General features: G+C 49.8%; 2 protein-coding genes and 1 pseudogene across 3 annotated transcripts; 1 reads left to right on the top strand and 2 right to left on the bottom strand.

The window, feature by feature from the left end:
- Positions 1-352: 352 nt before the first annotated feature.
- LOC119535498 lies at positions 353-1884 on the bottom strand (annotated as a pseudogene).
- A 1405-nt stretch (positions 1885-3289) lies between these two features.
- Positions 3290-25075, top strand: POLD2 (DNA polymerase delta 2, accessory subunit). Of its 2 annotated transcripts, XM_037837237.1 has the most exons (11): positions 3290-3420; positions 5262-5515; positions 21282-21403; positions 21691-21814; positions 22118-22232; positions 22461-22659; positions 23026-23106; positions 23325-23482; positions 23706-23833; positions 24266-24367; positions 24786-25075. In XM_037837237.1, exons 2-11 carry the CDS (start codon positions 5296-5298, stop codon positions 24947-24949), a joined length of 1413 nt encoding a protein of 470 aa, XP_037693165.1. In that variant the 5' UTR covers positions 3290-3420; positions 5262-5295; the 3' UTR covers positions 24950-25075. The 2 variants fall into 2 exon arrangements, with proteins under 2 accessions (XP_037693165.1, XP_037693166.1); XM_037837238.1 differs by lacking the exon at positions 24266-24367.
- Positions 25076-25155: 80 nt separating this feature from the next.
- Positions 25156-34517, bottom strand: AEBP1 (AE binding protein 1). The gene is made up of 20 exons (XM_037837236.1): positions 34044-34517; positions 31973-32347; positions 31171-31242; positions 30940-31071; positions 30766-30846; positions 30095-30172; positions 29896-29976; positions 29734-29787; positions 29195-29304; positions 28968-29107; positions 28689-28773; positions 28465-28609; positions 28281-28366; positions 27725-27848; positions 27338-27534; positions 27091-27270; positions 26589-26940; positions 26349-26488; positions 26146-26245; positions 25156-26013 (listed from the first exon to the last, which is right to left on the bottom strand). The coding sequence occupies exons 1-20, from the start codon at positions 34291-34293 to the stop codon at positions 25412-25414; spliced, it is 3384 nt and encodes a 1127-aa protein (XP_037693164.1). The 5' UTR covers positions 34294-34517; the 3' UTR covers positions 25156-25411.
- Between the last annotated feature and the right edge of the window lie 26431 nt (positions 34518-60948).

Genomic DNA, 60948 nt, shown 5'->3' with positions numbered 1-60948 from the left:
GGGTTCCCATCCAATGTTCAGGGTGAGTTCAACTGCCACCCCAATGCCACCATTCTGATGCTCAGAGAGGGTGGGGCCTACACCCCAGTGTTCAGTGAGAGCATGGTCACTGCACAAGCTCTTGGAAAGGATGGGGCTGCCTCTCCATCAGGCCCAGAGGATAAATCATCAATCCACAGATGGCTCTCAGACCTTGACATCTAATGGAGTTTACCCTGCTGGGTTTCCAACTTGCCTGGGACCCATGACCACTGTTTTTCTTTCAATTTGTCCCTTCTGGAATGGGCTTGTCTATCCTATAACTGCCCCATCATTGTATGTTAGAAGCTGATAATTTTACGTTTTCAGAGTGTCACAGGTCCACAGAGAGAAAATGTGCCCCAGAATAGACCACACCTATTAGGATTGTTTCTTCCCCATCTTCGATTTGGACATCTGGTGCTACCACAGCAAATTTTTCTTTCACTGTCTTATCTTGTAATGTGAGAACCATCACTTTATGGACGTTCAGCCATACAGTAACTTCTGGCTTTCTGGCGCAGACGTAACAATTGGGGTTGGGAGGATCCAGTGTACAAGGCACAAGGAGCGTCTTTCTTGGGTTTGTTGTTTATTCAAAAAAATTGTTCTATACTGGTCTATTTTTCCTGATAGAATCTTCAATCCTTCTGATACTATCAATCCAGCAATCACTGCATTAGTAGTAGCAATAGCAGGAATAATATTTCCTGCCATTGATTTTATATCAAATCTGCTCTTCATATTCATACTGAAAATATGCATCTGGAGGTTTGCAGAGGTGACAAAATCCATTGCAGATGGGTCATCCTTGTCCCATATGAGCTCAGCTCCATCCCCCTTTTCAGCTAAATGAACTCTCAAAGTCTCAACGTTCTTTGAAAAAATACTTGCATAGCTCTTTACACCTAGAACCTGCTGATCTTTGAGACCAACCAGGGTTCATTTTGTTGATCTGATGCATTGGTTTCTTCACCCTGACTTTGTACTTCAGCCCATTCCAACAGAACTGGAGGTTTCCTTTTCCGCCAATGTCTGTCCATTGTCAACAGATACCTGCTATCATCCTTTAATAACTTGGCAAAAAGTTTAACTGGATCATTTCCGGTTGATTTAGCCCATTCCTTAGTGGAAACATGTTTAATGTCACCATCTTCATTAGATGCTCCAGCTCTGGCTTCAGTTTCCATTGGTTCCCAGGCAGCTTCAGGGTCAGCTCTTTGAGGAGATACTTCTTGATCAGCATTTTCTTCCCCAAACAATTAGTTAAACAAATACTTTGCCCAAACAATGAAATGAATAGGTTCTGAAAGTGTGTTACGAATTGTACAGTCAGGAAAAGTTCTCTGGTTGGTTTACGATGACATTCACAACACTCGGTCATACCCTTTTCAGTAATAGTTACTTGTCTAAGATAACCAGCAGTTCCACTCTCATAAGCAGGACATCAGCTGCTAAACACATCCTATTTGCATACTTGTGGGCAGCTCTGTTATCTAAAGCATTCATAACCAATATAAATTGTCAAAAAATTTCCACATTATAGTTGGGGTTCGTGATGCTGTCATGGTCGGCTATGAGATTAGCTTTTGGATAAAACTGCAGTACACTTTCCTTGGCACCCTGTGCCTTTGATCTTCCAACATGCTTCTTTTGAAACAAAAACTGCTTGTTGAGGTTGCTGACATCAATAGTATCCAGATCCATCAGGTTGATGTGGGAGAAGCCAGTGAGCACAAGGTTCTTGAGGGGCTCTCAGCTGATGCCACCCGTGCAAACAACCAGCACCCAGCCTCCAGCCACGGCCTCAGCCAGCTTCCAGAGACAGTGCCATGGCAGGATGACCACAAGCGGCGGCCAACACATATCATTTAAGAACATCTTTTGTTTCACATTCGGAAAACCCAACTAAAACTGGAGAAACATGAAGGGGTTCTCTTTTTGTTTGTTTGTTTGTTTTTTGCCATGAAACACAAAATTAGCAATTGTTTCAGCAGCCAAGAGAAGTCAGGGTCATATTATGTAAGGCCTAAAATTTCATGTGCTGCCTGCACATCTTTAAGTCTCATAGGGCCCGGAAGGCCACCCACAAGCTCCCCTGCTCTCGCCGGATGTGCTCCCACCCAGCAGGAATCTGGCTGTGTGACCCTGTGCAATGATGAATCTTTCTTTAAAATGGAGATGAGACTGGTACTGCCTCATAGGGTTACGGTAAGATTCAAAAGATAATTCTCTGAAGACATGCAGCACACTCCTGGCAAAAAGAGTACTCATTCAATCATTCATTCAGCAAATACAGGTTGTACTGAGTCTCCCACTTGCCAGGCACTGTGGTAAATGAACTAGACCACGTTTGCACATTGTTTCTGCGGGCACATTCATCCATTTCAGTCTGTATTGCATAGATGTCTGATAAATGCCTCATTACATGGTAGGGAGGGAGAGGAAATGGTTGTAAGTTGGGCAATTTGGCTGACCTTTGGGGATACGTGCACACACTGAGGCCCCAGCACATGGTGCAATGTGACAGCTAAGAGTCAGGCTGTAACTCGCCTGCTGTGTGACCTCTTTGTGCCTCGGTTTCCTCATCTGTAAAATGGGAGCAAGAACGGTTCCTGCCTTCAAGGTGATTTGGCAAGGCTAGCATGTGTTAACCATCATTATCTACACCCAGATGACACAGTGAGTGAGAAGCACGGTATTTGCCAAGGGAAGCCCGAAACAGAACCACAGCGCTGGCGGGAGTGGTGGGTAAAGAGTCACGGGGAGAGGCCCCCTGGGCCCGGCTAGGAACTCCGGGAACTCATGGAGATGTATGAAAAGCATTCTTGAAAGCCCCGCCCCGAAATGCAGGAAGCTCGCTCAGGCCCTGGGACAGTGTAGGGACTCCAGTTGCCCAGAAAGCACGGGGACCACAGTTGGAAGAGCCGGGAAGAGGAGACGCGACCGGCCCAGTCCCGCTGCTACCACAGCACACACACTTACACGCCGAGCTCTATGCGCAAGTTCCGCGCGCCCCCGCCCCCTCGCGTTGCCTAGGAAACCGGGGCGGGGCGCAGCGCGCGGTGATTGGTGGGATGCAGCGCGCGACGACCGGTAGAGCGAGGCACGGTGATTGGCGGAATACAGCGTGCAGCTCGCGGTGATGGGCGAGCTGCGGTGATTGGCGGGACGCGGCAATGGGCGGGATGCGGCGAAGAGCGGCGCGAGAGGATTGGCGGGGCGTGGTGATGGGCGCGGCGCGCAGCACGGTGAGTGGGGTTTCCCGCGTCACCCGGCCCGTTTCTACGGATCCCGCGTGGGCGACGGCCCTCGGAGGCCGGGAGTGCGCGCTGGATTCCACGCTCCACGGCTGGGAGCCTTGCTCTGGCTGCGTGTCTGCGCGGAGCACCGGCTTCCTCGGTGAGACGCCTCAGGATAATGGAGTACAGGCCGGGGTTTGCAGCGAGAGGGCTTGGAGCCGGGGGTGGGCGCGCACAGCCTGGCGGCTCCGGAAGCGGGGGCCGGGGCGCAGCCAGGGCGGAGGGCGGCACAGGTGTGACTACTGTGTGTCTTAGGGACCTCCGGAGCCGCGCGCCGGGGCATGCGGGCTGCGGGAGGGGAGGGCCCGGGACGCCTGGGAGTGGGGGCTTCGTGCTGGCCCCGGGCTGCTTACGCTTGAACTTCACCTTAGTACCCCCCCCAAGTAGAGAGGCATTTTTGTTATTAATAACACAGGTTAGAAATTTTGCATTCCCCCGCATGATAAATCTATGCTTAATAGGAAGTATCTTAAATTATCTGCCATAAAGAAAAGAAGATGTGTCAAGTTTAAAGCCTCGTAGTGTAGCTTCATGCACCCGGATGGCACAGACAGGCAGCCGTTTCCCTCCCTTCTTTTCCGAGCTGCGCAGAGAGGGCCTGCCTCCCATGCTGTGGGTATACTGAAGCAGGTAGAGGTTAAGTCCTTCCACACGACCCCACATTAGGGTGAATCTGTAAACGGATGGACTTGGTTTCCATCTGGTGTTTGTTCCGTGACGAAGTTTGGCCTCGGTTGCTGCCACGGTTGTGCACATTTGGGTTTCAAGTTCGTTTGCATTCATTCATTCTTTCAGCAGAGTTATCCAATAGAAAGAGAATGCAAGAAGCCACATATGTAATTTTAGATGTCCTAATAGCTGTAATTGAGAAGTAAAAAGAAACAGATGAAATTAGTTTTAATAATGTACTTTTAAACCCAGTAGATCAAAACTATTGCCATTTCAACATCTGTGTCAAGAAATTACTGAGATATTTTTTGTACCCAGTCTGCGAAATGTGATGTTTATTTTACACCCACAGCACCTCTCAATTCGAACTCGCCACATTTCACCTGTTCAGTAGCCCCATGTGGCTACTGGCTACCGTGTTGGACAGTGTCGTTCTCAGTGCTGGTAATACCTTCAGAAATAAAACATACAAAGTGTCTGGAGCTTACATTGTAGTTGGAGGAGGCAGACAGTAAGCAAATTTCACATAATGGTTTGTTAGAAGTCAAATAGAAGCAGAAGTGCCAGGGGAGGGTTGCAGTTGTAAATCAGATGGTCAGAGATGGCCCCCCTGAGAAGGTGACTTTCAAGCAAAGACTGGAGTTGAGTGAATGAGCTGGGTAGATGGAAAAAGAACATTCTAGACACAGGGAGGCAGAAGAATAGAGGCCTGAGGCACAGCATCTGGTACGTTCAGGGACCACCAAGAAGGCCTGTGGGGTGGAGCAAATGAGAGTTTTGAGCAGAGGAGTGACTGATGTGTTTTATTTTTATTATTTAATAATAGGGTTATGTTATTTATGATAGGCGCTTTTAATAGTTAAACTAAGATGGGCCAGGCACTGGGGAGCTGAAAGGAGGCCAATGAGGACTGCCATTTGGGGGTACTCCATTGGTGACCCTCCTAGTACATATGAAGAACAAGCAGTGGACCCCGGCGTCTGGGATTCATGAAGAGCCCTGGAGTGGGAGAAGTGTACCTAGCTTTCCTTTTCTCCCATTTTGGATTAGGGCTATAGAGCCAGACATGGGTGTCTAGACCCGATTAATTTCCACGTGCTGTTTTGACCCATGTCTGGTCTCTACCACAGCTGTTTTGCTCTTTTCAGAGCCCTTAGGGTACACTGTGGTCAGCTTGGTTGAGTTACACCAGGAAACCTGTTTTGTGGGTGGGAAAGGGATTGCAGGAACCTGTGTTCTTGCTGTGACCACCTTCTTCTTGGCTTGGTGCAGTGATCTAGACCACTGTGGGACCAGGAGGGGGGCCATGTTTTCCGAGCAAGCTGCCCAGAGGGCCCACACTCTGCTGTCCCCACCATCTGGCAACAACTCCACATTTGCACGTGTGCCTGTGACTGCCTACACCAACTCCTCACAGCCCTTCAGGCTGGGGGAGCGCAACTTCAGCCGGCAGTATGCCCACATTTATGCCACCCGCCTGGTCCACATGAGGCCCTTCCTGGTGAGCCGGGCCCAGCAGCACTGGGGTAAGTGACAGTTCTGGGGAGATGCTCCCCCTCTGCCACCCAGAAAGTGCCAGGGGTTCTTAAAAATACCATGGAAAGAGCTGGTGGGGCTGGGAAAGCTAACCTTTTTATGCTGCAGTTTTTTCATAAGGTAATGGTGAGAAATGAATTAAACCATTTGTGGATTTGAAGGTTAAGGGTTAGTTCAGAAGCTGTTTGGAAGTCAGGCTTCACTGTGGTGCTGATGGCGATGGTTGCACAATGTGGAGAATTGCTCCTCAGTGCAGACTTGCCCACGTGCCCCTGGGAGATGGGTACCTGAGTAGGTGTGGCAACAATGCCCAACACACGAAGACGACCACCTGTTCACAGGAGACCAACTTCTTCCTGGAGTCTCCCCCTTTTCACTGATCCCCTCTGTTTCTTTTTCATCCTGGTCTCCCCTATTTGTTGGAAACGAATCTCCTTAAGGCTGAATATTATTCCGTCATATGTATATACCGCGTTTGTTTAGCCACTTATCTGCTGATGGACACTTGGGTTGCTTCCACCTTTTGGCTATTGTGAATAATGCTGTTATAAACATGGCTGTACAAATATCTGTCTTGAGTCCCTGGTTTCAATTCTTTTGGGTAACCCGCCTAGAAGTGGGATTGCCTGGTCATATGTTAGTTCTTTGTTTCACTTTTGGAGGAACCGTGGATTGTATTCCACCACAGCTGTACCATTTTACATTCCCATCACCTGTGTATGCGGATTTCTATTTCTCCCCCTCCTCACCAGCACTTATTCTTTTCCATTTTCTTAATAGCAATTCTAGTGGGTGTGAGGTGGTATCTCATTGTGGTTTCCTCTTGAATTTCCCTAATGGCTAATGATGTTGAGTGTATTTTCATGTGCTTGTTGGCCATTTATGTATCTATTCAAATCCTTTGTCCATTTGTTAATTTTGGGTGGTTTGTCTTTTTGTTGTTGAGTTGCCAGAGTCCTTTATATGTTCTGGATATTAAGCCCTTATTAGAATATGGTTTCCAAATATTTTCTCCCTTTCTGTTGGTTGTCTTTTCACTTTGGGTAATTTCCTTTCATGTACAAAAACTTTTAATTTTGATCAAGTCCAGTTTATTTTTGCTTCTGTTGCTCATGCTTTCAGGGTAAAGTCTAAGAATTCATTGCCTAATACAAGGTCCTGCAGATATCTCCCTATGTTTTCCTCTAAGATTTAGCTCTTGTATGTCGGTTGTTGGTCCATTTTGAGTTAATTTTTGTATATGGTGTGAGGTAGGGGTCCACTTTCATTCTTTTGCATGTGGGTATCCAGTTTTCCCAATGCCATTTGTTGAGACTGTTCTTTCCCCATTGAATGGACTTGGCATGCTTGTCAAAAATCATTTGGCCACATGTGTGGATTTATTTCTGTGCTCTTGATTCTATCCCATTAGTCTATATGTCTGTCCTTGTGTCAGTACCACAGTTTTGATTACTGAAGCTTTGCAATAAGTTTTGCAGTTGGGCAGTGTGATCCTCCCACTTTGTTCTTCTTAAGTCTTCTAGTCTGTGAGCATTGAAAGATGTTATCTTTCAATTTGATTAGGTTTCTTTAACTTCTGATTTATTGTTTTCTGCAACTTCTGATTTATTGTTTTCTGCATACAAGTCCTTTACGTCCACTGTTCAGTTTATTCCTAGATATTTTATTCTCTTAGTTGCTGTTGTAAATGGAATTGTTTTCTTGATTTCGTTTTCAGATTGTATGGAAACACTGTGGATTTTTGAATATTGATCTTGTACCCCTACTTTGCTGAATTTGTTTACTAGCTCTAATGGCTTCTTCTGGTTTCTTCTGGATTTTCTATATGTAGGATCATGTCATCTGTGGCTAAGGATAGTTTTACTTCTTCCTTTCCAATTTGGATGCCTTTTATTTCTTTTCTGTCCTAATTTCTCTGGCTAACGCTTCCACTACAGTGTTGAATAGCAGTGGTGATATGGTGATGCCAGACATCCTTCTCTTCTTCTGGATTTTAGGAGGAAAGCGTTCAGTCTTTCACCATTGAGGTATGATGTTAGCTGTGGATTTTTCATATATGCCCTTTATCATGTTGAGGAAGTTCCCTTCTATTCCCATTTTTCTATTTTTCTGAGTGTTTTTATCAAGAAAAGGTGCTGAATATTGTGATATGCCTTTTCTGCATCAATTGAGGTGGTCCTTTTTTTTTTTTTCCTTTCGTTCTATTACTATGGTGTATTATATTGATTTTCTTATGTTGACCCACCATTGCATTTCTGGGATAAATCCCACCGATCTTGGTGTAAAATCCTTTATTTTTTTTATTTTTTTTACTTTTTATTTTTATCTTCATTTTATTGAGATATATTCACATACCACGCAGTCATACAAAACAAATCGTACTTTCGATTGTTTACAGTACCATTACATAGTTGTACATTCATCACCTAAATCAATCCCTGACACCTTCATTAGCACACACACAAAAATAACAAGAATAGTAATTAGAGTGAAAAAGAGCAATTGAAGTAAAAAAGAACACTGGGTACCTTTGTCTGTTTGTTTCCTTCCCCTATTTTTCTACTCATCCATCCATAAACTAGACAAAGTGGAGTGTGGTCCTTATGGCTTTCCCAATCCCATTGTCACCCCTCATAAGCTACATTTTTATACAACTGTCTTCAAGATTCATGGGTTCTGGGTTGTAGTTTGATAGTTTCAGGTATCCACCACCAGCTACCCCAATTCTTTAGAACCTAAAAAGGGTTATCTAAAGTGTGCGTAAGAGTGCCCACCAGAGTGACCTCTCGGCTCCTTTTGGAATCTCTCTGCCACTGAAGCTTATTTCATTTCCTTTCACACCCCCCTTTTGGTCAAGAAGATGTTCTCCGTCCCACGATGCCGGGTCTACATTCCTCCCCAGGAGTCATATTCCACGTTGCCAAGGAGATTGACTCCCCTGGGTGTCTGATCCCACATAGGGGGGAGGGCAGTGATTTCACCTTTCAAGTTGGCTTAGCCAGAGAGAGAGGGCCACATCTGAGCAACAAAGAGGCATTCGGGAGGAGGCTCTTAGGCACAACCATAGGGAGGCCTAGCCTCTCCTTTGCAGCAACCGTCTTCCCAAGGGTAAAACCTACGGTGGAGGGCTCAAGCCATCAAACCACCAGTCCCCTATGTCTGTGGTCATGTTAGCAACCATCGAGGTGGGGTAGGTGAATACCCCTGCATTCTCCACAGGCTCCTCAAGGGGGCACTACATCTTTTTTTCCTGTTTTTCTTTTCTTTTTTTTTTTTTTTTACCTTTCCCTTCTTTTTTAAATCAGCTGTATGAAAAAAAAGTTAAAAAAAAAACAAACATACAATAAAAGAACATTTCAAAGAGGCCATAACAAGGGAGTAAGAAAAAGACAGCTAACCTAAGATAACTGCTTAACTTCCAACATGTTCCTACTTTACCCCAAGAAAGTTACCTAATATAGCAACATTTCTGTGAACTTGTTCCTACTATATCCATCAGAAATTAACAGACCATAGTCATTCCTGGGCATCCCCAGAACGTTAAATAGCTTATCTGTTCTTCTTGGATTATTGTTCCCCCTTCTTTAATTGCTCTCTATTGCTAGTTCCCCTACATTCTACATTATAAACCATTTGTTTTACATTTTTCAAAGTTCACATTAGTGGTAGCATATAATATTTCTCTTTTTGTGCCTGGCTTATTTCGCTCATCATTATGTCTTCAGGGTTCATCCGCGTTGTCATATGTTTCACGAGATCGTTCCTTCTTACTGCCGCGTAGTATTCCATCATGTGTATATACCACATTTTATTTATCCACTCATCTGTTGAAGGACATTTGGGTTGTTTCCATCTCTTGGCAATTGTGAATACTGCTGCTATGAACATTGGCATGCAGATATCTGTTCGTGTCACTGCTTTCCGATCTTCCGGGTATATACCAAGAAGTGCAGTTGCTGGATCGAATGGTAACTCTATATCTAGTTTTCTAAGGAACTGCCAGACTGACTTCCAGAGTGGCTGAACCATTATACAGTCCCACCAACAATGAATAAGAGTTCCAATTTCTCCACATCCCCTCCAGCATTTGTAGTTTCCTGTTTGTTTAATGGCAGCCATTCTAACCGGTGTTAGATGGTATCTCATTGTGGTCTTAATTTGCATCTCTCTAATAGCTAGTGAAGCTGAACATTTTTTCATATGTTTCTTGGCCATTTGTATTTCCTCTTCAGAGAACTGTCTTTTCATATCTTTTGCCCATTTTACATTTGGGCTGTCTGTACTATTGTCATTGAGTTGTAGGATTTCTTTATATATGCAAGGTATCAGTCTTTTGTCAGATACATGGTTTCCAAAAATTTTTTCCCATTGAGTTGGCTGCCTCTTTACCTTTTTGAGAAATTCCTTTGAGGTGCAGAAACTTCTAAGCTTGAGGAGTTCCCATTTATCTATTTTTTCTTTTGTTGCCTGTGCTTTGGGTGTAAAGTCTAGGAAGTGGCCGCCTAATACAAGGTCTTGAAGATGTTTTCCTACATTATCTTCTAGGAGTTTTATGGTACTTTCTTTTATATTGAGATCTTTGGTCCATTTTGAGTTAATTTTTGTGTAGGGTGTGAGGTAGGGGTCCTCTTTCATTCTTTTGGATATGGATATCCAACTCTCCCAGCCCCATTTGTTGAAAAGACCATTATGACTCAGTTCAGTGACTTTAGGGGCCTTATCAAAGATCAGTCGGCCATAGATCTGAGGGTCTATCTCTGAATTCTCAATTCGATTCCATTGATCTGTATGTCTATCTTTGTGCCAGTACCATGCTGTTTTGGCAACTGTGGCTTTATAATAAGCTTCAAAGTCAGGGAGTGTAAGTCCTCCCACTTCGTTTTTCTTTTTTAGAGTGTCTTTAGCAATTCGAGGCATCTTCCCTTTCCAAATAAATTTGATAACTAGCTTTTCCAAGTCTGCAAAGTAGGTTGTTGGAATTTTGATTGGGATTGCATTGAATCTGTAGATGAGTTTGGGTAGAATTGACATCTTAATGACATTTAGTCTTCCTATCCATGAACATGGAATATTTTTCCATCTTTTAAGGTCCCCTTCTATTTCTTTAGTAGAGTTATGTAGTTTTCTTTGTATAGGTCGTTTACATCTTTGGTTAAGTTTATTCTTAGGTACTTGATTTTTTTAGTTGCTATTGAAAATGGTATCTTTTTCTTGAGTGTCTCTTCAGTTTGTTCATTTCTAGCATATAGAAACATTACTGACTTATGTGCATTAATCTTGTATCCTGCTACTTTGCTAAATTTGTTTGTTAGCTCTAGTAGCTGTATCGTCGATTTCTCAGGATTTTCTAGATATAAGATCATATCATCTGCAAACAATGACAGTTTTACTTCTTCTTTTCCAATCTGGATGCCTTTTATTTCTTTGTCTTGCCGGATTGCCCTGGCTAGCACTTCCAGCACAATGTTGAATAACAGTGGTGACAGCGGGCATCCTTGTCTTGTTCCTGATCTTAGAGGGAAGGCTTTCAGTCTCTCACCATTGAGTACTATGCTGGCTGTGGGTTTTTCATATATGCTCTTTATCATGTTGAGGAAGTTTCCTTCAATTCCTACCTTTTGAAGTGTTTTTATCAAAAACGGATGTTGGATTTTGTCAAATGCTTTTTCAGCATCTATTGAGATGATCAATTGATTTTTCCCTTTTGATTTGTTAATGTGTTGTAATACATTGATTGATGGTCTTATGTTGAACCATCCTTGCATGCCTGGAATGAACCCCACTTGGTCATGGTGTATGATTTTTTTAATGTGTCTTTGGATTCGATTTGCAAGTATTTTGTTGAGGATTTTTGCATCTATATTCATTAGGGAGACTGGGCGGTAGTTTTCATTTTTTGTAGCATCTTTGCCTGGTTTTGGTATTAGATTGATGTTAGCTTCATAAAATGAGTTAGGTAATGTTCCATTGTCTTCAATGTTTTGAAAGAGTTTGAGTAGGATTGGTGTCAGTTCTTTCTGGAAAGTTTGGTAGAATTCCCCTGTGAAGCCATCTGGCCCTGGGCATTTATTTGTGGGAAGATTTTTGATGACTGATTGGATCTCTTTGCTTGTGATGGGTTGGTTGAGGTCTTCTATTTCTTCTCTGGTCAGTCTAGGTTGTTCATATGTTTCCAGGAAATTGTCCATTTCTTCTACATTATCCAGTTTGTTGCCATAGAGTTGTTCATAATATCCTCTTATAATTTTTTTAATTTTTTTAACTGAGGATCTGCAGTTATGTCACCTTTTTCATTCATTATTGTGTTTATATGGGTCTTCTCTCTTTTTGATTTTGTCAGTCTAGCTAGGGGCTTGTCAATCTTGTTGATCTTCTCAAAGAACCAACTTTTGGTGATATTTATCCTCTCTATTGTTTTTTTGTTCTCTATGTCATTTATTTCTGCTTTAATCCTTGTTATTTCTTTTCTTCTACTTGGTTTAGGATTGGTTTGCTGTTCATTTTCTAGCTTCTTCAGTTGGTCCATTAGTTCTTTGATTTTGGCTCTTTCTTCCTTTTTAATATATGCGTTTAGTGCTATAAATTTCCCCCTTAGCACTGCTTTTGCTGCATCCCATAGGTTTTGGTATGTTGTATTCTCATTTTCATTCGTCTCTATATATTTAGCAATTTCTCTTGCTATTTCTTCTTTAACCCACTGATTGTTTAGGAGTGTGTTGTTTAACCTCCAGGTATTTGTGAATTTTCTAAGTCTCTAATGGTTATTGACTTCTAATTGTATTCCATTGTGGTCAGAGAATGTGCTTTGAATAATTTCAATCTTTTTAAATTTATTGAGGCTTGTTTTATGTCCCAGCATATGATCTATTCTGGAGAAAGTTCCATGAGCACTAGAAAAGTATGTGTATCCTGGTGATTTGGGATGTAATGTCCTGTATATGTCTGTTAAATCTAATTCATTTATCAGATTGTTTAGGTTTTCAGTTTCCTTATTGGTCCTCTGTCTGGTTGATCTATCTATAGGAGAGAGTGATGTGTTGAAGTCTCCCACAATTATTGTGGAAACATCAATTGCTTCCTTTAGTTTTGCCAGTGTTTCTCTCATGTATTTTGTGGCACCTTGATTGGGTGCATAGACATTTACGATTGTTATTTCTTCTTGTTGAATTGCCTCTTTTATTAGTATGTAGTGGCCTTCTTTGTCTCTCAAAACATCCATGCATTTAAAGTCTATTTTATCTGAGATTAATATTGCTACACCTCGTTTCTTTTGGCTGTAGCTTGCATGAAATATTTTTTTCCATCCTTTCACTTTCAGTTTCTTTGTGTCCCAGTGTCTAAGATGAGTCTCTTGTATGCAACATATTGATGGTTCATTTTTTTTAATCCATTCTGCGAATCTATATCTTTTAATTGGGGAGTTTAATCCATTTACATTCAATGTTATAACCGTGAAGGCATTTCTTGAATCAGCCATCTTATCCTTTGATTTATGTTTGTCATATATATTTTTCCCCTCTCTCTATTAATATCCTTTATTGTACCCATACCGAATCTCTTTAGTACTGAACCTTTCTCCAAGTCTCTCTGTCCTTTCTTTGTTTCTCTGTCTGTAGGGCTTCCTTTAGTATCTCCAGTAGGGCAGGTCTCTTGTTAGCAAATTCTCTCAGCATTTGTTTGTCTGTGAAAAATTTAAGCTCTCCCTCAAATTTGAAGGAGAGCTTTGCTGGATAAAGTATTCTTGGCTGGAAATTTTTCTCACTCAGAATTTTAAATATATCATGCCACTGCCTTCTCGCCTCCATGGTGGCTGCTGAGTAGTCAGTACTTAGTCTTATGCTGTTTCCTTTGTATGTGGTGAATTGCTTTTCTCTTGCTGCTTTCAGAACTTGCTCCTTCTCTTCTGTGTTTGACAGTGTGATCAGAATATGTCTCGGAGTGGGTTTATTTGGATTTATTCTATTTGGAGTTCGCTGAGCATTTATGATTTGTGTATTTATGTTGTTTAGAAGATTTGGGAAGTTTTCCCCAATAATTTCTTTGAATACTCTTCCTAGACCTTTACCCTTTTCTTCCCCTTCTGGAACACCAATGAGTCTTATATTCGGACGTTTCATATTATCTATCATATCCCTGAGGTCCGTTTCGATTTTTTGAATTTTTTTCCCCATTCTTTCTTTTATGCTTTCATTTTCCATTCTGTCATCTTCGAGGTCACTGATTCATTGTTCAACTTCCTCTACTCTTGTACTATGAGTGTCCAGAATCTTTTTAATTTGGGCAACAGTTTCTTTCATTTCCATAAGATCATCCATTTTTTTATTTAGTCTTGCAATTTCTTCTTTATGCTCTTCTAGGGTCTTCTTGATATCCTTTGTATCCCGTACTATGGTCTCATTGTTCATCTTTAGTTTTTTGAGTAGCTGCTCTAGGTGCTGTGTCTCTTCTGATCTTTTGATTTGGGTGCTTGGGCTTGGGTTATCCATATCGTCTGGTTTTTTCATATGCTTTATAATTTTCTGTTGTTTTTGGCCTCTTGGCATTTGCTGAACTTGATAGGGTTCTTTTAGGATTTGTAGACCAAGTGAAGTCCTTATCTCTAATTTATCAGATCTACAGCTTCGTGGAGTACACTTTCTCTAACTAACCAGCAGGTGGCGTCCACGAGCCACCTGTTTTCCACAAGCCAGTTCTCCCCTGCTTAGCCTTTTTGGTGAGTGGGGGAGTGAGTCTTGTGGGGTCCAATTGGTGTACCAAGTTTGCGTGTGTAGTTGGTGTTGCCTGCCCTGTATATGGGGCGTGTTTCTGGGCAGTCAGGGAGGGGGGGGGGTGGCTCTAACAATCAAATCTCCCTGGTGATCCTAGAGTTTTAAAGGTGCTGCAATAGTCTAATCCTTCAGTTCAGTCCTGCCAGTTTGTCTCTGCCACTGACCCACAAGTCCTTGGTATTGGCGTATGGCTCCTGAGACTTGCAAGTGGGCCCCTCTTCCAGGCTGTGCACCCCGGGTCCTCTGTTGAGGGATGACTGTGCTATGTCACAGGTGAGTGCCGTCCCCCCAGGGCAGTTCTGGGCTGCTGGGCTGTGTAGGGAGGCTCCCAGTCTGCTGAAATGATGACTGAATGGGGCTTTGTTAATTCACACTGCTCCACCTTCCCAACTCTGGGACAATCAGCTGAGGTTGCAGGGAAGGCTAATGTCCACGCCCAGTTTTGTGGTGTGTGCCTGTTATTTGAAGCACTTCCGTCACACTGGGTTGTCTGGGGCAGCTCTGGGCTATGGGGCTGGCGACGGGCAGGAGTGTTTGCTGTCCACCAGGATGATGGCTGTGAGCGGACACCCCCCTTTTCTTGGAAAGTTGTGGTGTTTAGTGAATTTTCTCAGCCACTGGATTATTACCTTTTGTCTCGGAGCTCTCTTAGTTCTGCTCTTGTCTCGACCTGCCCAAATTGCAATTCTTTGAAGCTTTCTGTATTGGGCTTCTTAGAGTAATTGTTTTTGAAAAAGAAAAAAGGATTAAAAAAAAAGGGCCCTCCTCAGAGATCTAATGGGCTATTGAAATGCTAAGAGACAAAGCAATTAGGGCCATTAAGGAAAGGTCCACAGGGCAGAGAGATCAGCTTTTCTTCGGGATTTGCATATGCGCCTCAGGGCCTGAGCTCTGCCCTTCCCCTTTCTATGTTCACCAGAACTCCAAAAATCCTCCGCTTTTATTTTGGAGTTTTTCGTGTTGTTTTTTTCTATGCCTGTCTCCTCTCTGCTGGGCTGGCTGCTCTCAGATTCTCTGGTGTCTGGTCTCAGTCTATCTATGGTTGGAGTTTGGATCAGTAGAATGAGTTTCTGATAAGGGCTGCCACTGCAGTTCTCCCTTCTTCCTGGAGCTGACAGCCCCTCCTCCCCCGGGACTGAGCCTGGCAGGGAGGGGTGCGGGTCCCCTGGCCACAAAAACTTACAGATTTCGCTGATCTCAGGAGTTCCACGTTTTCATGAGTGTTGTATGAAGTATGCCCAAAGTCAGGTTGCTCTGTGGTGTCCGGTCCACGCAGCTCCTGGCTTTCTACCTACTTTCCTGGAGGAGTAATTCTAAAATCCTTTTGATATGCTTTTGGGTTCAGTATGCTAGTATTTTGTTGAGGGTTTTTGTATCTTTATTCATAAGGGATAATGGTCTTTAATTTTCTTTTCTTATGCTGTCTCTATCTGGTTTCGGGTATTAGGGTGATGCCAACCTCTTAGAATGAATTACGGAGCCTTCCTTCCTCTTCAGGTTTTTAGAAGGGTTTGAGAAGGATTGGTATTAATTTTTCTTTGAATGTTTGGTAAAATTCACCTGGGCTTTCCTTTGTTTAGAGGTTTTGATTACTATTTTAGTGCCTTTTTTTGTTATTGGTCTGTTGAGATCTTCTGTTTCTTTTTCAGTTACTGTAGGTACTGTGTTTCTAGGAATTTGTCCATTTCATCTAAGTTGTCTAATTTGTTGCCATACAGTTGTTCATAATATCCTTTTAGAATCTTTTATATTTCTGTGAGGTTGGTAGTAATGTCTCCCTTTTCATTTCCTATTTCTGTTATCTGCGTCCTCTCTTCTTTTTTCTTTTTTCAGTCTCGCTAATGGTTTGACAATTTTATTGATGTTTTCAGAGAACCAACTTTTGATGTCATTGATTTTCTCTTTTCCGGAATTTTATGTATCTCCATTCTTAACTTCATTTCCTTCTTTCTGCTGACTGGGTTTGGTTTGCTCTTCTTTTCCTAGGTTCTCCAGGTGTGAGGATAGGTTACTGATTTGAGATCTTGCTTCTTTTTTAATACAAGCATTTAGACCTACAAGTGACCTTCTGATCCCTGACTGCTGCATCCCCTAAGTTTTGGTATGTTGTCTCATTTTCATTTGTCTCAAGATATTTCATAATTTTCGTTTTGATTTCTTCTTTGACCTATTGCTTGAGAGTGTATTGTTTAATTTTCAGATATTTGTGAATTTTTTAGTCTCTCTCTGTCATTGATGTAGCTTCATTCTATTTTGGTCAAAGAAGATACTTTGTATGATTCCAGTCTTTTAAAATATGTTGATGTTCAGAAGACAGAGCAATAGATGATGGATGATAGATAGGGAGAGAGGGAGGGAGGGAAAGGAATAGCGGTGTGACAGCATGTTAAAGTTAGTGGATCAGGGTATTGGGGGGTGTGGTCAGGGAATGCTGGAGTTCTGTGTATGGGGTTTATATTGTTTTTCAACTGTTCCTATAACTTTGAATTTATTTCAAAATAAAATGTAAATATATATATATATATATAGAGAGAGAGACTTTGTGACATAACACATGGTCAGTACTGGAGAATGATGTGACGATTGTGCGCTTGAGAAGAATGTGTACTCTGCTGTAATTGGTTGAAGCATTCTATATGTCTACTAGGTCTAGTTTATAGTATTGTTCAAGTCCTCTATTTTCTTATTGAATCTTATGTCTGGATATCCTATCCATTGTTGAAAGTGGTACATTGAAGTCTCCTACTGTTGACGTAGAACTGTTTTTCCCTTCAACTCTGTAAATGTTTGTTTCCTATATTTTTGGGCTCTGTTAGTAGTGCATATATGTTTATAATCATTATATCTTCTTGATGAAGTGACCCTTTTATCAATATATAGTGCCCTCCTTTGTCTCTGGTAATAGTTGGACTTAAAGTCCATTTTGTCTGGTATTAGTATAGCTATATCTGCCCTTTTGATTATTATTTACATGGAATGTTTTTGTTTTGTTTTGTTTTTTCATTTTTTAACTTTCAGCCTGTTTGTGTCTTTGGCTCTAAGGAGTCTCTTGTAAACAATATATAGTTGGGTCATGCTTTTTTATCCATTCTGCCCATCTTTGTGTTTTGAGTATAACTCATTTACATTAAAGTAAACACTAATAATACAGAACTTTCTTCTACCATTTTAGTCTTTTTTTTTGGTCTATCTTATACTGTTTTTTTGTCCTCAGTTCTTCCTTTACTCCCTTTTTTGCTTCATTTAGTTGATCTTTCTTAGTAAACCCTTTAGAATTTCTTCTCCTTTCCTTCTGTGCATATTTCTTTGTCACTATTATGGGGCTTAAACTTAACATCTTAAATCTCTAACAATCTCATTTGTTGATACCAGCTTTTAACTTCAATAGCACATACAAATTATGTTCCTATAACCCTCAGCCCCCTACCTTTTTCATTACTTTTTATGCATTTGCATTTTAGATCCTGTAGGAAGCAAAAAATGTAATTACAAACCCAAAATGCATTAGTATTGCATTTCTGTTTACCCATGTTGTTACCTTTACCGGAGATCCTTATGTCTTCATGCAATTTCACTCCTTTCCTTTCAACCTGAAGAACTCCTTTTAGCACTTTTTGCAGGACTAGTCTAGCGGTGATGAACTCACTATGCTTTGTTTATCTGGGAATGTCTTAATCTCTCCCTCTTTTTTTTAAATACATTTTTTATTGTGAAATTTAACATATATACAGAACAGTGATAACTTTCAAAGTATGATTTAACAAGTAGTTAGCAAATTTCAAAGACTGTTATGGGTTACAGTTCAACAATTTCAGTTATTTCCTTATTGTGATATATAACACATATACAGAAAGGTGATAACTATCAAAGTATGATTTAACAAGTTCTCCCTCATTTTTGAAAGACAGTTTTGCTGGATATAGAACTCTTGGTTGGCAGTTTTTTACTTTCAGCACTTTAAATGTCATCCCACTGCCTTCTTGCGCCATCGTTTCCAATGAGAATTGGCCCTTAATCTGATCGAAGGTCCCTTATATGTGATACATTGCTTCTCTCTTGGGGCTCTCAGGATTCTTTCTTTATCTGTGGTATTTGTCAGTTTGATTATTATTGCATGTTTCAGCATATGACTATCTGGTTTTACTCTGTTGCTCTTTGAGCTTCTTAGGTGTGTATATTCATATCTTTCATTATATTTGTTAAGTTTTCATCCATCATTTCTTTGAATATTCCTTCTGCCTCTTTCTCTCTTCTTGACTCCCACAGTGTGTATACTGGTATGCGTGATGGTGTCTCAGAGGTCTCTCATGCTCTCTTCACTTTTCTTCTGTTGTTTTTTTCCCTGCTCCTCAGACTGAAGATTTTGATTGTCTTTTCTTCAATTTCACTTTCTTCCTTTATCTTCAATCTGCTCTTGAACCTCTGTGGGGTTTTTGTGGTGGTGGTTGTTGTTTGTTACTTTAGTTTTGAGCTCTCTTTGGCTCCTTTTAAAGATTTCTATCTCTTTATTGATATTCTCTTTGTGTTCACCTGTTGTTTTCCTGATTTCCTTTAGTTCTTTGTTCATGTTTTCCTTTAGCTCATTGAGCATACTTGGGACTATTTTTTACAAGTCTCTGTGTGGTCTCTTCCAGGTCTGATCCTCCTCATTGACGGTGTCTGATGCTTTATCCTGCTCTTTCACATGGACAATCATTTCCTGTTTCTTTTGTATGTTTTGCAATCTTTTGTTGCATCTTGGCATTTTAATATTTCAGTGTGTCATCTCTGGATTTTAGACACTGAGGCTTCTGTTCATTAAGCTTGTATCCGGGTAGTATTATGGAAGATACTTTCTTGAATGCCAGGAGCTGAGGGAGGGAGTAGGGGTAGGGAACACCTTTCCCAGTCCTTGCAGATTGGCCTGTGCAAGTGCTCTCCTTCAGAGCTTATCCATACAAAGATTTTAAAGAATAGCCCTAGGCACAAACATAGGAATTCCCTGTTCTTTTCTGTGCATGTCTTGTCCTGGGTTTGTATGCTTGGCCCTAGGAAATCCCCTGTTTGTACAGATCTAAGCCCTTTTCCCCAGGAACTGCACTTCCTTGCAGTCCCAAGTGCCATTGTATTTTCTGAGCCAGCCACCCTTTGCTCCAGGCATTTGCGATGAGACTGTTCCTCCCACAGTTTCTGTAGGAGAGCTCCATCAACTGCCTCTACACTCAGGGCAAGTTCTGGGATGGCGACCCTGTCACAGGTGTCCTGGTTCAGTCCCTCATGCTGTAAGCCAGAGAGACATGCTCCGCTAATGTGCACGAAGGATACTCTGCTCTCTCCAGAGCTGGGTTCAGGGGCCTGTACTGGGAGTGCGGGCTGGCTCCATGCTGAGCCAGTGGGGTTGTGGGGGCGTGGGGGCAGCAAGAGGGCCACCGGGAGGTTTTCCTACCATTTTTAGCTGCCTTTTTCTTGATTCGGTGCTCGCACTATTACTGCAGTCCTCTGTTTTCTGGAGCTTTGGGAGAGAGGTTTCTGCCAGTTCTTGCTCATTGTTCCGTGCTTCTGAGGGGGAGTGGAGCCTTGGAATGTCTCACTCTGCTGTCCTCATCTACCGCAGTCTGGGCACTGCTCTTCCATCTCTTTTTTCCATTTTTTCCTTGGTGAGCTCTCCAGTTGGATTATTCTTGGTGGTGAAGTAGAACCCCATCTCCCACCTTTCAATTTTGAGTGACGTTGCACTAACCCAGTCTTATGATTTACATTAGAGTAGCTTTCCACGTCGTTTTCAAATCCATCTCCTGTTATAATTTGAAACAGATTTTTGTAGGTGAGCCCATGTCTTACTCATTGTTGTTATCCTCAGTACTAAGCTCAGTCGGTCTGTACTCTGGTTGCACTTTAGAATTACCTGGGAGGTTTTTTTTGTTTGTTTTTCTTAGAGCAGAAAGTACAGAGTTCCACATACGCACCCACACGGCGTTTTCCCTATTAACATTTTGTGTTGTTTGGTACCTTTGTTGCAATTGATGACAATATCGTAATTAATTATTATTATTATAACATAAACCATAGCTCACATTAGGGTTCACTCTGTTGTACAGCCCTATTTTTTTGTTTATTTTTAAAACTTTTTACTTTGGTAACGTTTCTATAACCTGAAGTTCTTCCTTTTGTGTATCTTCAGTCACACGGTTCAGTGCCGTTAGTTACACTCACAGTGTTGTGTCCTCCTTCCCGAACACCCCGGGCTCTCTCCCACGTGTCCTCATCTGCCATCAGGATCCTGGGAGGAGCTGGGAAGTGCTTTGCCAGGCCACAAAGAAGGGCCCCCGAGGCATTGGATGGTGGAGAACGGGGCACAAGGGGACGTGATTTTTGAATTTGGGGTATCTGTTTTCAGAGGAGGGGGCATTTTGGGGTGGAAGAAACCAAACTCCTCAAGGCAGTGGTAATATTTGAGGGCAGTGATGTCGGGACCTGGCTCACGTTTTTCGCCTACTCTGAGATGCAAGTGAAGCAGCACTGCATATTACTGGCTTCCGGCCTGGGCCAGCAGTCACGAAGTTATGCACACAGGAACGTTAAAACCACAGAAGTGTACCCTCTCGTGGTTCCGGATGCCAGAGGTCTGAAATCCAGCAGGACCCCACTCCCTCAGGCACGCAGGGGGAATCCACCCTGGCCCCTTTGTCTCCTTGTGGCCGCCTGATATTCCTGGGCCCTTGGGTGATGGCTCCAGGCTCTGTTCTGTCACCACATGGCCACATCCAGAGTCCCCTGCTCTCTGGAGACTGAGTAATCCTTTGCTGTCGCTCCTAGTCCAGGGAGGAAGCTTTTGTTTTCTGGCACTCGATGCTTTTTCCTCCCAGCAAAGGACAGACCCCAGGGCTGAAGTATGCTGGCAGGGGGCCCTCAGCCGAGTGTTCTGTGCAGAGGGGTGGGAGCGGGCTCTCTGGCTTTGTCAGGGTGGAGGCTGGTGGGTCCCTGAGCTCCTGTGCCCCTCGTGCCCCAGGTAGTGGAGTCGAAGTAAAGAAGCTGTGCGAGCTGCAGCCTGGGGAGAAGTGCTGTGTGGTGGGGACTCTGTTCAAGGCAATGCAGCTCCAGCCCTCCATCCTGCGAGAAGTCAGTGAGGAGGTAAGACCAGTTGGCTCACACGGGGACAGGCACTGCCAAGGCAGGGCCCAGAGCCAGAGGGGCGGGAGCAGGGAGAGCAGGGCAGACAGGCCTCCCCCTGGAAAGTTCCCTGTGGGACACCGACGTGGCCATCTCAGCCCCGTGGAGCCCCAGCTCTGACCCCTGGGGTTGGCCTTGGAATGTCGGGAGGGAGGGCTCTGTGGGGTGGAGCCTGGCTGCCCTCACTGGATGGTGCAGGAGCCTCAGGGGGTTCCAGCCCAAGACCACCTCTCATCTCCACATTCCAGCACAACCTGCTGCCCCAGCCTCCTCGGAGCAAATACACCCACCCCAATGACGAGCTGATCTTGGAAGATGAGTTGCAGCGCATCAAACTGGAAGGCACCATCGATGTATCCAAGTTAGTTACAGGTACCGAGCCAGCAGGGTGGGTTCTGGGCATGGCTGTTGCTGGGTGTTTGTTTGCATGCTGGAGCCCATGTGCCTTCGTGGGGAGGGTACTTTTGGTTTCACCCCAGCAGGAGGCTGTTGAGGGGTGAGGCCCAGGCAAGACATCAGGTCTTCTCTGCATATCTCCCAAGGCAGTGACCCCAGGAAGTAGGAGCCCAGTTCCTTGAGTAGAGAACTAACCAGGATGGCAGGGGGAGAGCCCATTTGTGGGGCCAGTACCTCAGTTCCTTCCCCCTCAGGGTCCCTGACCCCACTGCTCCACAGGGACTGTCCTAGCTGTGTTTGGCGCTGTGAGAGATGACGGGAAGTTTCTGGTGGAGGACCACTGCTTCGCAGACCTTGCTCCCCAGAAGCCCATGGCCCCATTCGACACGGACAGGTGAGCAGCAGCACAATGGCGGGCTTGACGTGGAGGCCCCATCAGGGTCCGTCCAGGGGGTGGAGGCCCCTTTGCTGAGTGGCCTCCCCACAGTCTGACCGCCCTCTGTCTCCCCTGCCCCCTGAGGAGGGGCTTAGCTGATGGCTTCATTCATGCCCAGCCCGGGTGGGGCAGCCTCCTTCCTGGGCACCCCGCCCCAGCCTGGAGGAACCCTGGCTTTTCCTGCAGGTTCGTGCTGCTGGTGTCCGGTCTGGGTCTAGGTGGAGGCGGGGGCGAGAGCCTGCTGGGCACCCAGCTGCTGGTGGACGTGGTGACGGGACAGCTCGGGGACGAGGGGGAGCAGTGCAGTGCTGCCCACATCTCCCGGGTCATCCTCGCCGGGAACCTCCTCAGCCAGAGCACCCAGAGCAGGGATTCCATCAATAAGGTCTCACGCCCCCCAGCCTCACCCTGCCCCGAAAGAGCCCTGGGAGCCCCCAGCACCATCCTGAGAGGGCCCCAGAAGACCCCTGGGAGCCCGTCCCAGGAGTCAGGAACCCGGGGGTGTTGCAGGCTCCTGTGATACCCCTGTAGGCACACTGGGGCCACTGTCTTCAGGGTCATCGGTCCTTGTGCTCAGGTGTAATGGGAAGGCCAAAAGGGATTGTGGGGTCTGTGGGGCAGACGCTTCCTGTCATCCTGTGTGGGGACTGTGCTCTGTCCTCCTTAGAGTCGGACTCAGGAGGGGGCTCTGGAAATCCCTGGGTCTCAGCCTCTCTTGGCCTGACAGCGTCTTCCTGACCTCTGTTTCCAGGCCAAGTACCTGACCAAGAAGACCCAGGCAGCCAGCGTGGAGGCCGTCAAGATGCTGGATGAGATCCTCCTGCAGCTGAGTGTGAGTGAGCCTGGGGGTCCCGGGTAGGGGCAGACTTGGAAGATTCTGCTGGACATCTGGAGGAAGCAGGCAGGGAAGGGCAGAGGGAGCGCCCAGAGCAGGGAACGAGAGCCCCCCTGGGCTGCATGCAGTGTGGAAGGGCGCTGTCAAGGCCCTGGGCTGCACGGTGGGTGGGGGTGGGCACTGCTGAGGTCCTCCTGCCCCTTCTGACCTGCCAGGCCTCAGTGCCCGTGGACGTGATGCCGGGCGAATTTGATCCAACCAACTACACGCTGCCCCAGCAGCCCTTGCATCCGTGCATGTTCCCGCTGGCCACTGCCTATGCCACACTCCAGCTGGTCACAAACCCCTACCAGGCCACCATCGATGGTGTCAGGTAGTCAGGGCAGCCCCGTCCCCAGGCTGAACAGGGGAGGGGTTGGGGTGGCCTAGAGTTGGCCCCTTTCTGGTCTCCAGGGTGGCCTGGGGACACCACCCAGCCCAGTGGGCCTCCGTGGGTGGCTGGGTCTGCAGGGCCTGCTGTGTTGTACCCCTGGAGGTGGAGGGAGACACTGATGGCGGCCTGCTGGGGTGGCGGTCAGCCAAGCGTTGCCTTGCAGATTCCTGGGGACGTCGGGGCAGAACGTGAGTGATGTTTTCCGGTACAGCAGTATGGAAGACCATTTGGAGATCCTGGAGTGGACCCTGCGAGCCCGTCACCTCAGCCCCACAGCCCCTGATACCCTCGGTAAGTGGCTCTGCCCCATGGGGGTGGAGCGACTGGCGGGGGGCCTCCCCAGCGCTGAGGGGAGAGGTGGTCCCAGCACAGGTTTGCAGTCACCAGCTTTGCCATGACCTGTCTAGAAGCTCAGAAGCTTGGCACTTATTCTGGAAACTACTCCGGAGCATTAATTTTGTCCACAGCCAAGGCTCTGCTCAGGGCTGCAGGCCTTAGACACAAACTGGAAGTCTAGGCTAGTCAGATCCCTGCACCCTTTGCCAATCCTGAGCCCCCACCTTCACAGTGGGCTGAGGGTCCCATGGCAACATCTGGGGACATTGTTGTAGTCGCAGCAGGGGGTGGGGGCTCGAGGGCTCAGGACAGCTCCACAGCAGAGGATTTACAGCCCCACATGCTATGAGGCCAGGCCCTTAGCTGCCAGCCCTTCCCTTCCTCCAGGTTGCTATCCATTCTACAGAACAGACCCGTTCATCTTCTCTGAGTGTCCGCACGTCTATTTCTGTGGCAACGCCCCCAAATTTGGCTCCAGGGTTATCCAAGGTGAGAAGCCTTCTGTGAGCCCTGGGCCTGGCATTTGCATGTAATCTGCTCTTAACTGAGGGCAAGGCCCCCAGAGGAAAAAATCTATGTATGGAATTCCCAGCTGCCCTGTGGGCTGGGCCACCCTGAGGGTGGGGCCACCAGGCTCTGCCCCATGGCCACACTACCTGCAGTGGCTGTCACCTTGCTGCAGGGAGCTAGGCTGACTGGACTGGCTGGCAGAGTGGGCGAGAAGTGCTTGGTGCCTGTGTGCTCGGCCAGGGCTGCCCTCAGACTTCTGGGGTGTTTGGCCTTGGCTGTGGTCCCAGCCCCTGCACCGTGGTCTGGAGGGGCTCCTGCTGCCACTTCTCCTGTCATGGCCCTGTGTACTCCTGGTGACCTCCCTTTGGGCCACAGCTCCTGCGTGGTTTCTCTGTAGGCCCCGAGGACCAGACTGTGCTGCTAGTGGCGGTGCCTGACTTCAGTGCCACACAGACCGCTTGCCTCGTGAGCCTGCACGACCTGACCTGCCAGCCCATCAGCTTCTCGGGCTTCGGGGCAGAGGATGACGAGGACCTGGGGGGCCTGGGCCTGGGCTCCTGACTGCAGAGGTGGCCAGGGACAGGGGATGGGCTGCGCCTGGGTGGGGAGGCTGGAGAAGGGGACCTTCCTTCACTGCATGGTCGGCATCCAGTGGCATTTGTTTTGTTAATAAAGCCTGAACATTTGCTTCCTGTGTGTGGGCCCCATCCCTGCTAGGAGGTTGCCCTGAGTGGGTCAGAGGGGTGAGGACTTTTTGCCCCAACATGTGTCTGCCATGCGAGCTTGTTTTATTGGCATGAGCAGGGTGGGTGGGGCAGAAGGCTGCAGATCCCCTCATCCCCTCCCACTCCAATCCACACAACCCCAAGGCTGCCTGGAGATCTCTGCACTACAGATTCTGCTTCTTGGGTCTTGGTGGCACCCTTCCCAACCCTGGGGGGTAGTTCCTGGGTAGGACCCGCACGCTGAGCCTCCGTGGGCTGGGGGCTGCGAGCACTGAGTGGAGCAGCAGGCACCTTATCCTCAGTCTTCAAAGTAAACAGTGTAGGTCTCAGCCCTGGTGAAGGGGAACGTTGGAGTGCCCAACTCCTCCTCCAGTTCCCCCTCCTCGGGCTCCCACTCGGTCCCAAATTCCGTCACCACTTCCGTGTAGATCTCGGTATCCAGCTCCTCCCAGCCGGCCGTGGTCGGGGGGAGGGGGTACCAGTGTCCCGGCGTGGGGCCGGGGGTGGGGCCGGGGGTGGGGGTGGGGGCGGGACTGGGGGGCAGCGTGGGGGTGGGAGGCGGCGCGGTGGGGGGCGCCGGGCTGGCGGTGGCGTTGAGGCGGCGCAGGCGCATCTGCTCCCGCATCCTCAGGCGGTACTGCAGGCGGCGCCGCTGCATCATCCGCTGCTGGGGGGTCATGGGGCGGGACGGGTCGATGCGGGGGATGGGCCGGTTGCCGTTTAGGGCCATGATTTCACGGATGCGCTTCCAGTTGGAGCGGGCCAGCACGAAGTTGCACTGCGTGGCCCCGATGTCGTAGTCCACGTTGCAGGTCTTGGCGCTGGGGGTGAAGCCCTCCGCGTGGGCCGTCACGCGGTACTCGCCCGGGTTCAGAATGCGCCAGTAGTCGCCGCCGCTCGCTGCAGAGCAAGGGGAGGGCGGCAGCCCCGTTGTCACCCCACCCTCAGGACCCGCCCTCCTGTGGCCCGGGGCAGGGGTCCCCAGGGGAGGGCGGGAGCAACCCCCTCCTCGGGGGTCTGCGGGGGCCGTACCTGTCTTCACGCCGTGGTTGATGCCGCTCACGGAGATGGTGGCATTGGCGATGGGGATGCCTTGCTCGTCTGTCACGACCCCCTTGATGCCACGGTGGACCTGCCGGGAGGAGAAGGGGAACGGTTGCCACGGTCCAAGGCGCCTCCCACCCCAGGTCCAGCCCCGCCCGGGGTGCCCCCTGCAGCCCACCGGGAACCCCCACCTGCTCCATGAACGTGAGCAGCGCCTCCTTGTTGTTCTCCCACTCTCCGGGCAGCTCACTCTCGTGCGGGAACTTGTCACAGCCCAGGTAGATGGAGAGCTCCAGGCAGTTGGTGTGCAGGTAACTGAAGTCATTGATGGCTGGGTGGGCCAGAACAGAGGTGGGGGGTCACCACGCCGCCCGAGCCCCAGCCCTCCCCCAGTTCCTCTCCCCCAGCCCCCGCCCTCCCGGCCAACTCACTCCCCGAGCGGGGGTTCCACTTGGCTCCGTTGACGATGCCTGTGCCACTCGTGTAGTCCTGGGCTTGGCACCCTCCCCGGTAGGGCTCAGTCATGCTCAGGTGGGCCGAGGCATAGGACACCGCCAGCCAGCGGAAGACGGCGTGGTCTGGGGTCTCCTGGGCCTCTGACACCTCATCCTCATCCTCTCCTCGGGCAGCGGCCATGGCGGCAGCCAGCAGCTGCTCCTGGCTGGGCGTGTGTGCCATGTCGTACGGGTAGGACACGAGCCGTTCGCCCCCGTTCAGGTTGGCCCCCAGCACAAAGGGGTTCTTTTCCATCCAGGCAATGATGGCCCGGACCTCCGTGGACACCTGGGGGACCACCAGGGCCAGCATGAGGCCAGGGCTACAGCCTTGGGGTCCCTGGGCTCATCTCCACCTGTGGTCCCCCCACCCACCCCCAACCCCCAGCCCTCTGAGTCTTCACACCCAGGACTCCACCTCTGCCAGCTGCATCCTCACCGTGGCATCCGGGGAGAGGTAGCGTTCCGGAATGGGCAGGTTATTGTTGGGGACCCGGTAGGGGACCCACTTCCTCTCCTCGGCGCCCCAAAGCACAGAGTTGAGATCCGGGAAGTCCTCAAAGATGTCGAAGCCCTCCTCAGTCCACAGTCCCAACGCCCAGTTCCCAAACTCGGAGCCCTGTGGGGCAGCATGGTCAGGGAGTGCCACCTGCCTGGCTCCACCCCCGCCCGGGCCACCTACCCACCATCTGCGCTGCAATCTCATAGCCGTCTGGGTTGAGTGAGGGCACCAAGTGGATGCGCGTGTCCTGCACCAGGCTCCGCACGCGGGGGTTCCCGTTGCGGTACTCACGGCACAGGTACTGCATCAGCAGCAGCAGCAGCTCGCGGCCCAGCACCTCGTTGCCATGGATCCCGGCTGTGTAGCGGAACTCAGGCTCCCCTGCAAGAGCCGGAGCCTCAGCAAGCACTCTGCTACCCGAGGCCCAGCAAAAGAGGTCTGGAACCTCAGAGCTCCGGGGAGACGGCAGAGACAGAAAATGGTGAGCCCCACAGTAGCAGGCAGGCAGAGTGAGGCGATGAAGCTGAGACAGGTCATGCTGGAATAGCATCTCAAGGGCCCCTCCACTCACCCAGCTCGTGGTCCCCTGGATTGTCCGAGATCTCCATGGCGTAGATCTTCAGCCCGCGCGCACTCTTGCCCAGGCTGTATGTGCGGGTGATGGTGGGGCATTCCTCGTTCACCACCTTCATCAGCTGGGGGGAGTGGGGGGGGTAAATCACACAGCCGGTGGAGGCAACGTGGATGTCAGGGGGGGCCAGGCCAACCCCAGCAAGAGGCCACAGCATCCCCGTCCTGGGTCTGCTCTGTGGGAGGGCTGCTGTTGTATGAACCTTCAGAAAAAGGGGCTGGAGGAGCTAGCCCTGGGGGGAGAGGGCCCTGGAGAGCCCCTGGCCCAGCTGCTCATTCCTCAGGTGAGGGGCTCCCCCATCCCCCTCAGGGTGCAGAGCCTTAGCCATGTGACTTGGCCCAGGTTCTCTACCTGGCATCCAAGTGATGGGAGTAGCGGAGGGGGGTGCCCAGCTCTTGGTGAGCTCTGCAAGCACTGGACATCCCTCCTGCCCCCCACATCCCTGGACCAGGACCTCCCCCCGCCCTACCTGCAGCACCCAGAAAAGCCGCCCCACCTGGCGCATGTCCTTGTAGCTGTGGTGGCGGAAGTCCAGGTCATCCATGGTCACCACCTCATTCTGCGTGTAGTAGCTGTGGATGGCTGCAGAGGGGTGAGTGTGTGGGCCCTGAGCCAGCCGCCCACCGGCCCCCGGCCACCCCCCGTGGCCCCCCACAGCCCTGCAGCTCGCCCGCACTCACGGGACAAGGGGCAGCCCAGCACCTCCAGGCGCAGGCAGAGGCTGCCGTTCCAGGTGAGCGGGTAGACGCGGATGAAACGGGCCACCACCGGCTCGGGAAACTCGCTCAGCACAGGTGTTTCCTTGTCCACATTTCCGTGGAAGGTCTAGGGGAGGCGGCGCCTTCAAAGGCCCGCCCCCTCCCAGCCGGGAGCCCCCCACCCCTACCCCAGAAAACAGGCTCACCATCTCCTCGTAGCCATTGGTGTACATCACCCACGTCTGGCTGTCGTTGCTGAAGCCCACGAAGAAGGTGGTCACGAAGTCAGAACTGAGGGCGAGAGTGGACGGGCCCATCAGAGCGCCCTGCCCCGGGTGGCCCAGGCCATCCTCTGGGGCCTCAGGGTGACTGTGGGTGGGCCATGGGCACCGCTGGCCTGTCCTCTCAGCTGGGAACTGGCTTTGACCCGCTGTGACTGCCCACCCCGTGCTCATCTGTCCTGGCCCTCAGCCCTGCCCACATACTGGACACTGGAGTCCCGGCCCTGGGTGATGACCCCGGTGAAGCGGGTGGTCCGCCTGGTGTCCACCTCGATCCACTGCGTCTGTGCGTCATCCTCTGCGCACCATGCCCCATCGAAGTAGTCGTCCTCGTCAGCCCCTGCCTGCATGGGGCAGGAGGGGGGACTCGAGTGGGGGTGGGGTGGGGGCACAGAGCTCCGGGAGGGAAGGGGGTCCTTGCTGTCACCCACCTGTATGTTGAGCCTACCGCGCTGCGCCCCCAGGCCGTGCCGCAGCATGGAGGAGGCGCGGATCTGATTGTCCTCGATGCGGTGCGACTCCATCCCGATGGGGGGGCACTCTGGGGACACAGGCACCCCTGCTGCAGCCTGCTGGCTCCACCCACCCACCCAAGGAGGGTGCCCACGCCCCTCACCAGGGAGAAAGCGAGCAGCTCTAATGGCCAGTGGGGTGGAGCCGCACACCCCACATTCCCCAGCAGTCCCAGCCCACCTCGGCAGCCCCTCTGGGGAACGGGCTAAGATGCCACCTCCCAGGGGCAGCAAGGCCCTCAGGGGAGTCGGGAAGAGCCACCCAGCACGGGACTGGAGGACGTGCCAGTGGGCTCACAGGCATGGCAGCCTCTTCCTCCAGCCCAGCCCCGGGATGCCCCCACTGCACCCACCCAGTTGCCAAGGGTCCCCAGGGAGCCTCTGCAGCTGGGAAACCCACTCCCAGCCCCCTGCTGCCCCCCAGCAGCCCCCCTCCGGCCCTAGGCCTGCTCACGCACTGATTTTCTCGGTCGGGGCCCACTCTTCTTCCAACTCCTCCCCTTTCTTGGGCCCTGCAGGGCAGCAAGGACGGGAGGTAGCACCAAGGGCCCCAGGGCCCTGGAGTCCAGATGCCCCCACCCTACCCACACCATGTGCCCCCAGCCCCCTGGCCCACGCACCCTTGCGGTCCTTGCCCTTGTCCACGGCCCATGGGTCTTCTGTCTCCTCCTTGGGGCTGCTGCCCTCCTTTTTGGGTTTCTCTGGAGGGTGGACAGTGGGAGGGGCCTGTCAGCCCAGCCCTGGGCTTTAGGGTGCATGTGGTGAGGGGGCCACAAGCCTGAAGCTGGGGCGGGGGGACAGAGGTGTGGGCCCACTCACTCAGCTTCTCCTTCTCTTCATCCGTCTCCAGCTCGGCGTCTGGCTTCAGAGACCAGGGAGGCCGGAAGTAATAGTCAACTGTGGGGAGGGAGCCCACACTGAGGGGGTCCTGACGCCTGCTCCCAGCCACCCAGCCCTCACCAGCTCCCAGGGGGACCCCGAGGGCACAGGCTCCCCCCGGGCCACCACGCCCACCAGCGCTCGCCAGCAGGACCGAGGGCTAGGGAATGGTCAGGGCAGGCCAGGTGGGTGGTGGGTGGGAGGGCCTCGAGGAATGCAGACAGGCCAAGAGGGTCCTCCCGGTGGGGGAGATGGGTGAGCTGAGGCGGGCCGGGGTCAGGCCAGGAGCCCCGTTGGGGCTGGGAGGTCAGTAAAGACAAGAAGAGATGGGGACAGGCTGAGGTGGACACCTCAGGGCACCCCCACTGGGGGTGGACCCAAGCAGAAACCAGGAAGGAAGTCGGGGGAGGGTGGTTCTGAGGGATGAAGAGATCAGGCCACAGGCCTGGGTGGGCCTGCTGGGGGACGGACGGGGCAGTGCAGCCTCCCCCCTGAGCTGCCAGAGAGCTGCCATCCCGTCAGGTTCCACAACCACAGGCCCCGCCCCCTGACCACATCCCAGCACCCCCACCCCAGGCCAGGGCCACGGCACACCCATGCCAGGGACTCACTGCCGTCGAAGTTGGAGATCCCAAAGCCATCATCCTCATCGGGGGGCGGCGGCAGGGGCAGCAGGGGCTTGTGAGGCTGCTCTGGAGACAGGTGCAGGGTGGGCTTAGAGCCCTGAGCCTCCCCCCACCCACTGGCCACTCATGCTGGACCACAGCAGGGCACGGCTGTCCTACCTGTTTTCTCCTCCGGGACCTCGACCACCAGCTGGGGTGGCTTGGGCTCCTCTGGCGGCTCAGGCCGGGGCCTCTCGGGCCTCCTCCTGCTGGGTGGCGGCCTGGGCTGCTTGTGGCGCCGGATGTACTCAACTGCAGGAGGGGGGGCAGATCTAAGGGGGCTGGACCCCTCGCAAGGCAGAGAGGGCTGCCCCCCACCCCACCCCGGGCCAGCCACAAAGGGCCACTCACAGTCCTCATAGTCCTCCCTCTCTATCTGGTCGTTATAGTCCAGTGTGGGCGGCTCGGTTTCCTCCTCTTGCTCTGGGAAGAAAGCGCCTGTGGCTGCCCTGAAGATGCTCCCCGAAATCCCAGGACCGGAGGTACCTGCAACTGCAGCTCTAACTCCATCCCTTCTATGCTCATATCTGCCATGCAGCTACTGAGCTGCAGGCCTTTGGGGACACCTCTGACCTGAAGCCTTTGGGCAGCCCTGCCTGGCCCCATCTACGCTTGCCTGTCCCACATGGGTGCCGAGTGCCCAGATGGATCCAGGCCCTGCAGCACAGCTCGCTGCAAGGCAGCCCTGGGTCCTCTGGGCACCCTGCCCGTGTCCCCGGGGACCAAGAGCCTGGACAGCCTTCTGGGAAGCCCAGGCCCTGTCCCACAGCACCCCCTCCCAACTATAGGAAGGGTGGGCCTGGGGTGTCCTGGCTGCTGTTCACCCCTCCCCCTCCCTGCCTTCCCTGCAGGCTCAGAGCCCAGGGACACGTGGATGGGTGCAGATGTTCTGGGTGGGGGCCCAGGGGACAGAGAGCCTAGCCCAGTGGAGAGGAACCCCACCCACGAGGCCGCCAGCAGAGGCATCGGCACCAAGAGAGCCTGCCCATCCAGAGGCCAGAGTTCACGCCCCAAACGAGGCCCTAGCACCCACCCTGTCCTTGGGGGGTGGCAGGTATGCAAGAAGCAGTGGCCTAGGGACCCACCCTCACTCCCTGCCTGCCCCCCAACCCTCAGTCAGGACCCACAACTCTGGAGGAACCCATGCACAAACCTCCCTCCCGCAGCAGCTCCTCAAGGCCAGGGCTGGGGGGCAGGGGCAGCGGCCGCCCCAGGGTTTCAGAGGGGGCCGAGGTCGGGGGCTTCTTCCCAGCCAAGGGCTTCTTGGTGGCCTTGGGTGGCTTCTCCTTGGGCTTCTTGGTGGCCTTGGGTGGCTTCTCCTTGGGCTTCTTGGTGGCCTTGGGTGGCTTCTCTTTGGGCTTCTTGGTGGCCTTGGCTGGCTTCTCTTTGGGCTTTTTGGTGGTCTTGGGTGGCTTCTCCCGCCCTTTCTTTGGTGGCCTGGGGGACCCCTCCAAGGACGGCGTGGTTGGCTTGGGGCCTTTTTCCTTCTTCCCTTTCTTTCCTTTGTCTTTGGCCTTTTCTGGAGATGCTGTTGGAGACTCAGATTTAAATCCAATTAACAGAGGGCCCGCTCTGCCCCCCTTGTATGGCCTGATCCAGTGGATCCAACAGCCTGGTCATGGGGGTCCTCTTTAGTTCCATTTACAGACCCAGAAACTGAGGGGTCAAGCCACTTGTCCCAGTGGTAGAGCTGGGATTTGAACCTGAGTTCCCCAAGCATAGGGCTGTCACTACTGCAGCTTGGTCTCTGTGAGAACCAAATCTGGGACGTTCCATTCCCAGGGAGCAGACCCTCAATCCCCCACTCCCAGGACTGCAGTCAGGGCCCTCACAGTTCACCCCTTCGCTGAATGGCCATTGGCCAGCCCAGGAGTGCCGTTTTTGCTGGGCATGGAAGCGGCCAGACTAAAGCCATCCAGCTCCAGAGTGGGAGAGGGGAAAAGAGCCTCATTCCCCCCAAATGCCATCAGAGCTGAGGGTTAACAAAGCGAAGTGAAGTTAACAGAGCCAGGGTCCTCCCTGAAGCCCCCTGCAGAGACAAGAGAAGCTTCAAAACAAAAGGGACACTGGTGGGTCCCAAGGAAGAGGAATTGTGCCCTTAGCAAGAAGAAAAAGAGTCTGCGGGTAGGTTGGAAACCAGAACCGCTAGGGGATTGGGGGCTGCACAAGGGACAAAGGGACAGGCTGGCAGGGGGCTCCCACTCAGTGGGGGAGGAGCAGGTCCAGCTATGAGCCTGTCCCCAGGAGTCCTCCCAGGACCCTGGAGCCTTGACCCTGAGCAGGAGCTGCCAAGGCTGTCAGGAATTTAATGGGGGGAGGGAAGGGGGCAAGCACGAGGGAAGTTGGGCTGAAACAGGAAAAACAACAAAGGGCCAAAGGGAACCTGAGCCAGCCAGCCCCCGCACCCCACCATGGGAGGCTAGAGGCAGGGCTGGGATGCAGGGCCGCTGTCCTGGGGCCCAGGAACCTCCCCTGAGAGGGAGAGGGGAGGGGCACGGAAAGATCTAGAGCTGGGAGTGCAGGGGAGGAGCCCCGCGAGCCTCAGGAATACGGATAGTACCCTAAAGTCTGCCTCAGGAATACGGATAGTACTCTAACATTTCCCGGGAGAAGGAGAGATAAACAAGACCCTTTGCCCCCTTCCAAGGGATCACCCAGACAGCTAAGATGTAGTGACAGCTGATTGCGTAAAAGGCCCCAGGTTAAACGCTTTGGCGGGGCACACCTCATGTGATCCCCACGCTGACCCAGGACCCCACACTACCACTTGGAAGCTTTGGGGAGGGGGTCTTCTGCACCCCCCTCACCCACCTGTCCATGGGCAAGAAGGCACTCACAGGGACAGCCAGTGTGTGCCACAGAAGGTGGAGCAGCCCCTGCTAAACAGCGACACAGCTTGACCTGGTTGGGGCAGGGGGGTGGGCAAAGTCCCTGGCTGGCTCAAGCCCAGTCCCTCTTGGGGCCTTGGGATGAGGGGCTGGGACAGCCAGGCACCAGCTCCCCAGGAGGCACCGGGCACCCTGTTTTGAGTGCCTGAAGCCCCCACTGACCCTACCCTCCTGCGGTGCCTGCCACACACCTGGGCTCAACAGATGCTCCTGCATTCGAGACCATTCCTCACTGCTGGGCCGGGCCGAGCCTCTCCTCTCTCACCAGCAGCCCCCACTCCTGCTGCCGGCCCGGCCCCTTCCCCGGCAGGGTCCACCCCAGCCCGCGGTCCTCACCCTCTCCAGTCGCCCCCGGCGCCACCGTCTTCTTACCCCCCGCCGGGGCTTTGCGGCCCCGAGGGGTGGGCGCGGGAGGCGGCGGGGCCTCCACGTCCTCCTCTCGGCGCTCGGGCTCCAGCTCCGACAGGAAGCCCTCGAGGAACTCCTCGATCTCGTCGTCGGTCAGCACCGTCTGCGGGCGCCCCTCGGGCCACAGCGCCAGCAGCGCCAGCAGGCAGCCGAGCAGGGGCGCCCCGCTCACGGCCATGGCGGCCGCCGGCCTCGGGGGCCCACACGGGATGGGGGGCCGCGGTGCGGACGAGAGAGGGTCTCCCGGGCGCGGGGCGAACGAGGGGGTTCTCTTGGGCGCGGGGCTCCGGGACGGGCGCGGGGCAGGCGGGGTCTCCCGGCCGGGGGGCGCTGGCGGCGCGCTGAGCGCTCCGGGTCCCGAGTGGCGCGCTCCTCTCCCGGCGCGGACCGCCCTCTCCAACGCGCGATCGGCGGCCGGGGCCGGGGGTGGGAGTGGGGGGAGGGAGGAGGAGGAGCCGGGCGCGCTCAGTGGGGGCTGCGGGGGGGGGCGGGCACCGCGCCGCGGGCTTGGCGGGTCCCGAGGCGCGGACAGCGGGGAGTCGTCCGGGGCAGGAGGCCCGCGCCTAGGACAGAGGGTCTCCGGGAGGCAGGGGCTGGGGCCACCGGGATGCAGGTCGGAGGGGGGGGCCGACGCCCCTGCCTCTCCAGTCCTCGGCACCGCCCCCGAGCTGGGACTAGGAGGTGAGACGGGTAGCGGGGCCCTGTGGGGGGGAGACTCGGAGCCCCATTCAGGAAAGCCGAGCTGCGGCCTCCGGACCCTCCCCACCTCGGAGGGCCGCGAGGAGCTCCGGGCCTGGCCGGGCCTTTCCACGCCTTGGCTGGGTCGGCTCTGCCAGGCGTCACCAGCGCCACCCTGACGGCCATCGGACCTTCATTCAATCATCCAACAAGCCTTCCCCAGGCCGGCGAGGTCCAAGCTCTGTGCTAGACCCGGGCAGGGACCGAGCAGGGGTGAGGCTCAAGTCCCAGACTTTGGGAACTTATTTTCTAGTGGGGAGGGAGGAGATCCACATCAGATTTTATTGTGGGAATGAGACTGCGAATGTAGTTAGCTCTGAAGACCAGAGGCACTCATGGCTTCCGGTGCGGGACCTGGCACGCTCTCAGGGTGCGCTTGGTGTCCCTGCAGAGACCCCAGATGGTCAGAGACCCCTGTGTCCCGGCACTGGCCACTCTCCGTCCCCGTGCGCCCAGTCTGGACTTGGTGGTGGGGAGAAGGAAGCCGGCTCCTACCCATGGGTGTCCCTAGGAGCCTCCAAGTGGAGTCATCATTCTGGAAAGTTTGTCCTGCAGTTTGCTCTCTTGCTGCTGAAGGTGTCAGGTGGGGAGGCCCCGAGGCCAGGGAAGGGCCTGTGAAATGTCGATCCCCTCGGAATGTCCCGTGTTCTGCTGGCTTCACACATGGATCAGATTTGGGCCGTGCATCCCCTGCCAGGGAAAATGGAAGACATTAAAAAAAAAAAAAAATGAAAAAGAAATAGAAAGGGCCTTTTCCTTAGTCCCTGTGAGTCACCAACAGGAACATGAGCAAAGCCTTCCTGGAAAGCTGGCCCTGGGGGAGGGGCAGGGAGTTGGGGGTCCTCAGCTTGAGGGGTGGGCAGGAGAGGAGAGGTGACTGGTCTCCGAGCCAGGTCCGGGTGTTTCTGCCCTTGGGTGGGGGAAGCTGGGAACCCCACTCAGCTGTAAGTCTCACACCAAGGAAGTCTTTGGGACCCAGGCCTGGGGCAAGGAAGGGGCTGCAGGGACTGTGAGGGTGCCCAGGGTCATGGGAGGGGTTCGTGCCCCCAAGCTTTGGCTCACTTCTCTAGGGCCCAGCGCCCCCTTGCACCACACAGCATCAGTGCCTGCCCCATGTGTTCCCGTGAGCTGCCCTGGGGGCATCTGCCCACTTTCTCAAGTTGGGACAACTGAAACAGACAGAAGTGGCTATGGAACATTCGTGAGGCAAGTGTTGAAACAGTACCTGGGGAGTGCCAGGAGCCTTGCTAGAGCCTGGGGTTCAGATGGCCCTGATGCCTCACAGGAAGCTGGAGGCGAGGGAGGTAACTCCAGGCCAGGAAGGCTTCCTGGAGGAGGAATCCGAGGCCGAGAGAAGAAACGGAAGTTGAGGAGAAGCAGGGTCTGGGCTGGGGCTCAGAGGACCAAGCATGGGAAGTCCCACCCAGCTGTGGAACTCAGGGACCCCTCAACAGCCCCCAACCAGGAAGGCAAGTCGGGTTTGATAGGTGGGGGAGTGGCTCGCACAGGGGATGCCTGGGAGCAGAGCTGTTGAGGAGGGAAAGCCCTCTGGGCTTCTTAGACGTGTTTAGGGTGATGGATTGGGGTGTGAGTGGCAGAACCCCAAGGACAGCCCAGGGAGTAACAAGCACAGGGGCAGCCCTGTGTGGACACAGCGCCCTTGTCCCTGAGGCGGCCTCTGCCTCCCACAGTGTGGAGGGGTCCTCTGCCCTCTGGCTTTCTCTACCCCCAGTTCATACTGGCCAGCCCAATAAGGGGGAGGGGGCTTACGCATACTCTACCTTCCACCACCAGTTCCGGGGGACACACTGGTGGGCTCATTCTGGAGAGAGGGAGGGGGCTTCTCCCCTGTAACCAAGGAGATGGGAGGTGGAGTTGGTTCAGTTCCCAGAAAAGCTGGGTGGGCAGGTTGTCCATCACGTGTCCACTGGAGGAATGACGGGGTACAAAAGTGACCACCTGTGGAATGGAACTTTTCCCAGGATCTCTGAATTTCAGCTGGAGCCTCCAAGCTGAGAACCAAGGGTGACCAGTGCCTGCGTGTTTGGGCGAGAGCTGCTTGACCCCGTGCGGCTTATTAAGGGGTGGCCCAGTGAGCACTGGACCCCCGCCTCCAGCTTCCTAATGGGTAAGGGATCAAGACTGAGGTGCGTCCCCTCCTGCCAGCAAGGGTTTGCCCAACAGAACCACAAGAGGACTGGGGTTGACTGGGAGAGAGAAGGTGATACCTCATCCGGCTCCAGGAAACTCCCGGGCCCACCCACGTGGCTCCCGGAGGGCAGACGCGGGCGGGCTAGGGTGGGAGGCCAGGAGAGGAGGGCGCAGGGTCACACTCCCCCCTGTGGCAGGGCTGGGGCGGGATATATCCTGTATAGGTTAAAGGTCATCGCTAGAAAGAAATGTATCCAGAAGGGCTGTCTGCCAGGGTAAGGGGTCCCCAGGAGAAAAGAGCTGCGGGGATGGAGTGTGCGTGTGTGTGTGCTACCACGGGAGGCCATGGGGGGGGATAAGCACGATGGGGGAGGATCCGTGCATTGGATCCAGTGGGCGGGGAGGGGGCAGGACTCGAAGCAGAGCTGTCACGTGGGGCCGGGGGCATCTGCAGGCAAGAATGCTTCTCCCTTTCAGTCTTGCCCCTCCCTTAGCCCCAGTTTAGGAGAGCCAGAGTCTCCCACACGGGGTTTGGGGGTGGATCAGGAGTGGGAGGAACAGAGCCTGGGGTCAGTCCCCAGGGGAAATGAGGCAGGGGAGATACTAGGAACTTGGGTGAGAAACAAAGGCTTTGGTTTAGCTGGGCTTGAAGTTGTAATGCCTTAAAATGCGACTGCTCTACTCCCTAAAAGTGAGAAGAAAGCCCCGTATCAGCTGGGGACTTCTCTCAGGGGCGGGGCCAGGGGTGGGGGCCTCTCTCCTGGATGGGAAGGGTCACACCCACCCTCAAGGCTCGAGTCAGCATCTGTTCTGGTGGCATCTTCCCCTCTTGGACCTCAGGGTGCTTGCCTTACAAATGTGGGTGAGCATTCGGTTTCCTCCCCACCCTCGCCCTCGGTGGTGGTTCCGTCCGCAGCATTCCTCAGCCACGGACTCATCACTCTCCGCATCCAGGGAATGAGGGGCCGCCTTGAAGGGGGGTAGCAATCCAGGAGCTCCCAGCCCAGGAGGCCTGTCCCTGAAGACGCTCTCCACCACCCCTCACCCCCCACCCGAGCCGGGCCCTGGGCCCCTGGGGGACTGGTCTTTTCTACACATTCCATTCAGAAACCTACTGCATGCACTCTGCACCCAGGGGCACCCACACCACAGCTTCCTGCATCCCTGATTATCCTGCCAGTGCCCGCAGGGCCCTTTCGACAAGAAACCGCCTCTCCGGATGTCACAACTGCTCCATGCCACAGGCCTCTGGGCCAGGGAGTCAACCAGGGCAGCCTCCAGGACAGAGGTGTGCTCGGGTCGGGGTGTACGGCCCTGACAGGTGGCAGGGAGGAAGTCCCTGTCCAGGAGGCTGGAGAGTGTGTGGGGGGGCCCCACAGAGTGCACACTCCCCAACACATACACACACACACAGCTCCCAACCCCTTGGGGCCAGCCTTAGCCATCTCTATTCTCCTTGCACAGCAGGTGGCCCATAGTGGACACTGAATTCATGCTTAGTGAGCAAGTGGGGAAACTGAGGCCTGTGGGGACAATGTGCCTTGTCCAGGTCACAAGCACTACATAATGAAGAGAGGGCCCAAGCCAGGACCTCGAGGCTGAGCCTAATGTCTGTCCCTGCCGCCTCCAGTTCCTCAGGGGTCAGCGGGCAGAGGTGGGCAGGTGGGCAGCAGCTTCCCCGATGCTGAGGGACCCCCCAGGTGTTCTCACTTGTCAGTAAGACCCAGAGTGACTGGATACACTCAGGGAGTGACGAGGTCCCAGGGGGAAAGTCCTGGGCCTGGAATCGCAAAGCCTGGGAGCCTGGGAGTTGGGGGCAACCGGACCCAAAGCTTCCCTGGCCTCAGAAGCAGCAGCTCAGACCCTAATCCCTGGCTTTGGGCCGAGTCAGCTCATCAGGCCCGCCTGCAGCGGCTTTCTTCCCAGCCCGCTGTCTGGCCCGCACAGGGAAGGGTCTGGCCAACCCTGGACCAGACAGAGGCCACCAGGAGCAGAGGCCAAGGCCTCATCCCCAGGATCAAGGATCCTAGCTAACCTGGTTGGGGGCCCCAAGAAATGCCCCTTCCCTGCAGCCTGCGATCTGGACTGTTACCAGGGGGGTCAGCCTGCTCAGGCTCACAAGGAAGGGCAGTTCCCAAAGCCAGTGGGGGCCCGGGGTCTCCCAGACAACGTCTAGACATCTTGCAACTGGCAGAACAATTTCCTTGGTTGCCTCCAACTCAAAAACCACATGTGGATTTTCCACCGGCCCAGTGCCCTGCGGTCTCCACAGACCTGGGCTGCTTGCTGAGTGAGCAGTGTCCCCCCGAACTCCCCCCACTCCCCACCGGGCAGACGGACGGAGCCCAGGACCAAGCAGCCGTGGGGAGACTCGGCAGGGGGTAGGTGACCGCGGCCAGGCCGGCGGGAGCCGACTGGGCGAGCAGGCGGGTGTCCAGGACAGACTCAAACCCAGTGAGTCACTGCACAGGCCGCGATCTGGGAGGGGGACGTGACAACTTAATGTAACATTTGCTCAGGGCTCAGACAGAGGGGACAGCAGGAGTTCTTCAAAGCAGGTCCAATTGAATAACAAGCTAACGCTGGATTCCCTACCTCAAACTTTCAACAAAATTCTTTCCAGATGGATGATAAGTGTAAGAGCTGAAAGAGAAGCCATGCACGGATTAAAAGAAAATAGAGGAGCTTATGTTTCTGTTCTTGGGTGGGGGGAGACTCAAAGCAAATGGAAGGACAGAGAACTTTGGTGGCCTAAAAGTTTTAACTATCTGTATATCAAAATACACTGGAATGATGTCAAAAGACAAACAAAGGATTTACAACTCCTCTGTCAAGAGTGTGTATATATTTTCAAATCCTTAAAAAAAAAAAAGTGTGAATATTGTTTTCTGAAGTTTTAGAAGCTGGCTGTGGCCTCAGACCAATCTGAGCGTGGGACCCCGGCTCTGTGCTCCCTTGTTTTCTCCTTCTGAACCTCAGTTTCTCTCATCCTTACAATGGGATGATAAGAGCACCACCACTAACTCTTAAGATTGGTGTGAAGCATGGCAGGTGAACTCACTGCCCTCCCCTCTATGAGGAACCTGACTCCCAAGGGTGTAAATCTCCCCGGCAATGCAGGATATGATTCTCCGGGGATGAGCCTGGACCTGACATCGTGGGATTGAGAACATCTTCTTGACCAAAAGGGGAATTCAAAATGAAACAAAATAAAGTTTCAGTGGCTGAGAGATTTCAAATGGAGTCGAGAGGTCATTCTAAAGGTTATTCTTATGCATTATATAGATATCCCGTTTTAATTCCTAGTGTAGCTAGAAGGAAATACCTGAAACCATCAAACTGCAGCCTAGTAGCCTCAATTCTTGAAGGCAATTGCATAACTATGTAGCTTACGTGGTGTGACTGTGGGATTGTGAAAACCTGGTGGCTCACACTCCCTTTATCCAGTGTGTGGACAGATAAGTAGAAAAACGGGGACAAAAACTAAATGAAAAATAGGGTGGGATGGGGTGGTGGTGGAAAGTTTTAGGTGTACTGTTTTTACTTTTATTTTTATTTCTTTTAGAATAAGGAAAATATTCAAAAGTTGATTCTGGTGATGATGAATGCACAACTATATGATGGTACTGTGAACAAAAATTGTACATGGTGGATGATAATAAGGTATATGAATATACCTCAATAAAGCCATATTTAAAAAAAAAAAAAAGAATGGTGTGAGGATTCCCTGAGATACCCTCTGGAAAGTCATGCCTGAAAATAGTAAGTCTTCCATAAGTGGAAGCTGCTAAATAAAGGTTTTTACATTTTAAAGCTAATTTGCTTCTTATTCCAATTTTAAAAGTGAGCTAAGAGACGTAAATGAGTGTGCTGGTTTGGATGTGTTATGTCCCCCAAAATGCCATTATTTTTGATGTAATCTTGTGTGGGCAGACGTATCCATGTTGACTAGACTGTAATTCGTTGAGAGTTTCCATGGAGACGCAACCCACCCAACTGTGGGTGATGACTCTAACTGGATAATTTCCATGGAGGTGTGGCCTCACCCATTAAGCATGGGCCTTGATTAGTTCACTGGAGCCCTATATAAGCTCAGACAGAAGGAGCAAGCTTGCTACAGCCAAGAGGGACACTTTGAAGAATGTGTTGCACCCCAAGAGCAACTAAGAGTGACATTTTTGAGGAACTGCAGCCTAGAGAGGAATGTCCTGGGAGAAAGCCATTTTGAAACCACAACTTTGGAGCAGATGCCAGCCTCATGCCTTCCCAGCTAACAGAGGTTTTCCAGACACCATTGGCCATCCTCCAGTGAAGGTACCCAATTGTTGATGACTTACTTTGGACACTTTATGGCCTTAAGACTGTAACTTTGAAACCAAATAAACCCCCTTCATAAAAGCCTATCTATTTCTGTTGTTTTGCAAAAAGTCAGCATTAGCAAACTGGAACAGTGTTGATTAGATTGGAATCTTTGGATTAGGTTGTTTCCATGGAGATGTGACCCACCCAAATGTGGGTAACACGTTTGATTAGATTATTTCCACGGAGATATGGACCATGCCCATTCAGCATGGGTCTTTATTTAATCACTGCAGTCCTATATAAAAAGCTCAGACAGAAGCGGCTAGCAGCTGCAGCTTACAGAGACATTTTGAAGATGGCTCTTGGAAGCTGATGCAGACATTTTGGAGAACACCATTCTGAAAAGTGACCCGGGAGCAAGCAGATGCCAGTCACGTGCCTTCCCAGCTAACAGAGGTTTTCCGGACACCAATGGTCTTTCTCCAGTAAAGGTACCCTATTTTTGATGCCTTATCATGGACACTTTATGGCCTTAAGACTATAATTTTCTAACCAAATAAATCCCTTTCTAAAAGCCAATCCATTTCTGGTATTTTGCAAAATGGCAGTATTAGCAAACCAGAACAATGGGCAATTCACAAAAGAAGAAATACAAGTGGCCAATGGACTTATGCAAAAATGTTTATCCTCATTCAAAATGATAAAAAAAGATTCCAATTAAGATAGATGGTATGGATATTTTTTTCCTATACCAGATTGGCTGGGATTAAAATCCTGGTGCAGCAGTACATCTGCAGGGTGCTGGGGATTTGCCACCAAGCACTGCTAGAGGCAAGGAAACTTATTCCACCTTCCGGGAGGGCGGCTCATTTGGGATTGTTTGGTAGCTGAGCTACACCAGGCTGTACTACGGGCACCGGCCGGGACCTCTGCATTCATGGGCTTTGGCTGTTTATCCAGGACCTCCCCATCCCGCGGCTCTTCAGTCACCCAGGGACTCAGGATACCGGTTGCCCGGAGAGGGCTCAGCCTGGCCAGCTGGAGTGCAGTCACACCTTATTCCAACTCGCTGCAGCACAAGGAAATGGGTCAAGTGGCACCAATCTTGCTGTGTCAGCTTCTTTCTCCAAAGAAGCCAAAAGGGTGGACATGTGGGTGGGCCTTGCATTCCAGATGCTCTTTCCATCCTGGCTACAGAAGGGTCAACCTTCCTGGCCTGGAGGTTGGCCCTGAGGTGTCCTTTGGCCACTGAGACGTTAGCATGAGCAACATGTCACATCTGCGTGGGAAACATGTGAGGGCCAGCATAAGGTCTCTGCTCTCTCCCTGCCACGGCCACTGTGGGAGCGTGAGTCAGCCTGTGGGGCCTCTGGGGAGTGAGGTGCTGTGTGAGCCCCTGGGATTTGGAGGTTGTTGCCATAGCAGCTCCTGGCCCATCCGGACTGATACAACACGCCCCACTCCAAATAGGAGAAAATCCCACAAACCCAGCACCTCCCTGCCTCGGTGCCTTTGCACGTGCTGCACCCTCTCCTCAGACACGCACAGTGGCACGCTTCCTTACCATTCTCCTGGACCTGTCTAAAGCTTCAACCATTCCCCCAGGCCAGCCAATATTATCTGCCCCACTTCCCTGCTTTACTTTCTGATCTGACTAACTGGGGCACAGTAACAGCCCTCCTGTCCCACTCCCCCCACCCTGTAACTTAGTAGGACCCTCCTACCCTGACTGGGTTTAGCCACGTGACCTGCTTTGGCCAATGGGACAGGAGCCAGTTTGATGCAAAGAAGAGTTTGAAAATGCATCGTAGTTTTCTCTCTCTCTCAAACCTACCAGCAACTTGAGAACTCACCTGGGCTACCTGCTGGAGGGTGAAACTCCCAGAGAGCCAAGCCAAAGTTATCCCAGCTGTTCTGGTTTGCTAAAGCTGCCATTATGCAAAATAACAGAAATGTATTGGCTTTTATAACAGGGGTTTATTGGTTCTAAGACCATAAAAGTGTCCAAACTAAGGCATCAATAAGAGGGTACCTTCACTGAAGGAAGGCCAATGGCATCTGGAACACCTATGTCAGCTGGGAAGGCACGTGGCTGGTGTCTGCTGGTCCTTTGCTCCTGGGTTCTGGTTTCAAAATGGCTTTCTCCAAAATGTCTCTGGGCTTCTGTTTCTCTTAGCTTCTCTAAGATCTCTGCTTGGTTCTCCTGAGGCGTTTCTCTCTATGCATCTAGGGGTCCTCTCTTAGCTTCTCCAGGGCAAACTCTATTATATATCTTAGCTTCTCTCCAAAATGTCTCTCAGCTTCTCTGAGCTCCTTCTCTCCATGATCTCTTTTAAAGGACTTCAGCAATCAAATTAAGACCCACCTGCAATGGGCAGGGTCACATCTGCATAGAAATAATTTAACCAAAAATATCACCCACAGTTGGGTGAGTCACATATCCATGGAAACACTCAATCAAAAGGTCCACTCAAGCAGATTGGATTGAAAGATCATGGCTCTTCTGGGCTCCGTAACAGTTTCAAACTGGCACACCACTGAGGCCACCCGAGACCAGCCTCCCCAGCCAATCAAGACACGGGTAAGCCCAGCCGAGATCCACCAGGCAGAACTGCCCAGACGACCAATAGGTGTGAGAGCCAATACACGTTTATTGTCTTAATCCACTGAGTCGGGTGGTTTGTTACGCAGCAGTAGCTAACATTTCTGTGGCTTGTTCACTGTCTTGCCTCCCCTACCAGAAAGGGCAAGGGCAGGGGCAAGTACCTGGGGCTTGTACTGGTTTGTATATATTATGTGCCCCAGAAAAAGCCATGTTCTTTGATGCAATCTTGTGGGGGCAGACATAGTAGTGGGGATTAAGTTGGAACATTTGGATTAGGTTGTTTCCATGGAAATGCACCTCACCCAACTGTGGGTGATGACTGTAATTGGAGAGTTTCCATGGAGGTGTGGCCCTGCCCATTCAGCATGGGCCTTGATTAGTTTACTAGAGCACTATATATAAGCTCTGACAGAAGTAACGAGCTTGCTACAGACAAGAGGGACGCTCTGAAGAACACACAGGAGCTGAGAGAGGAGCTGCAGAGGAGAGGCAATTTGAAGACGGCCGTTGAAAGCAGACTCTTGCTCCAGAGAAGCTAAGAGAGGACAAACACCCCGAAAGCAACTAAGAGTGATATTTTGAAGAGCAGCTGCAGCCTAGAGAGGAACGTCCTGGGAGAAAGCCATTTTGAAACCAGAACTTTGGAGCACACACCAGCCACGTGCCTTCCCAGCTAACAGAGGTTTTCCGGACACCACTGGCCTCCTCTAGTGAAGGTACCTTTTGCTGATGGACACTTTATGGCCTTAAGACTGTAACTTTGTAAACAAATAAACCCCCTTTTATAAAAGCCAATCCATTTCTGGTGTTTTGTATTCTGGCAGCATTAGCAAACTAAAACAGGGCTGTAAAATTTACCACTGTCTCTCAGCATTTAGACCAGTGCCTGGCACACAGCAGGCCCTAAATAAATAACCGTTAAATTAAGAAGTAATGCAACAAGTACATTAACAAAACCTTGTGAGAGAGAATAGTCCTGGAAAGAGTTGGAACTGCACCCAAAGCAGCAGGAATGAGGAGGAACCCAGCAGCCGGTTACAAGCCCCACCCAGGAGCTTCAAGACAAAGATCAGCCAAGAATTCTACCCTTATCTACCAGGATACGAAACCTCTACCTTACAATAAATCCTGACTAAGTATAATAAAATACTAGGAAGAAACACCTACACGTTAAAAAATGCCAACAAATTAGGCCAATATCCATCACTGAAAGGATATTGCTCCTGCAAAACTTACAGGACAGCCTTCTTTCTGGAAAAGACACAAAATCTACATGAAAGACAAGACTCAAGAGCTCCATAATCTAAGTAAGTAAAACTTTAATAGAAAAAGGAGCTTAGCCTAATACCTAGACACTCAGGTTTGAATCGTCTTTTGACAGCACAGAGAGGTCCTGTGTTCCAACAAAGGGGCAACTGGTTAACAACCCAGAACCTGCAACCTCCACTTATCTGAAGGGGCTTGTACAGGTTTAGGGTCAGCTGTGTGTGATGGAAAAACCAATATAACAATGGCTTATGTAAAATAGAAATGGTTTCTCTCTCATATAAACAATCTGAGGGGCAAGCAGACCAGAGCTGATATGGCATCCTAACATCCATCAGAGAATCCAGCTCCTTCTATCTCGTTGCTCTCCTATCCTCAACATATGGCCTCCATCTCATGGTACAAAATAGCTGCTTGAGATTCAGCCATCATCTTGTCATCCCAGCTGGCAGAAAGGAGGATATGGAATAATAGGGAATGATCTTTTCCTTTAAAGACACTCTCTAACACATAGAACTTCCATGTACATTACATCAGACTTTCGTCAGAGCTTGATCACAAGGCCACACCTACCTACAAGGAAGGTTGGAAAATAGAGCCTTTTTTTGGATGGCCTTGTGCCAGCTAAACATCAGGTTATGTGCTACTAAAGAAGAAGCAGATGCTAGAAACTGAGGAATAAACAGCCTTTGCCACAGATGATATTCTTTTCGTTTTTGTGTCTGGAAAGATTACTAAAACTTTAGGAGGGTGTAAAAACAGTATCTGGTAGAGGAAGCAAAAATTGAAACCCCAAGAAAGTACAAGAATAAACAAATCAAAACATTAGCAATTTTGTAACCGGTTTGCATGTAAGGTGTTCCTAGGTTTGCGTGTTGTGGGCACGCCTCCCATTTGCCTCCTTCGTGAGCCAGAAGCCCAGCCAAGGAAACAAGAAGCGGGATAGCCAGAGAAAGGCTGGGTTCATAGCAACTTGGGAGGGAAAGCACCCCGGCAAGGCCTGCACCCCCAGCCCCACAGCACCTGGGGCCCAGGGATGGGGTTGCCTGTCATCAGGGAGGGGTGCCAGCATGCCCCAACCACTGTGATGCCAGAGCTTGCAGTGTTTAAACTTCCCCTGTGGCTGCCCCCATCTTTACCTTTAGCCTCCCCTGTAAAGCCAAGCTTCTCTGAGTTGTACATGCTAAAATTCCCACTTCTTCAGCCCCAGACAGACCTCTGACACTGTCTCTTGCCTACCAGGAACTGCTCAGGGCCCACCCACCTGTCCCTGCACAGGCTGTCGCACCTACCCTCTGTGATACCCTCCCCTGACCCCACCCAACTCCCCTTCTTCCAGAACCTTCCTTCCTGGTTTCCAGGCAGCTGGCTCCTTGTCCTCTTGTCTCGGCTTCTATGGTGGGATCCCTGGGATTCTTTCTAGACCCCTTGCTTCATCCTTCCTCCTTTCCCTAGCAGCCTCCTGCACATCCCTGCTTCAGGGACCCCACCCACCCACCCACCTAAGCCGACTCCCTAGTCCAGAGCTCCCTCCTCCCTCCCTCTCTCCATGGAGGCTCCACAGGGCCCTGCTCTGACCAGGTGCAGCTCTCCCAGTTTGTGCGGCTTCCCCTGGGCCTGCTATTCCAGAAGCCTGGAAGTTTACCCTCCTGCTCCTCCTTCCACCAGCCCCCCACCAAGTCCTGACCCTGCTTCCCCTCTTCGGGTCCTTCCCCACACACACACATCCACTGCCCCAGCCCTCCTCCCACCTCCAGCCTCTCCCTCCTCCCAGTCCGCTGTCCATCTGCTATACCTGTGGGCTCGCATGGCTCCCCGTTGTCCTCAAGGAGGAGGTCCAGTCCCTTTGCCTGGCTCACAAGACACCCCCTCCCTATTCCCCTGGGGTGTGCCTGGAACCCTCACGCCCCCGGCCTTTGCATGTGCCATTCCCTCCTGGACCCCTCATGCCCCCGGCCTTTGCATGTGCCATTCCCTCCCAGTGCACACCAGGCCCAGGCTCTCCCCATGGCAAGCTCAGACACCTGTCGCCCCCCTGCACCCCCCAGTCCATGTAGCAAACACCTCCCCAAAGGGTAAGGGAGTCAGATCAGTTACTTTGTGTCAATCAGTTTAGAGATCAGGATTCAGAGCCTAAAAAGAAACAGAGTGGCCAGGAAGTCCATGTGCACTTGTGGCAACCCCTGCAGCCTCTGAGGACACGCATGGAACAGGGAACGTGTGCACTCTGAGTAAGAACACTCGCGGAGAGCAGCGAGAATTGAGTGCGTATGTTTAGTACAAGGATGATTCATTCCATCAGAAAACATCTATGGATACCTCCCATGTGCCAAGCATTGCTGCCCTCAGGGAGGCTTTGCTCCAGCAGGAAGACAGAGTCCCAAACACATGACAGCTGGGCCCTGGGAGGAGTCAGAGCAGTGAGCTGTGGGAGCACCAGAAGGGACCGACCCAGGCTGGGGGAGCACTCAGCAGGGCTCAACATGAGATGGGGGAGCACTCAGAGGGGCCTGACCTGGGCTAAGGGCGCTCACAGGAAGGCCACTCCTAGGCTGGGGGAGCTCCCACAAGGGCTCCACCTGGGCTGGGGAGCAGTCAGAAGGGCCAGCCTGGGCTGGGGGAGCTCACAGACTTCCTGAAAAAAAGGGTGAGCGGCCACGCAAATCAGTTGGCGGGAAGACAAGGTGTATGCCAAGGCCCAGCATGAGAGCGAACCTTCTCAATGAGGGGGCTCAGTGTGGCGGGGCGGGAGCCTGAGAAGACGGTCAGGCCTGGTGAGGGCAGAGGGGGCCGTAGACGCCCTAAGCTTGGGTTCTAGACGTCAGGCAATGTGGTTTCCTGCAGCCAAGTGGAGAGCGGGAGTGGGCGTGCGAAGGGGCAGGGGGCGGTGTACACTGAGTGAGGGGAGACCCGGCGGAGTGCACTGATGACATGGCTAGGTGCGGGCTTGAACCAGAGAAGGAGGGAGCTGGGCTGGACCTGCTTCCATGGAGGAGTCCAGAGAGGAGCCGGGGGCGGCCTCTGTTTGGGGAGCTGGTGGGCCAGAATCCCCAAGAAGGGAGCCCCTATTCCGAGGGCTCTCCAGGGGAGGAGGTGGGCAGCAGCCCTAGCCTTGGCAGTGACCGATGGGTGAGTGGAGGGTGGAACCACCCAAAATGCATGCCTGGTGGTGATGGTGGTGGTGGTGGTGGGAGGGGACAGGGAGCCCCACCCCACCGGGGCTTGAGAAGGGATCAGATGCCACCAGGATTGTAAAGACACCTCTCAGGCACGGTGGTCGTCATTTTGCCCCAGTCCCCACGGAGATGCAATTTCCTGAAAGGAGCCGGTGCCACTGGGGCCCGCGGTGCCACGGGCGCATCCTCGGGGTGGGCCAAGGCCCCGGCGCCGGCCTTGCCCTGGATCTGGCGGGTGGAGGGACGCGGGCGCCGGGTTGGTGGGGGAAAGGCTCGGCCCGCAGGCAGCTGATTTTCCTTGAAAGGAAACAGGGGTGGGGACCGGGCCATCTCAGCAGGGCGGGAGGGCCGGAGCAAGCGGGTCATGCGCCCACGTGGCCGGCTCAGCCACCCCACCCCCCATCCTGCTGGAGCCTCCCCCCCCAACCCCCGCAGCCGGCCTGAGCCTGGGATATCGCCCCCCCCCTCCTGTCCACGTTGGTTGCGACTCACCACAGGCTGCTGGCTGGGTGAATGCTCTTTTTCATGTTAAAAATTTCTTTATTACGCAAGAAAAATGTCTTGTTCATTGTAGAAAAATCAGAAAACGCAAACAGGCAGATGACAAAACTGTTGTGGTGACTTTCATGAAATTTCCAATCGCCCCACCTCCCAGAGAGACCAACTAGCGGTTTATTATATAATCTTCCAGAAGTTTCTGTAAGCATAAGGACCTGCAGAAGGCATGTAGTGGGAGCCGGGCTCCTGGACTCCCATCTCAACACTGCCTTCAGGAGCTGTGCAACTCTCCTGAGTTTCTTGGTGTCTCTGTATCTCCATACCCTCCCCAGTAAAATGGGGAAATCGAGGTCCCCAGGAAGATCTGGGATTGACAAGCTCACGGGTGTAAAAGGCCTGCCAGAAAGCACTGGGCAAGAGCTTGACCTCATTCTGCGTATTTGCACCTACTTTTCAAAATCCTCTTTATTATGCAAAATTTCAAACATACGTACAAATAGAGAGATGGTATATTGAACTTCCACGTCGCTGACACTCAGCTTCTGCAGGTACCAACTCAAGCCTGTCCTGCTTCATTTGCACCCTACCCTTTCCTCCAACACAAGATGATTTTGAAGCAAATCCCAGGCATCAATATGATTTCACCAGGACATATTTTGTTGTATATTTCTAAAAGAAAGAACACTCTTTTTTTTTCTCTCTCTCTCCTTCACTTTTCTAATGTAACCCATTAGGATTCTTGGAAATCTTAACCATAATTCCTTAACTTCAAATATCCAGCCAGTCTTCACATTTTCCTGGTGGTCCAATAGATTGTGTGTGTGTGTGTGTGTGTGTTTTATTCATTTTATTGAGATATATTCACATGCCATGCAGTCATACAAAACAAAGCATTCATTCAGTTGTTCACAGTACCATTATATAGTTGTGCATTCATCACCAAAATTAATTTTTGACATTTTCATTACCACACACACAAAAATAATAAGAATAAAGATTAAAGTGAAAAAGAACAATTAAAGTAAAAAAGAACACTGGGTGCCTTTTTTTTTTTTTTTCTTCCTTCCGCCATTTTTCTACTCATCCATCCATAAACTAGACAAAGGGGAGTGTGGTCCATATGGCTTTCCCAATCACATTGTCACCTCTCATAAGCTACATCTTCATACAATCATCTTCAAGATTCATGGGTTCTGGGTTGTAGTTTGATAGTTTCAGGTATTTACTGCTAGCTATCCCAATTCTTTAGAACCTGAAGAGGTGTGTGTGTGTTTTACAGTTTATTTGTTGGAATCAGGATCCAAATATGCCCTATGTGCTATGATTGATTGAGCATCTCTTAAATCTGTTTTAATCCATAGATTCCTCCTTTAACACCCCCCCTCCTTTTTTTTTTCTTGAAGAAAATCAGTTGTTTGTCCATTCATGTTTTCCATGGTCTGGATTTTGCTGTTTGCCTGCAGTGTTGTGTATTATAAACTTATTACCTCTTTGTTGTGGGTGTGAATTCGGTCCAAAATCTCAGAATGCACTTTATTTTCCCTTCAATCCATTCCACTTCTGTTTTGAGCCCCTATTCCACAGCAGTCCTGATAGGGTTCCTTCTCCCCCTTTCCCAGACTCGTCATTAAGTTTCAGGGTCTTCCAGGGTAGCAGGCATCCAAGCTGGGGCTGGAGCACCTGTCCTTGAGCGCACCTGTGCACCCCAGGTGCTGCCAGCACATCCATGTGGCCTGCAGAGCCTGTGTTCTGAGCCACCAGGGGCCAAGACCATTCACCTTTGGGCAGTGCAGCTTCCACGTTTAATATACACATACATCTTGGGCAGGAGGCTTCCTGAATATTCCCATTTTGCAAACGAGGAGACTGAGGCTCAGGTCGGCTAAGTGACTTGAGAAGCTGATGGCAGAAGCCGTAAAATCACCTTCAACAAGAGGAAGTTGCATTGCCATGCCCCAGGGGCAGCTTGATGGCAGGCTCCACCCCTGCCGATCCACCAGCCCTGCCCTGGTCAAGTACTCTGTGACCACCACACTGCTAAATCCATTGGTCCTTTCTTAGTCCCTTGCTCATGTGACCCATCAAGCATCTGATATAATTTAGAAGGCTTTTCTAAGTGGTTTCCAGGAAACCATCTTAGCCCAATTTGCCCCCTGCCTCCCTCACTGGCTGTTCTCTAAATTACAGGGAGCTCCCAGGGCTGTCCTTGCATATCTTCTGTATTTACATTCCCTCCATTGAGATCTCAACCAGTCTAGCTTGCCACTGACACCCTCTAACTTATATCTCCAGACCAACCCACTGCGGATGCCAGCTGTGTCTACCACCTTTCCTACTTAGCATCCTCCCTTGATTTCTATAAGGCTCTCCGAGTTAAATGCTCAAAGCCAACTCTTGAGTGTCCTATCCAGACCTGCTCCCTCACAGGCCTCCCCATCTCAGGAACTTGGAGCTCTATACTCTACATTGTCGGGTTGAGTCCTTGACTCCCCCCTCTTGCACAGTCTCTTCCAACCCTTCTACAAATCTAGTCTGTTCTATTTCCAGATGTAGTCATCCAAGTGGCAGGAGAATGGGGAGTTAATGCATAATGGGTGTAAGGTTTCTTTTTGGGGTGATGGGAAAGTACTGGTAATGGATGGTGGTGAGGGTACCATGACATTGTGATGTGATTCATCCCACTGAATGGTATGCCTGGGAGTGGTTGAGATGTTTCTACAATTAAAAAAGAAAGAAAGAAGGAAGGGAAGGGAAGGGAAGGAAAGAGAAGAGAAGGAGGGAGGGGGAGAGAGGAAGGGAGAAGGAAGGAAGGAAGGAAGGAAGGAGAAAAGAGACAATTACAATTAAAAGCAATATATGATCCTGGATGGGATCTAATAATGGAGAAGAAAAGTCTCCAAAGAAACAATTGGAATATAGACTGTAAGCTTGATATCGATATTAAATTTCTTGAAGTTGATAACTTTACTTAAGGTGGTTACATAAGTGAATATTCATGTTCTTAGGAAACATACATGAAAGTATTGTGTTTTCAAGGAGCACGATGCAGACACTCTCTCGAATATTCAGGAAATAGAGATAAAATGATAGGAAAATTTGGCAAAATGTTAAAATTGGTGGATCTTGGTATGTTGGGGTTCTTCGTATAGGTTTCGCAAAATTTTTGCAACTGTCCTTAAGTCTGAAATTATTTCAAAATAAAAAGTTTAAAGAAAAAAATGTACTCATCCTTGTTAGACATTAGGGAAATGCAAATAAACCATGAGATACCACTTCACACCCATTAGGATGGCTGTTATTTTAAAAGGAAGAAAAAAACAACAGAAAATATAAAGCATTGGTGAGGATGTGGAGGAACTGGAACCCTTGTGTATTGCTAGTGGGAATGTTAAGTGGTGCAGCCACCGTGGAACACAGTTTGACAGTTCCTCAAAAAGTTGAACATAAATTTACCATATGTCGCAGCCCAAGAGGGCCATGCCAGTCCAAAGGCCAAAGAAGACAACAAGCATTTTCTGATACATGAACTTTTATTCAGGGCTTACAGGGTGAGAAGTCGTGGAGAGATCATGACGGCTCTCTCAGGCCAGGTGGGCATCATGTTCACAGGGAAGATGACCGAGCAACGCAAAAAGGGCAGACAGCCTTTTATAAGGGTTTAAGACAAAGGCCCTCCGGGGTGGGGGGAGCATAGATGCAGGAAAAGGTTACTTTGACCTGGGGGTGGTGCAGGAAGGACTAGAGTATCACTTGAACAATTACATTTTGTTCTTTTTGTGAGACTAAGAGCCTCTCACTTCCTGACTGCTTGCATAAAGTTACATTTTAAGGACAATTTACCCTTTTTTCCCTTTACTGGGTTAGAAAGACAATAGGTTAAACATTTAGCTGCCTAGGTCATGCAGACTGCTGTGCACCAAAGATCTGCAGGCCTGTTTTGCTCAGGCCACGGGTTGCCACAATCCACCCCTGCACAGCAGTTTGCATTGACCATAGGACAGACTTTACATCTATAATTCACAACAGTACAATAAACATAGTAATAAAACATTGGTATAGAGAGATAATAAACCTATTAGAAAGTGGTGCTATGGCCGGGTTAATGAGTTTTACCATTTAGCACAAGTGCTGCCTGGGCTAAAATAGCTGCAGGATAACACTACCAGGCATTCTGCTTTATTTTATATCTAGTTTTCACCATTTTCTTAACCTTGATCACAGAAATAAATTTCTCTTTCCACCAACTTTCTGCAACTTTCTATATTCATTCAGGTTTTGTTCCATATCCTTTTTTTTTTTTTTTTTTTAATTTGATATAACCAGTCATTTAGGACAAAATGACTTCTTTTTCCTTCAATAGAAAAAAGACGTCCCTCATACCTTCTACATTCAAGTCATCAAAATAATTCTGGAAATTGTTCTGAAGCATTTCACAACATATTATTACTAATTACATTACACTTGTTAGAAGACTAAATACTGAAGACATTTTATTCAATGCATTATTGAAATAGTAACACCTTTTGTTTTTAACCAGAATTAACAACACATGTAAGCGTTAAATTGAACAGTTGAGTGGTTTAACAATATATATATATAAACTGAGTCTTCATAGTAGATAGAAGAGTTCCAGATGAGGGGGTTATAAATACCATGCTTCCTCCCCCTGCAGGGAGCCCCTCAGTGTCAGAACTACAGTTAGTTTTCTGTGTAATTCTAATACCCATGGGCTTAGGATTCTCAACCAGCGTGGCTGCCTGGGCCAGAACCAGAGCCAACTGACCTTATTTTCCCCAATTTCTAGTGTTTGTGGCACAGGCAAGAGAGAGTTATTATCACTGCCCCATTGGGGATTGAAGGCAGCCGGCCCCTTTATCTGGAGTTAATGCTGATGCAGTCCTCGAGTCCATCATTTCTATCATCCTTTCAGTGTTTAGCCGTATCCATGGTAGTGAAGGCATATTTTGTCCCTTTGGACAGAGGAAAGGGGCCAACACAGTTTACTTGCCACCAGGTGACAGGAATCTGGTGTCCTCAGTGCCCAGTCTTCTGGCACAACTATTCAGCCACTTCATGCGTCGTTGGTGTTAGGCTGTGGAATTTCACTAGGGCATCCGCTCCTATATTACTTGGCAATGAATTGGTGTTGTGGGCAGAGACATGAAAAACAGTTACCTTATATTTGTGGCAGGCAGTGCAGACGTCTTCCCACCAGATGGTGTCAGTACTGGGCTGGACAGTCACGGCTGCCCAGGTAGCAGATTGCCCATGTGCCAAGCCATACAGAGTCAGGTGTGTTTCCTTGTCTGTCAATGGTGGGCATGGGAGGAGCCACCTTGGGAGGATCAACAGGAAATGGCATGCTGCTTTTTCACATAGGAGGCCAATCCTAAAATTTCATGCATCTCTGTACTTAAAGAGTCATTATTAAAAATGCCACACCGTAGGAGGTAGACTTTCCATTTTGTTAGTGTGCTCACCTGAGCACTCCCCAAGTGGGGATTATTTATAGTGTCCCGTATCTGCATACCTGTATGGGTATGGTCTTCTGTAAGGTCACTGGGCACCTGAGTTAGACCTTCAACACTTGCAACAGAGGATTATAAACCGTGCACAATTGCTCTTTTAAAGGGCTATATCTGAGTCCTGTGTCCTTCCATAGTTGGGACCAGAATCTAATAGGTGCACATTTAGCTTGTTGCCTTTGCCACAAACCCCACCCAAAGCCAATATTGGCACTGGCCACATCCAAATCACAGGGTATATCGGGGTCCACCCCCCTTAAAGTCTTTGCTTGCATAATAGTTCACTTATTTTTTTTAAACACAGCACGCTGTGGAAAATCCTATTCCCACATTTTTCCTTTTCTAATTAGGGTATACAAAGGTTTTAAAATTCATACTACATAGAGTATAAACACTTTCCAATAACTTAACAAACCAAGAAAAGCCATCAACTGTTCAGAAGTAGGCAATGTGGGATAGCTTTGCATTTTAACAACAACAGCTGAAGGAATAGCCTTAGTTTCACCCAACCGGACAATACCCAAGAACTTGATAGAGTAGTCAGGCTCTTCTGGAAGTGTCCACACTTGAAGGTGTCCTTGTGGAAGCACAGCAAATGTCCATTGTTCACCCCACGTGAAGCCTAGCACAGGTTGACTGGAAAAAATCTAAAAATATTCTAAATAACACATTACCAAGGTTTAACACAAAGCTAAACAGGAGCAACCAGTTCGCTAATGGCTCCCTAGGTTTCTGTCAATATTAGTTACTAATATCTCCTAATTCCCCTGGGGAAAACTCCCGGGATGAAATGAGCACCCTCCAATCAGAAGCTGCTGCCACTGCCCCACCTTCCTCCCTCCATGGGGGATCAGGGTGCTGAACTTCCTCTGCTTTAACCCTTTGTTGGAACAGAGGCTGAGCATGCTTGCTTTCCTTAGTATCAATTTCCCAGTCAGACAGGGGCTCATCATCTTTTGATGAGGAATCAACAGGGTCCCACACTTCACGGTTCCAATCAGGAGAAGCCAGGATATGCCTAATTTGCCCTTTGGGCAGCTTACGTCCTCTTACTCTAGTGTGCTGGTATGCCAATATTTCTAAACATTTATCCAGAGCATCTTTCAATTCTGCTTGTGCTAGCCTCATATCTTTTTCTAGCTTTAATTTACCTCCCAGGTGGCTTATGACCCCCTTAGCTGCTAAAGCTTCCTCAGTAGTGGCGCATACAGCCTCTAACAATGGCCATACCACTGCAGCTGCAATCTGGTGGCCCTTTTTTTCTTTCTGAATCTCCAGTGGTCCTGTGGCCTGATACAGGATGGCTATTTGTCCAGCCAGAGAGTTATAAACATTTCCATACTCCCTTGGTAGATTCCACTCATCTAAGAGGGCAGCCACCCCTCCCCACATAGACACCCATTCCACTGGGAGGGTGGGCAGCCCTTCCCACATACACGTCGCAGGCCTCCCCGGTATCCCACCCGGGGCCTTCTCCTTTCCCCTCCCCAAGTTCACGTCATCAGTGCCCGGGACCTCCTTAGTCTCCGGCTGGCAGCTATTTGCTTCTCCAGGCTGGCTCTGCCAATTGTCACAGCCCATGAGGGCCATGCCAGTCCAAAGGCCAAAGAAGACAATGAACATTTTCTGATACATGAACTTTTATTCAGGGCTTATGTACAGGGTGAGAAGTCATGGAGAGATCATGATGGCTCTCTCAGGCTGGGCAGGCATCACGTTTACAGGGAAGACAACTGAGCAATGCAAAGAGGGCAGACAGCCTTTTATAAGGGTTTAAGACAAAGGCCCTCCGGGGTGGGGGGAGCACAGATGCAGGAACAGGTTACTTTGACCTGGGGGGTGGTGCAGGAAGGACTAGAATAGCACTTGAACAATTACATTTTGCTCTTTTTGTGAGACTAAGAGCCTCTCACTTCCTGACTGCTTGCATAAAGTTACATTTTAAGGTCAATTTACCCTTTTTCCCTTTACTGGCTTAGAAAGGCAATAGGTTAAACATTTAGCTGCCTAGGTCATGCAGACTGCTGTGCACCAAAGATCTGCAGGCCTGTTTTGCTCAGGCCACGGGTTGCCACACCATATCACCCAGTAATTCCACTCCTAGTATATACCCCAAAGAACTGAAAACAGGGATTGAAACAGAAACTTGCACACCAATATTCATAGCAGCCTTATTCACAATAGTCAAAAGGTAGTAACAACCCAAGTGTCCATCAGCAGCTGAATGGATAAGCAAAATGTGGCAAATCCATTCAATGGAAGAATATTCAGCCATCAAAATGAATGAAGTTCTGAGACACGATACAGCATAGATGAAAACTGAAAAGATTATTCCAAGTAAAATCAGCCAGATATGAAAGAACAAATATTTTATGGTTCCACTTATATGAAACATCTAGAATAAGCAAATTCCTAGAGACAGAAAGTAGAATCAAAGGTTACGAGGGGCTGGAGGGAGGAAAGAATGGAGAGTTCTCCCTTAATGGGTGCAGAATTTCTGTTTGGGGTGATGAAAAAGTTTTGGTAATGGATAACGGTGATGGTAGCACAACATTGTAAATGTAATCGATGCCACCTAATTGTACCTTTAAAAATTGTTAAAATAACAAATTTTATGATGTATATATGTTACCACAATTAAAAAAAAAAAGAAATTTGAAAAAGAAACAGAAGCTATCTACTTCTCACTGTGAACCCAATTGGTCACCAACCTCACTTGCCTTGATTACCGCGGTGGCCTCTCCCTACCTCTGCCCTGGCAGCCAGATGGATCTGTTCCAAACCTACCTGTCTCACTCCAAGTAAAAGCTAAAGTCCTTCCAGTGGCCGTCAGGATCACCACAGTCTGCCCCCTCTGACCCTGTGTTTTAGCCCACCACACTCCCCCTTGTTGATTCTGCTCAGGCCACAGAGGTCCCTTGCTGTTTCTTGAACATGCCAAGCACAGCCTTTGCTCACTCTTCCCTCTGCCAAAAACACTTTACCCAGATCTACGCTGGGATCTTCCTTGCCTCCAGGAGGTCATTGCTCAATTCATCTCAGTGAGGCTGTCCGGGGGCCACCTGACCTAGAATTGCACCCGCAAACCCCAGCTACCCCTCTGCCCGGGCACTCCCTTAACCCCTTCCCTAGCTTGGGTTCTATCTGTGGCACTTGGTGCTTTTCAACATCTGTTTCAGTTACCTATTGCTGCGTAACTAAGTACCCCAAATCTGAACTGCTTAAAATAACAATGAAAGAAGACTTCAGCAAGATGACAGAGTAAGAGGTTCCAAAATCCTGTCCTCCCACAGAATTACTGAAAAACAAGAAGAAACTGTTAAGAGTCAACTTTCTCAGAACTCTGGAAAACAGTCAAATGTTTATAGCAACCAAGCAAACACTGAATCAACAAAAAAGCAACTTAAAAATGGTAAGAAACACCAGCAAAGGGTCTGAATGGAAATTTAAAAACAATCCCATTCACAATAGCTCAAAAAAGAAGAAAGTATCTAGGAATACATTTAACTAAGGAGGTGAAGGACTTGTACACTGAAAACTACAAAATATTTCTGAAAGAAATAAAAGAAGTTCTAAATAAATGGCAAGGCATCCTGTGTTTGAGGATAGAAAGACTTAATATTATTAAGATGTCAATACTACCCAAAGTGATCTACAGGTATAACACAGCCCTTATAAAAATCCCAGTGGCCTTTTTGGCAGAAATGACAAAGTTCATCCAAATTCATTAGGAATTGCAAGGGGCTCTGAGTAGCCAAATCAATACTGCAATGGAAAAATAAATCTAGAGGACTCACACTTCTCAATTTCAAGACCTACTACAAAGCCGTAGTAATCAAAACAGTGTGTATTAAACAAACAGAAAACTACAAGTGTTGGAGAGGCTGTGGAGACATTGGGACACTTATTCACTGCTGGTGGGAATGTAAAATGGTACAGCTGCTGTGGAGAATGGTTTGGCGGTTCCTCAGGTGGCTACGTATAGAATTGTCTTACGACCTCAGCAATTCCACTATTCAGTATAAACCCAGAAGATCTGAAAGCAGGGACATGAACAGACATCTGCACACTGACGTTCAGAGCAACATTATTCACAATTGCTAAAAGATGGAAACAACCCAAGTGTCCATCAACTGATGAGTGGATAAACAAACTGTGGTATGTAAGTATGTATGTGTATATATATATATGATGGAATATTATGCAGCTGTAAGAAGGAATAAAGTCTTGAAGCATACAAAATGGATGAACCTTGAGGACATTACATTAAGTGAAATAAGTCAGACACAAAAGGAAAAATACTGTATGATCTCACTAATATGAAATAATTATAATATGTAAACTTATAACATAAAATCTAGACTACAGGATACCAGGATATAGACTGAGGCTAGGGAGTGGGGGGCGAATGCTTAATATGTGCAGAATGTTTATCCAGGTTGAGCGTAAATGTTTGGAAATGGATAGTGTGAAGGTAGCATATTATTGTGAGAATAATTAAAATTGTTGCATTGTGGGTGAATATAATGGAAAGGGGAAGTTTAGAGTCATGTATATCACCAGAAGAAAAGCTGGAAATTAAAGCATGGAAATGTATAACAGAGTTAATATTGTGGTGGATGATGACTGTACAAATATTAAAAAGTTCCTTCATGAACTAGAACAATTGTATGACACAATTACAAAGAGTTAACAATAGAGTGGTATGTGAGCAAAAAGTGCCTATTCAAAATTATGAACCATAGTTAACAGTAATATCTTAATATTCTTTCATCAACATTAACAAATGTACCACACCAATATTAGGGGTCAGTAATGGGGGGGTGGGGTAGATACAGGGTATAGGATGTTTTGGGTTTATTTTTTATTTTTATTTCTTTTTCCTGGATTAATGAAAATGTTCTAAAATTGATCATGCACAACTATGTGATGATACTGTGAGTCATTGTATACTTCAGATAGCGTGTATGGTGTGTAAATATAGCTCAGTAAAATTGCATTAAAAAAATAGTGTGGTGCTGGCATAAAGAAACACACATAGACTGATGGAATAGAATTAAGAGTTCATAAATAAATCCACACATCTACAGTAAACTTATTTCTTACAAAGTTGCCAAGTACATTAATTGGGGAAAGAATAGTCTCTTCAACAAATGATGCTGGGAAAACTGGATATCTAAATGCAAAGCAATGAATATATAAAAATCAATTCTAAATGGGTTAGAGACTTAAGCATAAGAGCTAAAACCATAAAACACCTAGAAGAAAACATGGGGGGGGGGATGGGATTTGGTAGTAATTTCTTAGATATGACACCAAAAGCCAGACAACAAAAGAAAAAAACTAGATCCAATGGACTTTGTCAAAATTTATAACTTTTTTTCATCAAAGGATATTATGACAAAAGTAAAAAGACAACCTATAGAATGGGGGAAATAACTGTGAACCATATATCTGATAAGGGTTGAATACCCAGAATATATAAAGAACTGCTACAACTCAACAACAAAAAGGCAAATAACCCAATCAAAAAATGGGTGAAAGATGGCTGCCCTCCAAAATGGTGGCCCCCTCTTTGCTCTCACATCTGCTGGTAAGAACTGGTTGCAGGGCACAGTCATCTTTCTTGCGGCTGCAGCTGTGTTGATCAAGAAGCTACATTGCAGAAGTGGCAGCACCAGAGAAAGGACAGGAGCAGCTCACATTAAAAATACTCCGAATTGTTTACAATTGCCAAGAGATGGAAACAACCCAAATGTCCTTCAATAGATGAGTGGATAAATAAAATGTGGTATATACATACGATGGAATACTACACAGCAGTAAGAAGGAATGAGGTTCTGAAACATATGACAACATAGATGAACCTTGAAGACATAATGCTGAATGAAATAAGCCAGGCACAAAAGGAGATTTATTGTATGTTACCACTAATGTGAACTCCATGAACAATGTAAAATCAGTGTCTTATAATGTGGAATATAGGGGACATGGAGGTAGACACAAGTCAGTGAAGGGGGAATGATTACCTAATAGGTACAGACATGATAAAGAGGGTGAACTGAAAAGTATGGGGATGGACAGGTGTGAGGCTAGTTTGTTAATGGTATTATAAGTATCAGAGCTGCACTGAAGGTGAACATGATTGAAAGAGGTTGTTTAAAGGCATGTAACCCACAGAGAAGCACAACAAACATATATATGTGTTAGCATGATAGACTTCCAAGGTATGACACTGGTACAAAGAGTTAACAACAGGGTGCTATATGGAAAAACTACCCATTACATATTATAGACTATATTTTTTCACATAAATTTTTTTTTATTGAGATGTAATACACATACCATAAAATTCACCCTTTTAGTTTGTCCAATTCAGTGGTTTTAGTATATTCAGAGTTGTGTAACCATCACCAGGATCTAATTCCAGAGCATTTCATCACCCACCCCCAAAAAAAACTCCAACCCTTTAGCAGCCACTCCCCATTCTCCCCACCCATCAGCCCTTGGCAACAACTAATCTGCTTTCTGTCTCTGTGGATTTGCCTATTCTGGACATTTCATATAAATGG

Source organism: Choloepus didactylus, chromosome 5, assembly GCF_015220235.1.
Source record: "Choloepus didactylus isolate mChoDid1 chromosome 5, mChoDid1.pri, whole genome shotgun sequence".
In the NCBI taxonomy this organism is placed as follows: Eukaryota; Metazoa; Chordata; class Mammalia; order Pilosa; family Megalonychidae; genus Choloepus; species Choloepus didactylus.
Note: the sequence above shows the minus strand (reverse complement) of the source record. Positions and strands in the feature narration are given on the sequence as shown.

Coding starts and splice junctions, on each gene's coding strand:
- POLD2 (XM_037837237.1), top strand. CDS start 5,296: ATGTTTTCCGAGCAAGCTGCCCAGAGGGCCCACACTCTGCTGTCCCCA. Junction 21,404..21,690: donor TGCGAGAAGTCAGTGAGGAG/GTAAGACCAGTT, acceptor TCCACATTCCAG/CACAACCTGCTGCCCCAGCC. Junction 24,368..24,785: donor TGGCTCCAGGGTTATCCAAG/GTGAGAAGCCTT, acceptor GTTTCTCTGTAG/GCCCCGAGGACCAGACTGTG.
- AEBP1 (XM_037837236.1), bottom strand. CDS start 34,293: ATGGCCGTGAGCGGGGCGCCCCTGCTCGGCTGCCTGCTGGCGCTGCTG. Junction 26,246..26,348: donor TGCTCACGTTCATGGAGCAG/GTGGGGGTTCCC, acceptor TCCTCCCGGCAG/GTCCACCGTGGCATCAAGGG. Junction 26,014..26,145: donor CAACCACGGCGTGAAGACAG/GTACGGCCCCCG, acceptor CTTGCTCTGCAG/CGAGCGGCGGCGACTACTGG.